At 45.6% G+C, this 72,089-nt stretch overlaps 2 pseudogenes; one reads left to right on the top strand and one right to left on the bottom strand.

The window, feature by feature from the left end:
• Nucleotides 1–11,755: 11,755 nt before the first annotated feature.
• LOC136487731 (probable apyrase 3) lies at nucleotides 11,756–42,247 on the top strand (annotated as a pseudogene).
• A 5,562-nt stretch (nucleotides 42,248–47,809) lies between these two features.
• On the bottom strand, nucleotides 47,810–67,114 carry LOC136487906 (putative disease resistance protein At1g50180; annotated as a pseudogene).
• Nucleotides 67,115–72,089: the final 4,975 nt, after the last annotated feature.

The following is a 72,089-nucleotide window of genomic DNA, read 5'->3' as shown; positions in this document are numbered from 1 at the left end:
GCCCAAGAGGGGGGGGGGGGGGGTAAATTGGGCTAATTCTAAATTTTTGCAATACTTAAGTCCTACACTTAGCCCATTTCACCTCTTGTGCCTAAAATGTTTCTATTGTTTTTCCGCTTAAAAGTTTTGCACCCTAGGTTCCAATCCTACTCTAGTATGGCAATTCTAGGAATGTAAAGACATAAAATGAATTGCTTAAATGTAAATGCTCAAAGTAAAGAGAGGGAAAGGAATACGGTGATGTTTTCCGAAGTATCAGAGAGTCGTCACTCCCCACTAGTCCTCGTTGGAGCACCCACGCAAGGGTGTAGCTCCCCCTTGATCTGCGCAAGGATCAAGTGCTCTCTATGGGCTGATTCTTTGACACTCCATCGTGGTGAATCGCCCACAACCACTCACAATATGACTTGGGTCATCCACAAGCTCCACCGGATGATCACCAAGCTCCCAATCACCATCGAGCCGTCTAGGTGATGGCGATTACCAAGAGTAACAAGCACAAACTCTCACTTAACCAAGACAAGCCTAATGAGAAAGGTAGATGCACACTTGCTACTCCCTATGCACTAATGAGGTCCTTAATCTTAGATTATCAAATCTCAATCACCCCACTAGGCTCTTGCTCTCCCTTGTACTCTAAAGATGTTTCTCAGTTGAACAAATGTGCAAGAGACCTCCCATGGACGAGTGGAGTAAGTATTTATACCCCCTCATTCAAAACATAACATTTGAAGGCCGAGTCATCACTCTACGGGCTGACCGAACGCTCCAGTCAGGGTGACCGGACGCTCCGGTCAGTTCTGCCCACCACTATATCAGAGAGAGCCATCAAGCTCTGACCGGACTCTGACGAGCGTCCGGTTAGCACCCACCGGACGCATTCGGTCAAGAAAAAGCCTCTCTAGAACCTCTCTAGAGTCGATCGGACACAGGCACCCAAGCATCCGGTGCTCCTCCACTCAGCGTCCGGTCAGTATCAGAAGACTGTAGTTTATCAAATGAATTGACCGGACTCACCCTCCAGCATTCGATCACAACCAAACCAGCATTCGGTCAGTACCAGACGACTGCAGTTGATCAAATGAACTCACTGGACTCACCCTCCAGCGTTTGGTCACAACCAGACCAGCGTTCAGTCAGTCATTTGACCCTCCATTCACTTTCAACTCAAAATCCTATGTGAATAAAGTTGACTCCAATTGATCTTAGGGCTATTCTTGAGCTACCTAGTGCTAGGTTTGAAAAGTGTGCACCACACCTAACCCACTAGACTCACATAGGTCAAGCTACTAGTCCATACCCCACTTAATAGTACGGCCAAAGGAAAAACAAAGTCCTAAACTACTCTAAGTGTCACTTCAACTCCAAATAACACCTAGAACTAGCCGTCCTTAACCTTACCGTTCATCCTTTAAAAACCGAAATGAATTCCATCGACGGGGGCATGAAAACCATAATTGCCCAATCAATTTCTATTACCATGACCTAACTTAAATTGCCTCTACAAAACACACATTAGTCATAGTAATCTCATGTCGTTATTAATCATCAAAATCCAACTAGGGGCCTAGATGCTTTCACTATCATCAACTTTGGTCAGAAAAATAGCAATATCGTAAATACAATATTCTTCTATATTAATTCCACATCACCATTGGGCAGAAATGGAATTAATGCATTGAAAAAAACTCATGAATAACTTATAATATTGTTCTTAACTTGAAAAACATAAAACTACTCTTCAAAATTAAATTCTCCCGTTGGTTTAAATTTAATTAGAAGATAATCAACATGATTATAGTGGAAACATGAAAAATAATCTTTAAATTAATATTATCAGAAGCATTTCTATGTACTTAACTACTCTCTGAACAAATTCTCTCGTTGGTTCAAAATTTGAACAAAGATTGAACTTCAAACTCAACATAGAATTATCAAACAAATGCTTCTGAAAATATAAAACAAATTCTAAAATTACTGTGCATTTGGCCCAAAGCCTGCTCGGCCCAGAGACCTACTTGCACGCGTGTGGCCCAGCGACAGAAATGGCCAGCGGGCCACCAGCGCGCGTGACTCTCCCCTGTGTCTAGGCCGTAACCTGGGCCTAGGCTGGGAATCTGTCTTCCCGCCTGGGCCGCTTCCAGCCCGAGTGATTTCAGCCATTCGTTTCATCCGACGACCGTCTGTCATCCTCGTAGGAACAAAACGGCGGCCGGCTCGCCCGAAACCTTAGTCATTTCCTCCTCTGCCTTCTCTCTTAGCCTCGCAATGGGTGCGAGATGTAGCCACCTGTGGCGGCTGGAGAAAGGTGGTGGCACCGTTGTAGGCCCCCTCGCTAGCGTGCGCGTTCACCCAAGGCTAAGTGCATCGTCGTCGAGCTACTTTGTGGCGGTCTCTGAGCCCGTGCGCATGGCACTTGGCTCGGGATCACCTCCCACACAACGACAGTGATGGAGCATCGGTGAGATGGCGTCTCGCGGTTTCTTCCCGCACGACGACGGTATTCTCAGAGGCGGATTATGTCCGGGTGAGTCTCTAGGGTTATGGATAGGGTTTCATGATTTGAAAACTTCAAATCACCTCCTTCTAATTGCTTCCCTAATCTAGATCTATACCCTAACCTGTTTCTGATACCATTGTAGTAAAATTTGGAATCAACTAGGAGTAGGTCTAGCGGGTTGACTTCACTAATTTGGCATAAACATCATATAGTTCATAGATGTGAAACCTAGAGAGAGAGAGGCCCGTACCTTCAGCTTGGCAGAGGAGGTAGAGGAGGAAGAAGTCGCCATGGCAGTGGTGACACAATGTGGAGCGATGGAATCTAGAGGATGGCGGCGCGGCCGGCTGTACTTCCCGTGACTACAGCGCGCCCACGATCGAATGGGGCCTTCAAGGGTTTGTCAGTGGGTTAGTGGCATCAACCAACCTCATTGTGGCAGAACCGCTCGAAATAACACACCTTCAAAGGCGCTCGTCTTCCACTAGACACTAAGCACCCCCAAAAGCAAGCTATATCGGACGGTTCCATCGAGCATACCCCAAGGAAGAACTCAAACAATCCACGTTTTTCATCTAGGATCTAATAATGAGAACGAGCTTACATTACTTAGTCTATTTTATACAACAAGAGTTCTTAGAAATACATTATTACAACACCAAGTTTAGAGTGCAGAATTTAAACAACGGAATTAAAATAAACATCTAACAATAAGATACAAGGATTCGTCTGTGCCCACTAGAAGAATCCTCCACACAACAGCTACTCCTCAAGCTGCACCTACAATAGGGGTAAATAAACCTTGAGTACAGAATGTACTCGCAAGACTTACCCGACTAGTGAGAATAATTTCCTGACTCCAAAGGATATGATAAGTTTTTTTGGGTTTCCTTTTTGAGTACAGAATGTTTTTGTTAGCAGTCATGATTAGTTCATTAGTTAACCATTCTATGTAAGCACCTGTTCTACTTTCAAGCAAGAGTTGAGCAATCAGATCCATTTCGCCATCTTTTATCTTCCAGTTCTTACTACGGTGCTAGATCGTAGACAAGTCATACCGTATCACACGGTGATTCACAAACCAATGTATCCCAACTAGGTATCCCGAAACACACGCCCTGCTTGTACCCCAGGCATAAGCAGGACTAACCCATCACTCTCCTGTCAAGGGGTCTAGGTCCCCATCCAAACTTAGACTCCAAGCCCCCACACCTGAGTCCCAGACTTAGTGTGCTGCTTAGACCTCCACCATCCTTGCCTCCAATCAGTCGGTCCGAAAAGAGCCAGAACCCACGATAAGAGAGCAATGAGCCTTTCCGCTCCCATAAGCAAGTATGTGCTCAGGATAATAAGTCTATGACCTGACTAGAATCCAATGCAACGGCCGGTCCTTAACTGACATGGAAAGGGAAAATAGTGTAACCAAGCTATGCCCCGTTGATCGTGGGACACAACCTATTACACCCACCAATACCCGTACCATATCCCTGCTCGGTCTCCATTTCCTTTCACCATTTTATCATGAGAGTAATAATAATAATCTCCTATTGTGAGTAACGGCGGGTTACTCACACTACCGAAAAACCTAAGCATAGCAGCTACTCGACCTAAGCTAGTAGGACTCATAGGTAGGTATATCTATGCATATAGTTTCAACAATAAGCCTGTAACTTAAATGCACATCACATATATATATCCAGTGATTATTCAAAATAAGGGTTATGTACTGGGGCTTGCCTTGGGTAGGCGGGGTGTCAGCAAAGTTAGTCACTGGTGGCTCCGAGGCTCCCTCCTATATGAGAACCTCGTCCTTGTACTCCTTGATCACCTCCTCATATGACTGCTCTCCGATGGTCATGAGCTCCACCAATGCGTTCTCTATATGCATGCAATGATGTAACACTTAGTATTTTTGCAACATCAGCTCTAAAATTATGAATATATTCACTAAGCTACTAAACTAACTCTAATGACTAAGGTGCTAAGCTACCCATCTTTTCCATTAAACAGGCATGAAACATTCAAGTATTATCTTAGCGACAAAAATGCATTTCTTACTTTGTTTATGATTTCATATATACTAAAACAAGGAGCACTTAGCTACCATATTTCTCAACCTATACTAAGGCTAGAAAAATTACAGTGAGCACATAATAATACAATGAAGCCACTATAAACATTTTAGGGTTTTTGCTATCACCAATCTACCACAAAAATTCCTACAATAATTAACTTAATAATATTGAGCATTCTCAAATAATTTAATAGCTCCTGGTATCAACATGTATATATATGAACTAAATATACTAACAGATAGAGCATAATTTTAGAAACTTAACAAAATTTGTTTCATAAGTTTTGGATACCAATATGATTTTATATGATTTACCAAAGATCGGCACTGGCCCACACACGTGAGGCGGCCCTCGGCGAGGAAGCCCGCGCGCGCTTGCACTCTTGCAAAAACGTCCTTGCGTTATCAAACAATAGCGCGAACACTACACATACTATTTTTATAGATAGCGACTTTGCAATGGAACCCTCAGATCTTTTCACCTTCGCACCGAAGAGGTCCCCGAGACGACCCGCGCTCGCCGACACGGTGGGCGGTGTCACTAGGTAGTACGCCGGCCACCTGAGACCCTTGCAGACCTAGCTAGGGGACTGATGCTCACCTATGGGCCGACGCACAATGATGGGCGATGGTTGCATGAATGGGGGTGAATCAGAGCGGGCTCTCCTAGGCAGCGGGCGACCTATAACGGCGGCAACCGCGTTCCGGTGAGCCACAACGTTAACAGGACGATAGGGGTAGGGAATAAGCACCAGGGGCACACCGTGAACCCGGCCAAAGTGGTGGTTTGGCCGATCACCACCTGAGCAGTGCTGGCCACGTGCGCGCGATGAGTACGGTGACAAGCCGCGATGGACACGACACATCAGCTGCAGTGGAGAGGCGGTAGCGCTCCCACAGGCATGCGCATGGTGGAGAGGGAGCGAATGCGAGCTAGTGGTGCAGAGGAATTTACGCAGGGTGAAGTGGTAGAGGCTAGCCACAGCATGGGCGGTGACGGGCCTTAACGGCACGGTGGCGGGCAAAGCTCCAAAATTGGAGCTCGGCTGAGCCGCAGTCAAGGCGGGGTGGGGGCAGCTAGAGAGGGGGCGTGAAGGCAAAGACACGAGTACGAGGAATTAATGAGAGTTGCCCGCTCTCTAGCTCCCCGTGACGCGACACGACGATGACGGAAAGCAGAGAGAGAAGAGAGAATGGCGCGACAGGTGGGCTTGGCTCATCCTCGCATAGGCGAGATGCGTGCGGCGAGATCGGGAGACCCACATGCCGACGCTAGCTGACAGGCGCACGTGCTCCCGACCGGCGTGGCCCGCGTGGCCACAGCGCCTTGAATGACAAGGCGACGGCGGCTCGCCCATGTGTGCGCGGCAGAGGCGACACGCATAGGGCCGGCAACAGCGTAGAGGTGCAACAGATCGGCGTGGACACGACGATGATGTGACGACAACGGTAGCGTCACGACGCAAGGAGTGTCGGCAGTGCGGCGCGACGGCAGCACAGCGCGACCATGGTGGCACCCAAGACAGCAGCACGAGGCAGAGCAGCAGGGCGCGGGGCCAGTGGCTCGTTGCGGCAGGCCTCGGCCAAGCCTAGGCGGCTCGACCGGTCAAGCGTGGCGGCACGGTTGACCGCGCGTGACGTGGCCATGTGCACGGAGTGGGAAGGCCGCGCGGTGACCGCGCACCCGGCGCCAACCAACCCGAGACAGTGACGCATATGAATTTTAAAGCATTCAACACGACCAAACGGTTGCTTCTGGACCTAAACCATCTTCACCATGCTCAAGATGGCACATGAGACTACCAACTCAAGTTATAACACTACACCACCCTTTAACCCAATCTCTCACCATAAATTGCTAAACATAGCAGTGTCTAGCTGTTGACAGACTTGGAAATTTCTAAGTTTTTTAGCTGAATTTGATTTCCATTTGCGATTTCTAAGCTAGTGGAAATATTAGCTAGTAATATTATTTTTCGACCGCAAGTATTTCACTGTCATCTACAAAGTTTGTACTTCCAACTTTATTAAGGTGACACATATATGTTCTATAGCATTTTTGCTTAATAAAAATTAGTTTTCAACCTTAAGTGATATAACATGACAATTGAATAAACTTCCGTTTCACATTTTTGTTGATCGTTTTGAGTTACGAAAATTATTCTACACACTTATTACATGCATTAATACATAAATATGATGCTCATGACATGTTTTAGTAAATGATTTATGGTGTAACACCGATGGTGTTACAAATCTTTTCCCCACCTTTCTCTTTTATAGCTCTGTGTGACAGAGACTCGCCGATCAGAAGTCGGTTGAGCGTCCCGATCAGGACTCGGTCAAGGGATCCGACTCGATCATTGGATCAAGTCGGATGAGATTAATCCTAACGATCTACAAATAAAAATGTCATTTATTTTGGGTAGCACGTGTTTAATTTCTTGCTTGGCGTTGTGGGTCCTAATAATCTCACGGCATCGTACTAGCTTCCAATAACACTCGTGGCTTTTGCACAAGCACAATGATAGTGTCTGTTTTGTTCGCCTCCAATGCACCGGGGGAACGAAGTGTGGAATACTTTATGTTTTTCTTTACGTGACGAAATATTTTCAATACGTACCAATTTTCTTTTCCGGCACACTCCGATCTGCTCACGTATGTAAGCATTTCTTGCCAAGGCCAACCCTCCTCGTCCCTCAATATTTCATTGATGCATATATCGTCTCTTGCGGATCCGTATTTACTTTTTTGTTCGAAAAACATCGTCGAACTTGCCACGATGTTGCTCGTATCATATCAGCTGAAGTCACTGCTGCCTGAAGCATATATAGAGATGGCAATGAGTACCCGGAACCTGAAGATGCGAGACGGGTTTTACCTAGTAATGGGACGGTACAGAGAGGTATCCTCACCCATGCACAGGTACGCTAATGGGCTGCCCAAAGGTATCCAAAACACACTAAAGGCCCAACCCAACTATCAAATACGATATATATATAGCAGTATGACATTATAGACCATTTACAAATATTTGACGCCATATTATATATATATATATATATATATATATATATATATATATATATATATATATATATATATATATATATATATATATATATATATATATATATATATTCTTTATTTGTTTCCTATAGTGAGATGCATTTAGGTGTGTTTACCATCTGTATTTTTATCTGTGTGGGTATAAGTATGGATAGATTCTTTTACCCGTGTGTAGGTATGGGTATTTCGTCTACTCGACGGGTATAGGGGTGTTTGGATCCAGTGACTAAAATTTAGGAGGTATGTCGGGAGGATGTTGCATGGGTATTCAGATACTAATAAAAAAACAAATTACATAATACATCAGTACTCCACGAGGCGATTTTTTTAAGGCTAATTAATCCGTCATTAGCACATGTTTACTGTAGCAAACATTATCAAATTATGGACTAATTAGGCTTAAAAGATTTGTCTCGTAAATTAGTCACAAACTATGTAATTAGTTTCGTAATTAGTTTATATTTAATACTACATACATGTACCTAAACATTCGATGGGACAGCGACTAAAATTTAGGAGGGGCAACCAAACACCCCTGAGAAAAAATTGCAGGCAATTGCGCGCGCTCTCTCTTGCTGGCAATTGCTCAAGCACAATCCTCAAAGAAAAAAGAAAAAACATGGTCAAGGACAATCGCCTGCATGGGTCTGGCTCTGACTCTGCCGTGCTGCGTTACGTTAGGCGGCATGTCAGTCCACACTGCCCACCTCACATGCACACACCTCCGGCCTCCGGGAGAAGGAGCTCTGGCTCAGTTGGCAAGCCGTGCAGGTGAGCACGCTGCCCGCCCGCGTTCGAAGCCTGGCTTCGACGCCGGCGTCTTACCCGAGAATAGTAGTTTCTTGAATAATTTCAGTTGCCTCTCACGCAGATGTATCGCAATAGTCAAATGCCGTGTCCTTCATGCTCGGAGTTTGTTGATCTTTAAGTACCTCTCAGCTGCGTTCGTTGTCGAGGTATAGTTGTAGGTTTGTTTGTATATTGTGTGTGTGAACTACGTGTGTAGTGGTGGCGTGGTTTGTTCGTATACTGTGTGTGTGAAGTACGTGTGTAGTGGTGGCGTGTGTCTGTATCCGAACAGATTTTACAGCTTTACTTAAGATAAGAGGAAAAAAAAAACCCTCCGGCCTCCGGGTCCGGCTGAGTGGGTAGGTGGGCCCACCACCCGCTTGTGCGCCGTGCACACACACCTCCGAGTTGGCGCAGTCACTGACAGGCCGGCCTCCGCAGAGGAATGGGTATGTGCGCTGTGCTCCGTACCATCGCTACCGTCCAAAAAAGCGGATAAGGCCCACAGAAAGCTGCTACTGACGAGTGGGCCCACGGCCACGGCCACGGCCCGACTTGTCAACTGCTGAAAGAGTGACGCCCACCATCCCTGTCGACTGGCAATCTGGCATCCCATGCCACCGGGCGGGGTCCCAGCAGGCAGTGTCTGCAGTGGGCAGCGACGACAGGAGGCGCTGCTTCCTCCTGTCGGGGAGCAGAGGTGCCTTGTCTCCGGCCCGCCGTCGCATTCGCCATTGAACAAGGAGTACTACGAGTGTGCCCCTGAACAATCCCATGCTTGTCCAACATACCAACGTGTAACAAGGAAAAGGGCCCTTTGAAACGAAGAAACCATATGTATTTTTAAAGAAATCAGTTTATTTTCATAGCAGGAAGAAACTATTCTGCAAGAAAAAAAAGGGCCTTCCTCTCCCTGAACAATCCTATGATTGCCCGACAGACCAACGTGTCACAAGGAAAAAAGTGGCCATTGAAACGAGGAAACTATATAAATATATTTTCATAATATATTTACTCGATTGATTATGCAATATATTTTCATTATATAATGTTGGTGTTATTTTCAACTCCCTCCGTCTCCTAGAGTTGTTTGAACTTTGACCGAGCTTATAGAAAAGGACGTCAAGATTTATGATATCAAATCAATACCATTAGACACACCGTAAAATATATTTTCATAATTTGCTCATATGGAATCATAAATATAAAAAATATAACTTAAGAAAGCTCTAGAAATGGATTTATTCGGAGACGTAGGTAGTAGTTAAACTTAAAAATCAATTTATTCTCGAAGAAACAAGATATATACTCCCTCCATCGCTTAATAAATCAATTTTTAGGGCTGTCTCAAGTCATTTTTTGTTATGTTTGATCGAATTTGCAGAAGAGAGCACAATTGCTTGTGACACAAAATGAAAACATTATACAATATACTTTATGATGTATTGGTTTCATAAATTTTGATTTTTTTTCTTCTATAAATTTGGTCATATTTTAAAAAATGAACTTGAGATAACCCTGAGAATTAATTTTATTTTGAGTGAGTGAGATAACTCAACTGTTACTCCCCTCACCTCCAGATTGTGCAGCGCCAGCGCGCCCACCAGCACCAGGTGGGTGTCGTTGCCCGCTTGCTTCCGTAGTTCCGTCCAAAACGGATAAGGCCCACAGAAAGGTGCATGGGCCCACCGGATAGTAGCAACAGCACTCGCCACTGACAACTGGCCCCCTGGCCTGGCCCGGCCCGGCCCGCCTCGTGAACCGTGACGCAACCCTCCCGGTGGGTCCCGCAAAGCTGGTAGGAACGACACTACGACAGGACAGGAGGTGTTGGTTCCTCCTGTTGGGGAGCAGAGTTCTCAGATCAAGCTCACCCTCCATCCTTGTTGTCAACATCGCTCAGTTCAAAGTGTTTTTTAAGGTCTGTTGACTCCATCATGCGGCTTCTTTAGCGTCTGTTTGAACTGAACAATAACCAACGATCCAATGCTTCTCCAACGTATCTACTAGAAATGTAAAATCTCTGTCGTAACCCGCTTCGAATTTTATAAAATGCCTCGTGTTCGTTTCAGTTTCAAATGTGCGCTCATCGGCCCGTCGTATCGCTAGTAAAAACTCAGCACAGCATCTTTGCCTTTCGCTAGCTTAAAACACAACCATTCAGGTATAAATAATAAACTCTCTGCCGAAAGCAGAGTAGCAAATGCTACTACTCTAGTTTAGTTTGCCGGGATAGCTGGCACACACAGATATAAATTAAAAAGTGAAAATTTATGGCGTTTTGAAATAACGTGAGCCCTCCGTTTCGTTAGATAAAAATAGGAAGAAACAAGTGAAAGAAACTTAGGGGCCGTTTGGTATGGCTCCAGGCAGCTCCGGCTCCGGCTGATCATCTGGCATGGAACACTGTAGCAGCACTGTAGCTCGGAGCTGTTTTTCTCTCACCCTTTTCTCTCACTGTAGTGTGGGTACTGTTCACGGAGCCGGTGAAGCTCGAATTCCTAGCTCCTCCGGCTCCGGTTCTGGCACACAACAGTGTATAAACAGTGCAAGAGCCGAAACCTCTCGGAGCGATACCGAACGGGCCTTAAGTTGTGGTCCGAAATTAAAAATATGTGGACCCAGAACTAATTTCTAACTAAATTTGAAGGGTACACCGGTACTTTTATGTCTTCGAAGCTACTTCTCATCTCTTATCCGTGTGTTCTCCCCGAGGCAGAGACAACAGCAGAGTCCTCGGCCCTTCGCACCCAGCCCCAGCCACCGTCCCCACCTCCACTCTTTCTTCCTCGGAGCCGGCGGACTGCGCCTAGCTGTCCTTGCCGCGCGGAGCTTATTTTAGGATGACAGAGGGAGTAAGGGTTAGTGGTTTAATTTTTCTTTCCTTTTTAAATAAAAAAGAGGACCTACAGGTCCAAGTCGCGTGTAACACGATTTCACGAGGAGAAAGGAAAAAAAAAAAAAACAACAAACCTGCAGTGCAGGGTTCGTCGTTTTTTCCCTACTCTCGAGGCGAGATCGGCATCATCGATCAGTCTGGCAAATTCACACGGTAGCAGCAGTTGCACTGCCTACCCCACATCTCTTTTTTGGCCATGATAAACCATATCACACGATACTTTATTGAGGTATACAAACGTGGAAAACTCCTCCACTCGACCACTCGTCTCTATCTCTATATAGACGTGCAGTCCACCCAATCCAGGTCGAGTTCAGAGCGAGTCGAGAGTGAAGTGGGAGTGGCCAGTCGGCCGGCCGGCCACTTTGGCACTTTGCTATAGCCAGCTAGCATGCTAGCTAGAGGGCCGGCACTGCAGTGGCAAATGGCTCGCGTCGCCGCCGGCCTTGCAGCCCTGCTTCTCCTCCTGCTCCTCGCCTCGGCCTCGGTCTCGCCTCTTGGCCGGAAGGGCGGCCACGCAGCCGACGACGACGGCGAGCTCGAGCCGGCAGCGAAGAACGAGAACAACCTCGCGGCTGCTTCCAGGTCTTCGTCGGCCGGGAGGTACGCCGTGATCTTCGACGCTGGGAGCACGGGGAGCCGGGTGCACGTCTTCAAGTTCGACAAGAAGCTCGATATCGTCCAGATCGGCGATGACATCGAGTTCTTCGCCAAGGTATATTATGGAGTATTTCCATTAATTCTTCTGCCAGATCGAAACTGAATTTGAGATCAAAGCAGCTCTATACCGAATGCTTTGCCCATTACAGAACCGTTCACTTGTCCACACGCTTGGAGAAAAGCAAGTGTGTGACTTATTTTAGGGCAATAGGCCGGGCTTCCTTCCCCTATGCAATAGGACATATAAAAAAGTTTTATTTACTTATTCCCACCATAAATATAAGTCCGTCTATTATATTATTTTTTTACTTTGACCATTAACAAAGATCACACCTCATCAGTTTAGCAACAAGGAACACAGATGGATAATAAATTAAATACCATAGTGTGTTCAGCCGTCTTTTCTATTCCTATACGTCACTGTCTGACATATATAACTCTAGTTTCACGAAATCTTTGAATACATAAATATCTTAGACCTTTTTCATAAAACAAATATCTTAGACCAAGCTAGGTGGTATTTGTTGCTCTAAAAATCTTAGACCTAAAACTGGAGATGCATTAAGATTTAAGAGCATATAGATGGTTAATTTTATTTATATTTTGGACTACATATAAATATTCAAATCTTAACCTAAAAGTACAAATTCAACATGGATGACGAAGCTGTAGCCGTACCAAACGAGCCCTATGTAAAGCAAAATTACTGATTGGATCACCGATAAGCTTATATCTACGCATGTTTTTAATTTATTGATCCAGGTAAAGCCCGGGCTAAGCTCGTATGCTGGTCGACCTAAAGAGGCTGCAAGCTGCCTACTCCCCCTTCTTGAGCAAGCTAAGAAGATTGTCCCTCGCCGGCTTCAGTAAAATACTCCGCTTAAACTTGGGGTAATTGTTTCCTTCATCTAAGTTCATCGGGCAAGTAAAGGAATATCTGAATGCCCCTTCCCAATATAATACTTCCATCCCAAAAATAATGTAACTTTAAAGGTTTGTGCTAAGTCAATCTTTCTCTAATTTTACTAGGTTTAGAGAAAATAATATCACCATTTGTATTAACATAACTAATGTAATGATGTTTATTTATTATGCATCATACATATTAGTAATGTTTTTTATGTATTTGGTGAAACTTAAAAATTGATTACTTATGAACAAAATGAGAAATACATTCTTTCCGAAAGCAGGGAGTAGATATGTAATTGTTAATGTTTTAAATACGTGTATAATAAGCTAGCACTTAACGGTGATATGATAAAGCTAAATATTAAGGATATCATGCCGGTTTCGTTGAAAGGCTCTAGTTTCTTCTCAAACTAAAGTGTTTCTTGCATGGCCCTGTTCGCTTGGATGGTTCTGGATGAATCTGTGAGAGGAAACAAGCCATAAACAGTGACTTTCATCCGTGTGCAGTGGAAATATGGCACCAGCCGAACTGATGGTCTGGGATTAACCGGAGATGAGAAGACAAAAGAAATTCTTGAAGCGGTATATTAATTCATTTTATAATATTCTGGACCAAATTATGTCTCATATGTGTAATCTACATGCAAACAAAGACTGCTTACTTAATTGTTTCTTAATACAGGTCAGAGATCTTGTCCACACCAAGAGCAAATTTCAGTACAACCCCAAATATATCACTGTTCTCGAGGGATCCCAAGAAGGATCTTACCTATGGGTATGTGCATTACTTATCTACTTTTGGTCATTAAAAGAAAAAAAAAACCACCTATAGTATCTCTTGTACGTACTCAATTTGCAAACTGTGATGCATGTGCATTTGTTGTAGGTTGCTTTGAATTATCTGTTAGGTAAGTTGGGAGGGGACTACTCGAAAACGGTTGGTGTAATTGATATGGGGGGTGGATCAGTGCAAATGGCCTATGCCATCTCCACGAATGCTGCTGCATCTGCTCCAGCTGTGCCTGATGGGAAGGATCCATACATTACAAAGGAGTACCTCAAGGGGAAAGATTATAACCTCTATATTTACAGGTTAAGCAATATTATGTTTAAACTTAACTTAATTACACCGCAATAACATTATTTAATCTTTCATAGGATCGGAGTACCTCGAAGGATATGATCTATAGTGATTAGTCTACATATCTTAGTGCTTACAATTTTTACACAATAAAAGTTGAACCATGATGAGAGTTTGTCATTATATTTTCTCTTTCAAATCCTGAACAAATTATATATACTGGATATTTCCTTAAATACCACCAACACCACTACAGGAATGTTTTTTAGGGGCAGCTCGTAACCCTTTATAGGGGCAGTTTTGCCAACCGCCCCTACGAAGGGGTGGCTACAAATCTCCTATTAGTAGGGGCGGTTGGCCAGCCGCCCCTAGGAATCACATTTGTAGGGGCGACTGAAGATTTGTAGGGACGGCTCTATATCCAGCCGCCTCTGCAAATCAATTTTCAGAAATCATACGATTCTGGGCACAAAAAATAGCGAAAAAAGTCACAAGTCGTGGCATTTTGCGCGCGAAAATCGCGCGCTTCGCGGCCGGCGGGATTCAAACCCGTGAACTCCCCCTCGCGCGTACCCTTGTATTTTGGTTCCCCACATATTATATTAAACCGAGCATAAATTGATTATTTAAGGTCCTAAATGAATTCAAATGAAAAAGTTATCGACTATAAAGTTTTATAACTTTTCAAGATCTACAATTTTTATTTTGGTAGTTTCTCCATCCAAGGTCGTTTATAAAATTTGAATTTCAAATTTAAGAAATTCAAATGTAGTTTTTCATGACAAGATGACTTCAAATAAAAAAGTTGTCAACTACAAAGTTTCATAACTTTTCAAGATCTATAACTTTTATTTTGGTTGTTTCTCCATCCGAGATCGTTTAGAAAATTCAATTTTTAAACGTTTGAAAATTTAAACGTAGTTTTTGTTGACAAGATGATTTCAAATCAAAAAGTTGTCAACTACAAAGTTTCATAACTTTTTAAGATCTACAACTTTTATTTTGATCATTTGTTCATCCAACATAGTGGTAGTAACATTGTTAACAAATTTTACATATCTCTCTTATAGTTTATGAAACTATAACAGAGATATGTAAATTTTGTGAACAATGTTAGTATCACTTTGTCATATGAAGAAATGAACAAAATAAAAGTTGTAGATCTTGATGAGTTCTACTACTTTTATGTTTATGGCTTTTTCAGCTGAAATCATTTAATATTTCAAAATAACGTTTGAAGTTGCCATCCAACATAGTGGTAGTAACATTGTTAACAAATTTTACATATCTCTCTTATAGTTTATGAAACTATAACAGAGATATGTAAATTTTGTGAACAATGTTAGTATCACTTTGTCATATGAAGAAATGAACAAAATAAAAGTTGTAGATCTTGATGAGTTCTACTACTTTTATGTTTATGGCTTTTTCAGCTGAAATCATTTAATATTTCAAAATAACGTTTGAAGTTGCCATTTTTTGAAATTCAAAATTCAAATAGATAAAACACAGTCACATAAAAAGGTGGATAAAATAATAGATGTAAGAACACAATAATTTGATAGAGCACGATTTTAGAAATTTTTAGGAAAAAAATCATCAAAATTGAAGTTAGCACGAGGGAGAAAGTTTTAGTAAGAGATTAAAAAGAGAAATCAGAGTTCTTCGACCATTTCAAAATTAAATTCCAAACAATATTTTGAAACAGTAAATGATTTAAAATTAAAAAGTTGTAAACAACAAAGTTCCATAACTTTTCGAGATCTACAACTTTTATTTTAGTAATTTCTCTATCCAAGGTTGTTTGAAAAAAAATCGAATTTCAATGCTTAGTTTTTAATATTCGGCGTCTATTTGTAGAAGCGGCTCAATATTGAGCCGCCCCTATAAATCCGACTTGTAGGGGCGGCTAGATGTAGAGCCGCCCCTACAAATTGAATCATTTGTAGGGGCGGCTGATAACACCAGCATCCCTTATAAATGGATTTGTAAGGACAACTCAATATAGAGCCGCCCCTACACACAAAAAAAGGTGTTGTCACAAATCGTTTTTGTAGTAGTGCAAGAAAACTTCTTGCCATCACTGTGTCTATGACACATGAGGCCTCCACAATCCGTGACAGTGGTATCTCATGTTAGATTTAATGTGGGTATGACCCATATTTTATTTCATAATTAAATTAAATAAATTTTATGGCCATATTAGATGCTAGCCGCAATAAAATGGTGGTATAAATATAGTTCTGGCTGAACTTGTAACGGTCATAGTTATGACTGCGGTTACTAGTAACTCCCATGATTATGGTTGTAGTTACTAGTAACCCCCATGTTTATGGCAGATGTTACTAGTAATTCATGACACTTCATGACGTTCAGGTTCATCCTCTACACTTCATCTTCTGCCTTCCATGCTTATAAGAAGGAGCGCTTGCCTTCAACCGCACGGATGGGATAACATATATTTAGCACCATCATTCTTCTGCTGAGTTGCTCTCGAGTTTCCCCGTCCCAATCCTCTACGTGCATGGAGAGTTGGGAGAGCGGGCCTCCGGAACCACCATCCGCATAGCGACACGAGCGATCAGGTTTTTGGGGAGTGTCTCCGCGACTACTCGCATCTTCCTGGTGACTGGTAACGTCTTCTTCTTCTTCCTCGGATCGTCTACTTTCTGGTGGACGTTCGAGGGACTGCACTGCGAATATGTTTCTGCATCGACTGTGGTCTACGACATCGAGCAACGCACTATATCGACTAGTGCGTGTGGAGCCGCCGGTGCCTTGAGCATGGGTCCCTCCGCTGGGTATAATTCTATTCTTGAATTTCTTAAATTCAATATCTTTTTCGCTATGATCTGTATGTCGTTCATGTCCATATCTGCTACTAGTGCAAGTAGTAATATCACTCACGTGCACATACATATTGTCACCAATTTGCTATGGATTTTCTAGATTAAATGTAACATGAAAATGCCTAAATTCCTAACAATCCAAAAAACTAATATTAGGCAATATTGTGTTAGTGGTTTTGCTTCCGCGTTGAAGTCGGATGATTTCGATGGCACAAATTATAAGAGATGGCATGCTAAGATGGTCATGTGGTTGACTACTATGAATTGCTATCACGCCGCGCAGGGGAAGCTCGAATAATTTACTTTTGAGGAGGAGCAAAAGTTCACGGCTGTCGATAACCTGTTTCGATGTGCCGTGATTAGCGCTCTTCATAGCAAATACGAGGACAATTACATCATATGCACGATAGGGATTATCGCTAAGCTGCCACCTTCTTGGAGGGATTTTGCTACCTCTCTAAAGCACAAGTGACAACAGTTTAGCGTGGCTGAGCTAATTGGGTCTCTTGATGTTGAGGAGAGGGCGAGTGCAAAGGATACACGTGGAAAAGAAGTTGAGTCTTCTATAGCCAATATAGTGCAGAAGAAAAGCAACAATGCATCTCATAACAAGAAAAGGAAGAACAAGTATGAGAACAACTCGAAGCTTAAGCAAACAACCACTTTTAAGAAGAAAAAAACAAAGAAGGTGGTTGCTTTGTTTATGGGAGTGAGGAGCACTGGGCAAGTGCGTGTCCAGACCACAAATTCAAGCAAGAAAAGAAATCAGCAAACATGGTTGTTAGCAAGGCTGAAGGAGGAAAATCTGGGTTTGGAAATTCTTTACCTATTGTTCTTTCAGTCTGTCATTCGCCTGAGTGGTGGATAGATACTAGGGCTAACATAAATGTGTGTGCTGATGCTTTTTTGTTTTCTTCTTATTAGGTCAGCAGGACTGGAGCCTTGCTGATGGGGAACGGGTCCCATGCACGTGTTCTTGGTGTTGCTATGTCCATTCTGAAGTTTACTTCAGGAAAGACGGTGCTGTTGAAGAACGTGCAACATGTCACATCCATAAAAAAGAATCTAGTTAGCGGCTCTCAATTGTATCGAGATGGTTATAAAATTGTATTCGAGTCCAATAAATGTGTAATGTCGAAGTATGGGACATTTGTTGGAAAATGTTATGATTGCGGAGGCTTGTTTCGTTTATCTTTACATGATGATGTGTGTAATAAGGTTGTGAACAATGCTATTATCCCTGATGAGTCAAATATTTGGCATTCACGACTTTGTTATGTTAATTTTGGTTGTCTATCGTGTCTAGCAAATCTAAATTTAATCCCAAAATTTAATTTAGTCAAAGGTTCCAAGTGCCATGTGTGTGTGTGCAATCTAAGCAACGTCGCAAGCCTCACAAGGCTGCGGAGGTGAGGAACTTGGCGCCATTAGGACTACTTCATTCCGATCTATGCGAATGAATGGCAAATTGACTAAAGGTGGCAAAAGATGCTTCATGACATTTATAGATGATTGTACTAGATTTTGCTATGTGTATTTGCTAAAATCAAAAGATGAAGCATTGCATTATTTTAAGACCTATAAAGATGAAGTAGAAAATCAACTTGAGAGGAAAATTAAACTGTTAAGATCTAATAGTGGTGGAGAATACTTTTTAAGTGAATTTTCTGAATTATGCGTAGAACATGGAATTATTCATGAGAGGACACCGTCATACTTACCATAGTCTAATGGGATTGCCGAAAGAAAGAACCACACTCTAACTGAGTTGGTTAACACCATGTTGGAGATAGCGGGACTATCTAAGGAATGGTGGGGTGAGGCTATTTTGACAACATGTCATGTCCTGAATAGAGTTTCTACAAAGAATAAAGAAATCATACCATTCGAGAAATGAGAGAAGAAAATATTAAATCTCTTTTATTTGCGCACTTGGGGTTGTTTGGCCAAGGTGAATATGCCAATTAACAAGAAGCACAAACTTGGGCCTAAAACTGTTGACTGTGTATTCCTTAGTTATGCCATTCACAACATTGGATATATGTTCTTAATAATAAATTCTAGAGTACCCGACATGCTTGTTGGTGTTGATGCAAAAGTGGATCTGCAAATACAAAGGGCTAATACCCGAATCGATATCCAAAGCGTGCCAGTCGATTTGACCTGCTAATCGACAAGGATGAAGATACGAACACTTTGGTCCTGACAACAGCGATACGCCTGGAAGTCACGGCCAAGAGGTGCTCACGCGGAACTCGAGAATCGCCGAAGATCGCACTGAAACGATGCAGCTCGCCGAATCAATGAGAACTCGTAAAAAAAGGAAAAATATGCAAATTGACGAAGTCGTCGAAAAGTAAGTAGATGCAAATAGGAGTAAAAATTGGTTTTGATATTGATTGATATATCTATTACATTGCCCCTTACTCCATATTTATACCCTGATCTAAAGAGACACAACCAAACACAACTAGGACACCAATCCCATATCTAAGGAAACACGTGACTCTTACATGAATCATACCCTAACAAATATAGAAAAGGAAATCAACTCCTATCTATTTCCCTGTCCGCCTCAATTACGATGGAAATCTCACCGTCCTCCTTCCCATCGGCATACTCCCTATTTCATCGGCAGTAGTCTTCAAGTCTTCCTTCATCGGCATACTCCCTGTTTCATCGGCAGTAGTCTTCAAGCCTTCCTTCATCGGCATACTCCATGTTTCATCGGCAGTAGTCCTCAAGCCTCCCTTCATCGGCATCGACAATAACACCTCCAACCTCATCGGCAACGCCCGAGTCCAAATCAACCTTTCCATCGACCATCACCAGCTATCGGCAACCATCTTTACAAACTGGCTTTCATCGGCTATCAAAGTATTCAATAACTTTCCCCTTGCCGATTAGTCCACTCCGATTATTTTGACACGTGCAAAAAATGGTGTCAACACATGCCCCCCAATTTCGGAGTATAAAACCATTAATGCTCCGAAATTTACTCCAGATAACGCTTGCCTTTGCCCGATTACCGTAACTCATTCTCCAAGCCAAAACTTGATTTGTTATCAAATCCAATCAAATCTAATCTTGATTCACGCACTTCAGTAAATATCGCACAATCGCCAACCACTCTTGCCTTGATTATGGTTAAGATACCGAAACAATAACCCATCGGCAAGATCTTAACATGATAATGCTGCCATTTTCAGAATTAAAATATCATGTATCGATATCCCCTCCAAGTCATGATTACTTGTCATCAACTCATCTGTACAATCCCCTGATTATCGCGCGAACAGTTACCATATCCCTCTGAACCGCCTTGACCTATATGCGCGCGACATAGAGATAAGTCCAAAATACCCTTATTCTGGGCGGCTTATAAATAGATTTCTCCGGAACCCTCATTTTCTACCTTCAGCCTCCAATCCTTGGCATTCTCTCTCTCCGGCGGCGACTCCGACGAACAACCGCGCGACCTCAACCAACAAGAACCCTTCTCCGGCGCTAACTTCAAGTTTCCGGCTCGTACCTCCACCTTCCTCAAGACAATGGCCATCAACTTCGACGTCCCCGCGGTTCGCTCCACTTCCATTACCTTTTACTTTGATCTTTTTGCAAATTCATTCAGTTGGTGATTTTTCCTTTCTTCTGTCTTCTGGATTCCATAACCTTAGGAACTGCGCAACAAATTAGTTATCCCAACCGATCAGCCGCACGTCCAATGCCTTGGACCAATGGGCAACCCTGATCCAACCGATCTGATCAATGCAGAGGTTAACAGAATCCCCTTTAGAGCCCAAAATTTCTCTCTGAATTTGTGGAAAGACACATTCCGATCTTGGCCCAAAACCACCAAAGGGTGGAAAGATTGGTACTTGAGGGTTAATAGATCGATGCAAGTATACTGGGCAGAACGAAGGTTAGACCAATGCATTAGGCTCTCTATTGCCGATATGCAGAAAAATGAATCAATGATAATTGTAGCTGCTTATTTCTGGTCAGACACGACCAATACTTTTATGTTTGGACATGGCCCAGCTACTCCTACCCTTGTCGATATCCACATGCTTACTGGCTTGGACATCTCAACTGCCGATGAAGGCTCCATCTATGGTAGAAAGTCTGAATATAGGGCGAATACCCGTAACATCGGCGGTTGGACAGGATATATTCAAGAATACCAGAAAACCGGGACACTTAGCCAGAGGGAACATGCCACATTCCTGAATATGTGGTTAGAAAAATTTATCTTATGTGGTCGATCAGTAGGACCAACCAACGCCTTCCTCCCTGCAGCTGAACTTTTGGCTAATGGCGTAAGGTTTCCTCTTGGCCGATACCTTCTGAGCTCCACTTATCATCTTCTTCATCAAGTGTCTCAGAAACTTTTGCTTGGCGAACCCATCGGCAACCTGGGAGGCCCGTGGTGGTTTATCAACATGTGGCTGAATGCCCATATGCACAAACGTTTGCAATGAGACTTTTTTGCTCAACAATTCCCACGAGAAATTGCTGAAGACTATGTGCTTGGGGATGATGAATCGGCAACACGCTCACCCCTCAATTTTGGTGAAGCCATAATTGTCCTTCCTGGAACAGAAGCCAACGAAGACCAAATCGGTAGATTCTTTCAAAGCTTCTACAATGGTCTTTCTCGTGATCATAGGGCCTGGGTGCCTTATATTGACGAAGAAAACAAATTCCCCCTTCTTTTCAACCTTGCCGATGACACTCTGAATCAAGATAATGAGCTCATGATGGCTATCATCACTCCCAGGGCAATTCCAGTAAACACATTCGGCAGCGGGAAAAACACCAACATTACATATGAATTTTACAACCCATCGGCAGTATCCCGCCAATTGGCTTTTGGGCAACTGCCAATCAAACTCTGCTTTGCCGATGTGATCAAACCCAGGGAAACAATCACCTGCGGAACAGATTGGAACAAGGTAGTACAACTCTCCCCCGATGCCGATACTACAGATGTTGATATATCCACCTGGACACCAATATCTTTCATCACCAAGTCATATAAGCAATGGTGGCGAGAGTGGAAAGAACAACTGTTCGCAACTTCTGCTCACACATATCGGCACATGATCGACCCTGAATATGCCATCCCTGACGACGCGGTAAGTTTCCTTTAACTCCCTTCTGCTTTTCCCTTCATATATCAGTAACTGATTCTCTTGTAACAGGTTAACAACCCAGCACCATCGGTGAGCAAAAGTGGGAAACCCTTCAATCTCCGGCCTGTTTCCCCAACATCGCCGATCGGCTACAACGCTCCCACCTTAGCCGCTTTGACCCACCAGAAGATTCGTACCAAGACCATCACTTCTAAGTCCAAATTGGCTACATCCAGGGCTACTCCATCGGCCGCTGCTACAACCTTGGTCAAAGCATTTAAGGTAACAACCTTGTTTATTTTCACTTATGCCGATCACAAACTGTATTAACCTTAATCATCAGGGGGTAAGAGCTGCTACTGGATCGTCATCGGCAATTCCGCCGATATCAAGCACCACTTCTTTCGATGAACCTTCAGAGGTAGCTTCTTGACTTTACATTTTATCTATTAAATATCATATCTTACACTTGTTTTGCAGCAACAATTGGGTACATCGGCAAACGTACCAAATGTCCAAGCTTCTCAACCAACAAGTGTTGATGCCCCCCAGCCAATCGTTGCCGATGCCCAAGCAAAGCGCAAAGCTTTAACAGATACTGAAGCACAGCCAAAACGACAAAGGTCTATGCCGATCCCTTCATCTGCCCCAATGTCATCGGTCATCATACCTCAAGAGCCCACCACCGATGAAGTCACAGAGGATATCCCATCGGCAAGCTCAGCCGATCCCCCACACGACATACTCCAGGTTGCTTCCTCCAGTCAAGCACAGGAAATTGCCTTGAAACAGGTAAACCGATCAACCTAGCTGATTTTACAATACTCATACTTACCCCTAACTGATCTCCTTTTCTCTCTCTCAGGAACAAGATTCCCCGAACAGCCTATTTTCCTTTGCCATTGACATTTCTGACGACGATGGAGAGGAGACAAGTTCTTCCCTTGCACTGGGAACAATATCGGCAGAGACTAAATCCAAGTTGGAAACCCTCCTGAACTTGCTACAGCAAGGTACCGCCCAACTGGTAGATGACTCGGACCCCGCAAAGGCAATTTTCAAAACAATTCGTGGCCAGGTCCCTGCCGATGTTGAAGAAGTACTCTTCCCAGCAGCTCACTTAGAAAGCCGCCAACTGCAATATCAACGGGCTGCTCAGCGCATTGCCGATAGAGCAGCTCAAGCTCAACTCAAAGAAGAGATGCTACAACTGAAACAAATCGCTGATGAGAAGCACAAGGGCATCGTCAGCTTGCAGACTTCGGGTGCTGCACTTAAGCAGAAAATCTTGGATCTATCAGCAAGGAAGATAGCTCTATTGGCTGAATTGAAAGAAATCAATGCAGCCTTAACTCACGCTCAACAAGAAGAAAGCCAGCTACCCAATGCCGTCAAAGCCCTTCAGCAAGAAAGAGATATCCAAGCTCGCAAAGCTTTAGCCATGAAGAAAAAACTCAAGCCTGTGGAGGGTGCTGCCGATGACGATATCAAAGAAATGGAGGAAGCCGACCAGATTCGCCTGCGTGTGATATTAGCTATCCAATCCTTGTTGAACGTGTAATCTTATTTATTGTATCGGCACTTTATGAGACATTGACATCCTTGCATAATTCTAGCCGATAGTACTGTTATCGGCACTTATACTTTTATGCATCTATCCAGATACTAGGGTAATATTTCTTTAAATATTTTCCATTTAACGCTCTGGGAAACACAACCCCTTCGAGGGTTTCTAAAATATATGCATTACCAGGAACAGACTGATTTATCCGATATGGACCTTCCCAATTAGGAGACCACTTTCCAAACTTTGAACTTTTAGTCCCAATCGGTAAAATCAATTTCCAGACCAGATCTCCATCGGTAAACTCTTTTACTTTCACCTTCTTGTCATACCATCTAGCTACTCTTTTCTTATTTTCTTCGATACTAACTAAAGCCCTTAACCGATGACCCGCCACATCTTCCAACTCATCCTTCATAAGAGTATTATAATCATCGGCTGTCAGCTGATTTTGAGAACGTATTCGTCTAGAGCCAACCTTAATTTCCCAAGGCAATACTGCATCGTGTCCATATACTAACTGATAAGGCGTTACTTTGGTTGCACCATGACATGACATCCGATATGACCACAAGGCTTCATTTAATACTGTATGCCACCTCCTAGGATTTTCTTTAATTTTGCGCTTAATGAGTTTGATGATCCCTTTGTTAGAAGCCTCAGCTTGACCATTAGCTTGAGCATAATATGGAGAAGAATTTAAAATTTTAATTCCCATACCTACAGCAAACTCATCAAATTCTCCTGATGTAAACATAGTGCCCTGATCGGTAGTGATAGTCTGAGGAATACCAAATCGGTAAACAATATGCTCTTTCACAAAATCAATCATATTGACCGATGTCACCTTTTTTAAAGGAATTGCCTCAACCCACTTTGTGAAATAATCGGTAGCAACCAGAATAAATTTATGTCCTTTACTCGATAGCGGATAAATCTGACCAATGAGATCAATAGCCCATCCCCGGAACGGCCATGGTTTGATTATAGGATTCATAGCCGATGCAGGCGCTCTTTGAATATTACCAAACTTTTGACACCCCTGGCATCCCTTAAAATATTTAAAACAATCTTCAAGAATAGTTGGCCAATAGTACCCATTCCTTCTGATCATCCATTTCATCTTGAAAGCCGATTGATGTGCCCCACATACTCCTTCATGAATTTCACCCATCAAGCTTTTCGATTCATCATTGCTAACACATCTAAGTAAAACTCCATCTATAGTTCGATAATATAATTCATCATCGAGGAGCACATATTTGGTAGCTTGGAACCTTATACGTCTCTCAACCTTTCTATATGGATCCTTTAAATAATCGACAATCTCTTTCCTCCAGTCATCGGTATCAACTGCCGATGTTAGCACTTCCTGAATAGGCTGATACCCTGAAGCATGCTGAGCTAGTCGATTAGCTTCCTCATTATGCAATCGAGAGATATGTTCAAGATGAAAATCTCTAAATCCTTTCAACAATCGCAAACATCTTTCATAATACGAAATCAAAGCTTCACTTCGGCATTCATAAATTCCAGCCAATTGATTTATAACTAGCATAGAATCACCAAAGATTTCAACAACATCGGCACGTATCTCCTTTAGCAATTCTAACCCTTTTATCAAGGCTTGGTATTCAGCTTGATTGTTTGTCGCTGTAGCAACAATCGGCAATGAAAACTCATACTTTCTTCCTTGAGGTGAAATTAACACAATGCCGATACCTGCTCCTTCACCACATGTGGACCCATCGAAGAAAAGTGTCCAGGGAGCAATCCCCAGAGAGTCCACTGTATTACAATGCTGAGTGACAAAATCAGCCATCACTTGCCCTTTAACTGCCTTAGTTGATTTGTAGCGTAGTTCAAATTCTGATAATGCTAAAATCCATTTGCCGATTCTACCACTTAATATCGGCATCGACAGCATATACTTGACCACATCGTCTTTGCATATGACCGTACATTCGGCAGATAACAAATAATGCCTTAATTTGACACAAGAAAAGTATAAACACAGACACAATTTTTCGATGGCCGAATACCTCGTCTCAGCATCCACTAATCTTCTGCTCAAATAATAAATAACACGTTCTTTCCCTTCAAATTCTCGAATAAGAGCTGAACCGATAACTGTATCATCAGCTGACAAATATAACCTGAAAGGCTTCCCATGTTGAGGTGGAACTAGCACTGGAGGATTTGATAAATATTTCTTAATTTCATCAAGGGCTAATTGCTGTTCAACTCCCCATACAAATTCCTGATCAGCTTTCAATTTAAGTAGTGGGCTGAAAGCCTTGATCTTACCCGACAGATTAGATATGAATCTTCTAATGAAATTAATCTTACCGATCAAAGATTGCAATTCAGTCTTATTGGCAGGAGCAATCACCTTGTTAATTGCATCAATAGACTTCCTACTGATTTCAATGCCCCGCTGATGCACCATAAAACCCAAGAATTGTCCTGCCGATACACCGAATGCACATTTATTAGGATTCATCTTCAATCCATGCTTCCTTGTGCACTCCAGTATCTTTCGCAGATCGGCTAAATGTGCTGTGATATCTCCAGACTTAATCACTACATCATCAATGTAGATCTCCACTAATGTGCCGATGTACTCATGAAAAATAAAGTTCATAGCCCTTTGATAAGTAGCACCGGCATTTTTCAAACCAAACGTCATGACTATCCACTCGAACAACCCCACATGACCTGGACATCTGAAAGCAGTCTTGGGAATATCTTCCTCAGCCATGAATATTTGATTGTAACCTGCATTATCATCCATGAAGCTGATAATTTGATGTCCAGCCGCAGCATCAATCAACAAATCAGCAATCGGCATTGGATAGCCATCCATCGGTGTGGCTTTGTTGAGATTCCTGAAATCAATACAGACATGAAGTTTTCCATTTTTCTTATAAACAGGAACCACATTAGAGATCCACTCTGCGTATCGACATTGCCGAATAAACTTTGCTTCAATTAATTTAGTTATTTCGGCCTTAATGTCAGGAAGTACATTAGGGTTGCATCGGCGCGCTGGCTGCTGATGTGGCCGAAATCCAGATTTGATAGGTAACCGATGTTCAACTATCGATCGGTCTAATCCAGGCATCTCAGTATAATCCCAAGCAAAACAATCTTTATACTCTTTTAACAAATCTGTTATTCGCTGCTTACACTTGGAATCTAACTTAGCACTAATAAAAGTAGGTCTTGACCTATCACCATCACCGATATCTACTTCTACTAAATCATCTGCCGATGTGAACCCTTGACCTAATTTTCCATCATCGGCAAACCTATCCATTAAAACTCCTCTTCAGAACCGACTGCTTGGATCGGTGGAATTTCATAATCAGCAACTCTAAGGAACTCTTTTTCCCAAGCTTCTCCTGATATGCATTTAGTTCGCTCATAAGTATCTGATTCTGCCGATGCGATGATATAAGAAGAATCACCAGGGACGACCTCAATCTTATCCCCAATCCACTGTACGAGGCATTGATGCATTGTAGAAGGAACACAACAATTAGCATGAATCCAATCCCTCCCTAGAAGCAGATTATATGCACCCTTGCCGTTGATAACAAAGAACGTCGTTGGCAAGGTTTTGCTGCCGATGGTCAATTCAACGCACACTGCCCCTTTAGCCGGTGACACATTGCCTTCAAAATCTTTCAACATCATATCGGTTTTGGTCAAGTCTTGATCTCCCTTACCAAGTTTCCGATACATCATGTAAGGCATAATATTAATCGCAGCCCCTCCATCAATAAGTACCTTAGACACAGGCTGCCCATCAACTCTGCCCTTCACAAATAAAGCCTTAAGATGCTGTCTCTCGTCATCGGTAGGTTTCTCAAAAACAGCCATCATTGGATCTAGTGTTAACTGAGCTACTTGATCAGAGAGAACAACTTCTTCCTCATTATCAGATAGTGCCAAAAACTCCATCGGCAACATGAATACCATATTAACATCTGCCGATGGACCCTTATTTTTGTGTTTTACCTGCCACTACTGATGACCAGGCCTTTCATTGGAGGAATTTTCCTCTTGGTATAAATCCTCCTGACGCTCACGTTGCATCCTCCTTCTCTGCGTCTTTGTCAGACCCTCTAGGCACCATCGAGGAAACTTGGTTTTCCAAACCGGTTGATAACAAGTCCTAGTTGGTTCTACACGACGTATATTAGGGTCCCTGTAGAATATTTCCTCATCGGGAACTCTTGCGTTTGCCATCTCCTCAAGCTCCTCTTGATTCCTTGGAAAATATCCAGCGCGTTTACTAAGCCTCTCATGTACACTAAGTCTGCCCCCCAGCCGATCATGCACTGATGCTCTGCCTCTGATCGGCTCATTGATAGACAGACCCTGATTACCAAGTTGAAACCTCCTTTCTGAGCGATTGACTCCGTAATAACCATTACACTCAGGGCAATTTTCAACAGTTGGCAATTTAATACCTTCTTCCCAGCAATGGATGAAAAACGGACATCTCCAATGATCTTTATGTCGATTCCATTCTTCCTGACGTCTCATTTCTTGCTGTTGTCGATATCGGTCATTACGTTGATGCCAACCCTCCTGCTGCCTTCGATGAGTAATCACAATGCCAGGTCGAGGAGGATTTTTGGAACTACTGCTTTCTCCTAGCAAACCCTTACTCTTTGCATCATCGGTAGTTATCCGATGTTGGGGGTCCACTGACGCGTTTTTCTCAGCAGCCTCTGACGTCAATACCTTGGTCTTTCCTTTGGCATCCAACATATTTGCTGGAAAAGGGTGTTGATCAATTTTCATCGGCTTCTGGGCCTTGGAAGTACCAAACTTAATTCTCCCAGATTCAATAGCCGATTGTAACTGTTGCCTGAATACCTTGCACTCATTTGTACTGTGTGAAGTTGCATTATGCCATTTGCAGTACAAAATCTTCTTCAACTCTTCTGCCGATGGGATCACATGATTAGGTGACAGCTTAATTTGGCCCTCTTGAAGCAGAAGATCAAATATTTTATCGGCCTTGGTGATATCAAAGGTAAACTTTTCTGGCTCTTTTTGACCAAAGGGACATGATATCGGCTTTTTATTCTTAACCCACTCAGCTAAGCTGATAACTGGTTCTTCATCAGAGTCAGAATCTCCTACTTCTTCAACAAATGATACCTTTTTACTCCAGTTCTTTTTAGGTTCAAAAACCCTAGTATCTTGATCAGAGATCCTTTGCACAAGATGACTGAGGCTTTCAAACTCCTGAGAAGCATATCTGTCTTTAAGATGTGGCAATAACCCTTGGAAAGCCAGATCGGCAAGCTGCCGATCATCCAGCACCAGGCTGTAGCACTTATTTTTTACATCTCGTAGCCTTTGTACAAAGCTCTCTACCGATTCATCATTACGCTGTCTCAATTTTACTAAATCGGTAAGCTTCTTTTCATGGATTCCAGCAAAGAAATACTTATGGAATTGTTTTTCTAGATCAACCCAAGTAATAATAGAATTTGGTGGTAATGAAATGAACCATGTAAATGCTGATCCAGACAAAGATGATGAAAATAATCGAACTCTTAATTCATCTCTGTTAGCTGCCTCTCCACATTGAATAATGAAGCGATTGACATGTTCCATTGTTGATGTATCATCTTGCCCAGAGAATTTAGTGAAATCCGGTACCTTGTACCGATTTGGGAGAGGAATTAAATCGTATGCAGGAGGGTATGGAGTCCGATAAGAATAAGTATTGACCTTGGGCTTTATCCCAAACTGATCCTTCACAATTTCTGCTATCTTATCGGCCCAAAAAGCATCAGCCTCCTGCTGACGAACTGGTTGAATTTCTACAGGAGGTGCCTGCTGACATCCCTCCACATATCTTTGTAGCCCACGATCTCCAGCAATCGGCATATTTGCCGTTACTTGTGGCCCATTAGCCTGTTGGAAAGGATTCATCGGCTGGGCTGCCGATGCTTGATTCTGGAAACCAGCTTACATATGACCTTGTTGAATCCCTGCAACCTGCTGATTTCGCTGAACTGTATGTTGAACAGGTAACTGTCCTGACCAATCATTATTAGAACTCATCGGTACAAAACTTACCGATGGCTGGTAATTTGCTGATATTGTTGGATAATTATAACTGGTTTGAGGCATGAACTGAACCCCAGTTTGACTCATAGCAGGGGCTTTCTGCTGCATCGGCAGTAAGCTCGCCGATGGACTTGAATTGAATGTTTGAACCATAGGCATCTGGAAACCTCCTGGAGTTGGTTGCACAGAAGTAGTTGCGGCATATTGAGGCACTTGAGCCATCGGCGAAACGGCCGATGGTATAGGCGCTCTTCCTACTACATCAAACACTTGAGGTAATCTAGGATTGAAAGCAGATGACTCTGGAGGCATGCCATATCCCCACCAATTAGTAGGAATCTGGCTATTCTGAGACACAGGGCCTGACATAGCTGATGCCGATAGATCTGTATTAAGCTGAACTCGCCCTCCTGGTAGTACCTGATCTGATTGTATCGGTGTAGATTGAATATTAGGTGAGCCTGCCAATACTGGAGGGGAAGTAACTTCTGTACCCACAACGGCCGAAGGAGCCGATGGAGTTTTGACAGATGCCGGCTCTGGTTGATGATAGGCAGGCCCAACATAATGTGGTGCCGCTTGTCCTTCTTTGAGAGTTCGAACCACAGCATTATGAACAGTATTGGACAGCACATTGGAATGATTAATCAAAGCATGATTTACTGTAGAATTAACCATCTCTTGAAGTTTACCAGGATTGGAGTCAAAGGTAACCTGCCGAGGCAACGGCAAATCTTGCTTCTGGATGACTTGTCCACTCTTGTTCAAGCTAAACGATCTCAGACAAAGCTGCTTGTATTCTTCTACAGCCTTTTCCATAGCCTGCCTCTGTTCTTCCTTGAGATCTTCTTCTGATACTGCGATAATGTTCCCTGAATCGATCTCGGGATTGAACATATTGATTGATTGGTCCCACCGAGCGTGCCAAAAGATGTGTTGATGCAAAAGTGGATCTGTAAACACAAAGGGCTAATACCCGAATCGATATCCAAAGCGTGCCAGTCGATTTGACCTGCTAATCGACAAGGATGAAGATACGAACACTTTGGTCCTGACAACAGCGATACGCCCGGAAGTCACGGCCAAGAGGTGCTCACGCGGAACTCGAGAATCGCCGAAGATCGCACTGAAACGATGCAGCTCGCCGAATCAATGAGAACTCGTAAAAAAAGGAAAAATATGCAAATTGACGAAGTCGCCGAAAAGTAAGTAGATGTAAATAGGAGTAAAAATTGGTTTTGATATTGATTGATATATCTATTACATTGCCCCTTACTCCATATTTATACCCTGATCTAAAGAGACACAACCAAACACAACTAGGACACCAATCCCATATCTAAGGAAACACGTGACTCTTACATGAATCATACCCTAACAAATATAGAAAAGGAAATCAACTCCTATCTATTTCCCTGTCCGCCTCAATTATGATGGAAATCTCACCGTCCTCCTTCCCATCGGCATACTCCCTATTTCATCGGCAGTAGTCTTCAAGTCTTCCTTCATCGGCATACTCCCTGTTTCATCGGCAGTAGTCTTCAAGCCTTCCTTCATCGGCATACTCCATGTTTCATCGGCAGTAGTCCTCAAGCCTCCCTTCATCGGCATCGACAATAACACCTCCAACCTCATCGGCAACGCCCGAGTCCAAATCAACCTTTCCATCGACCATCACCAGCTATCGGCAACCATCTTTACAAACTGGCTTTCATCGGCTATCAAAGTATTCAATAACTTTCCCTTTGCCGATTAGTCCACTCCGATTATTTTGACACGTGCAAAAAACGGTGTCAACAGTTGGTACTATAATGGAGTCCAGAGATGCTACATTTTTGAAAGTGAATTTCCTATGAAAAATACACCTAGCACATCTAGTCATGAAACTATAATACCCCATGAGCAATTTATTCCGATAAAACATTTTGAGGAACTTCATGTGCAAAATCCTAAGGAGGATGACATTGTAGTCACTCGAAAGAGTAAGAAAAAGGACTGCAAAGTCTTTTGGTGATGACTACATTGTGTACCTTGTGGATGACACACCAAGAACCATTGAAGAGGCATATTCTTTTCTTGATGCTGACCTTTGGAAGGAAGCAGTACGGAGTGAGATGGATTCAATTATGTCTAATGGAATTTGGGAAGTTGTTGAACGTCCTTATGGGTGTAAACCTATAGGCAGTGGCGGATCTAGGATTTCAAACATGGGGGTACGGATCTAACCTATGCAATTCGCTAATGATATAATATGACGATCGGATGACGATAAAATAGTTAGGTATATGGATTAAGGATACAATTCATCAACATCATACAAAGGTAGTCATTGCCAAGGTCTTGATGCCTTGACCATTCTAAAAAAATAAAAATAATTAAACAAGATCAAGATTCAAACTAAAAAAACTATAATCATGGTTTGGAAGGAAAAAAGAGTCAACTTTACATATTTATCTTTCACAACTCGTTCTGTGATTTTTATCTTGTACTTGTGCCATGTGTGCATTGGTTCATTTTAGGCTTCTAGGCTTAAGAAGAAAGAGTGCTAGTATGCTACGGGTTGTTTTCCCTCTTGAATGAACATTTGAACTTGAGATATTGTTATTTGACAAAGTGTTATGGATATATAATATTTTATAGATATAATACTTAATATTTTTTACCAAAATTTTGGGGGTACAGCTGTACCCCCATGCACCTGCACTACATCCGCCCCTGCCTATAGGATGCAAATGGGTGTTCAAGAAAAAGCTTAGGCCTGATGGTACTATTGAGAGGTACAAGGCAAGTCTTATGGCCAAGGGTTATACCCAGAAAGAAGGTGAAGATTTATTTGATACTTATTCACCTATTGCTCGATTGACCACAATTCAAGTGTTACTTTCTCTGGCAGCCTCTCATAGTCTTCTCGTTCATCAAATGAATGTTAAGACAGCTTTCCTTAACGGAGAGGTAGAGGAGGAGATCTATATGGATCAGCCAGATGGATTTGTAGCAAATGGTCAAGAAGGCATGGTGTGTAAATTATTGAAGTCCTCGTATGGCCTTAAACAAGCTCCTAAGCAATGGTATGAGAAGTTCAATAGAACTTTGACATTTGTCGGCTTTGTTGTGAATGAAGCTGACAAATGTGTGTATTATCAGTATGGTGGGGGCAAAGGTGTGATCTTATGTTTATATGTTGATGACATACTGATCTTTAGAACCAGCCTCGATGTGATCAAGGGGGTTAAAGAATGTTCATCAAATAATTTTGAGATGAAAGATTTGGGAGAGGCTAATGTTATTCTTAATATCAAGCTATTAAGAGAAGGCAATGGTGGGGTTACACTTCTTGTTGGATTATTTAGCTCTGGCAGTGCCTAGCAATGTGATCGCGTAGATGGATCCAGATGATTGCACATGGGACATAAGGATTTATACTGGTTTGGGGCACGGTAGCACGCTAAACCCTACTCCAGTGGTGCGACTGCTCTTCTTGTATTTGTATGCTCAGTTACAGTGGCTATTGCTCCTAGCTACGAGGTAGATTGGAATGAGGCGACGGTGTCGTGGTAGACGTGATGATCGCTGAGTCCTTACCCTCTTTATATAGGCAGAGGGGTAGGGTTACAACGAGGGTGATCAACGCTACAGATTAGATTCCTAGTTTGTTACAACAGATCAATTCTATCCTACCATAGCTATGATGGCGGCAGATATCTTCGATACATCGTGATCTCCAAGTTGGTGGTCGTGCCTAGTCCTCGTGGGCTTCATCCTCGGTCGTCTCCCATTGATGGGCCAGATACATGGTCGGTGAGGGTACCCTGGGCCCATATATCTGACAGTAGCCCCCGTAGGATTTAATGACGGGCTCATGGAGCTGTACAATCCTCAGGTACCATGAGTTCCTATAGTCTTCGGGCACCGTAGGTCCCGATGATAATTTCTTGGGTGCCGAGATGTTTGAATACAACCAGAAGGGCCCCGAGTATTGGGATTACTATGAGCATTGCACTTGACTAGCAGTAATGCCTTCCTGAGCTTCGAGAACCATATGGGTGGAAGTTTCCCACCCATTTGAATGCATCGTTTGTGCGTCATTGAATCCTGTAGAAGATAAGGATAGAGGTGCCTGGGAACTCAAACCGTTCCGTTTCCCATGCTTTCACTTTGTGGAATCCTCTTGATGCCTGAGTCCACTTTTAATGCCAACCACCAACTCCCCTACCACCATACTCGGGGTGCTTATTTAAGCAGCGAGTAGGGATGCCAGCGAGTCTCGCCCCTCCTTTCTTCCCTGACTCCCCTAGCCATAGACTGAGTGAGAGGGTGGCGATTCAACTCGTGCGACATGGTCCACAACGCTCTTCGATGATCTCGCCATTGCTAGGAGAAAGCTTTCAAGATCGGGTTCCACGGTGTTCTGGCGGTGGCCGTTCTCCTTGGGTGTTAGAGGAAGTTTCACAAAGATGGGGAGGAACAATACCATTGGTGGCTCGGGCCATTGAGGGCATGACGGCTGGGCTCGTTGATGGTCGGTGCATGGGAGATCTCTAGGTCAGAATATCTGTAGGAAATGCTGGATGGTAATGGGCATCATGCTATTGCCAGGAAACCTTTTGCCCTATAGATCTGGTCCTGGGATCTCTTGTGTATTGATTCAGAGGCTTGAGGCCACCGAGTCAATGTTGTTCGCTCCTCCCCGATGCCACAAAAGATGGCACGAGCCAACCTCCTCTCGGGGCTCCTCCTCCTCTTGGATGTTAGAGGAGGCTCCATGAGGTGGGACTCCCCAAGGCATCTTCTAGGTGTCGTCCCTGCTCGTGAAGATTTAAAGGTGAGGTGAAGGTCATGGTGCGCCTTCATCCGACTTCTACGCTTCACGAGGTGTCCATTGCTGGGTGCGTAGTAAATCCTGCACTCACAAGGCTATCATAACTGTAGCGGTTTCTGATAGATTTGAGTTATTACATATCTTGTAATGTAAAGTGTGATAGAGTTTAATCAGAAAAGAATGACTTTTATTGATTTTGAACACTACTACCTGTGTCCCGATTAAATCGGGTGTTTTGACGATTTTCGTTCAGTTGAACCGACCTTGCATTTTTCAGGGCCCCCTTCCCGACCCGATGGGTAGCTAGTATAACTACGGGTTATGCAGGTGATCCAATCTAAAAATTTACTCTAACCAAGTGCGGCGTTCGTGGCTTCAGAAGCCAGTGATCCCGAATGCCCAAGGATCACTTGGGCGAATAGCAAACACATAAACCTCTAGGGTTGTAGCGTATGCTATTCTTTTGAGTTAATAACGGGTAGAACAGTTGATCGTCGGCTATCAGGAAGCGGTAGGACAAAGCCTAACCAGCTGAAGCACATCATGAAACTCTTTTTCTAGATTCCAGGAGCTCGTACTTTGGTTACAGCCATGAGCTGACAAGTTTTTCAGTTTCCCACAAAGAGGCACACATCCGCTGAAATAAGGTACTTTGAGCCTGTTTGAACATTTGAGAGATTTACATAGCCTAGAGGTCATAGGTTTTAGGATTGGCTGGCGACCCTCCCGAACATCCCCCTCACTCTAGAATGGCAGGGTTTGGCTTTCGCGATTTTGGGCCAGAACCACCGACTGTGCCTGTCGCTTTTTTGGGTTACGCCATGCTTTGGTGGGGCCCAAATGTTGCCCCCCCAGTTTCACTAGCAATTTTGGGCCTTGGGCCCAGGGTCCATAAGGGTTTTGACTAGTTTTAGCCACCCTTATAAGTAGGCGAGGGTGGAGATGGTCTATCCCTTTGCCGCCACTGACAAAAGCAGTGGTGCTCACTCCTCTACTTACCTTGACCTAGCAGAAGACGTCACATCTAGATCCCGCTCTCGACAGTCGCAGTAATAGCGTCGAGAAAGGCCCTAGCTAAGAAAACCAAAACCATTAGTTCAGTAAAAGAAGATATGAGCTCAAAGAGCGCGGGGGATGGAGTCCCATCCCTAGTTCTCTGTGGGAGGTGTCAACAACAACAGAGGAGGACATCAAAAGCCTTGTGGTTGGGGGATTTCTGGCGCCGAAAGAGCTTTTGGGTTACCGGTGTGCCCTCGGCAAGGACGTCCCTGCCCCCAATTCTAGCGAGATCATAGTCTTCGTCGAATTTTTTTGTCGTAGATTTGGGGTGCCCATCCACTGGTTCATTCGAGATCTCCTCCAATACCATGATGCGCATGTACATCACCTAACATGGAATGGGATTGTGCTTTTGGCGATGTTCATGTCTTATTGCATGGATTTTGTGGGGATTGAACCCCACTGGGCGTTGTTCTATCGATGCTTCGATGTTCTTCCTCAATTGGACCAAAAGGTCTCCGACAGCCTTCGGATCAAGGCGGCCAACAAATCTCCATTCTTCCACATTGATCTTCCTTCGAACGTCCCGAATTGGGTGAAGAAGTGGTTTTATGTTTATGACTGCTCTGCTTTGGCCTTTTCCCACAAGCTTCCCCCCCCCCTCTACCCATAGTAGAAAAGGAGGAAGTTCTTGAATCCGAGCTAGAAGAAGCAGACAAACTCAAGAGTGACCTGCAGGATTATCATTGGAGAATAGGGGTTACTGGTGAAGCTTGCCTGGCGGCCTTCTTTCAGAGGTGGATCCAGCCCCTGAGGGAATGGGCATCCCTGATGTACGACTCTCCCAATGCTGTGAGTCTATCAGGGGAGCCCATCAAGCCGATGACCACGCTTCAGGTGCTTGTAGTGACCAACAAGGTGCTAGGTCCTAAATCTCAGCTTATAGGCAAAGATAGTCTAGTGGAGCCCCTGAGTTCAAAGCCAAGGGACGATGAGAGCTCGGTAAGGTGCCATTTGTTGATGATTAGTTGGCGGCCTATCCTAATTTCACATATTCTATTCTACGTTGCAAGGTCATCAGAACTATTGCTCCAGGGCTCCCTTGGACAAGGTCTAGGGGAAGGGGATTGATCGTGCGAAGGTATCTACTAATAATGGTGAGATTTTCAAACTTCGTGAGTAGTTTAGTGCCATTGTCCTCACACCTTGCTCGAGCTATACCAGTCGTACTGCGTCGGGTTTGGGTGTGCAGATGAGGAGATGCAGAGCCGTAGCGGAGTCTACAGGCACCATCGAGGGGGAAAGAGCCCCCGAGAGAAAGAAGAAGTGGCAGTGCTGAGCGCAGGCATCAGTGGTGCCAGGTACATCGGTCGTCCTCGGCCAGTTATGGCCTTGGCTTGTGTTTGATTTGGCTGACCGCGAGTTGTTCACAGTGCCAAGGGCGCTGGAGTCTCCCAAGCCTATTGATGGCAAGCCGTCTACCAGGACGGCCTTGGTCGTTGGCAACTTTGGCCCAAAGGTGGAGTACGTCCCCTTAGAGCAATGTTCTAGAACCTCACGTAGGCGGTTGAAGAAGCCTGCATTGCTAGATGTTCCCAGTGATGAGAACATGTAAGTACAATTCATTCACGCTTTGTCCATCACTTTTCTTTTGGTTGGCCAACTTGTTTGAGGCCTTTTATTCAGCCGCTTCACACTTGTCGGTCCAACTCTTGTGTGAACACATAGCCCACTCATGTCCATACAATCCACAACCATAGCACATCCTTTTTCCATGTTTCTTGCTCTTGGTTGTGTTGGCCATGCTTGAAATGTGATTCTTTTGTTGGGCTTTGGAGGAAGCAAGGTTTGAACCCTTCTCAAGCTTCTTCACCATGTTATCATGGTTATCTTGAGAAGGTTGTGCTTTCTCCTTACCCTTCAACCGAATCACATCTTTCTTTAATCTTTCTACCTCTTCTTTGAGCTCTATGTTTTCTATGAGATTTAGCTCAATCGAAGATTGGCTTGCTTGAGGAGCACACTCATTAGTACAAGAAATATTTAATTGAGATGGTGTACTAGTGAGTGAATGTGTGAGAGGTTGAGAAAATTTTACTGATGTGATTACAACCTCGTGAGCTACCTCAAGCATGATGCTTGATTCTACTAATTCCTTACGTGAGCACTTAAGATGAACATAGTTGGCTTATAGCACATTATACTTGCTTGATAGTTCATCTAGCCTTGCCTTGAGCTCAAAGTTTTCCTTTTCTAGTTGTGAAACACTAGAAGAGGAGTTAGTAACTAAAGCATGCCCATTTGACAATTTGTCATACCTTTCACTTAGAGTCTTTAGTTCTTCCATCTTGGAGATGAGAAACAATTCTTGCTTTTGAAGTGATTGCTCTTGCTTCTCAATCTCTTCTTCAAGCCCATCATTCTTTTCAACTATCTTCATGATGATGAACTTGACTTTGCGGTTGAGATGATCAAGGTTGTAGTTGTCTTCAACTTCAACATCCCTCTCATCTTGATCATCTACTTGTGCTTTCTCCTTTTCTTGATCTTTCTTGTTACTCTTCTTCTTGCTTTTCTTGGCCATAAGACACAAGTTATGAGTATCATGGGAAATTAAGGTTGATTCATCACTTGGTCGCCACCGGGCTTGAGCCACATCATCACAGATAGCTTGTTGTCCTACTGCCACGGCCATACCAGACACGTCCGGTAGGCATGCAGACAGCATGTCATGCGTTGCTTACACTTCTTGCTCTGTCTCAGTGCTCTTGAGGTCTTGTGAGGCTTCTTCACTTCATGAAGACACAATGGACATACTTTCTATTGACTCGATCTCAAGTGCATCATCACATTTGGATTTTCCATATAAATCAAAAAGTCTAGTCCAAATGAGATGAGCACTCTCCGGAGGTGGTTGTCCATTGAAGATTGTCTCATCTTGAACCTCTGCACTCAATGTACTCAATATGACATTAATAGCTTGAGCATTGAGTTGCACGCATATCTCTTTCTCTTTTGACAAATTTTTGTAGTTGCTCCAATCAACTATAGGAAGAGGTATGCTTGCATCCACAATACGCTCAACAAGAGGACTAATATCCCTAAAGGCATTGAGTACATGAATTGACCAAGGTAGAAAGTTTGAACCATCATTTTGGAGAAGCACCGGCTCCAACTCGATAGGCGTCGACATCCTTTTCTCATGGCGGTGAAGTTTTAGGTGAGAACCTGGCTCTGATATCAATTGAAAGGACCTAGGATGCCGCCTAGAGGGGAAGGGGGTGAATAGCCGTTTTTGAAAATTAACACCTTCAATTGAGGAGAACGATTAGTAAAGGGAGTTTCCAAAATAGAAACTCTAAATAAGAGTAATACCACCCCTCACAAGTTAGCCACAGAGTATATAACGTATAAAGAATATATCTAGAAGCTACAACCCTGCAACACAAAGTTAGAACAGAGAATGAATATATTCAGCACAGGCAGGAAATACCGGACATGTTCAGTATGTATACCGGACGTGTCCGGTATGCACGGTTTCTGCAGAGCAGCCCCAAACTTGCTCCTTTCTATTTCTATCTTCAAACCAAACTGCAGGTATCTACTGGAGATGACAATATACACAGAGAACCTACACAAGAGCTAGAGCAACACAAATATCTAATGAAATATGAATTGAGACACGATATTTATTTTACTGAAGTTTGGACTCGTTTGAGTCCTACTATCCGTTGAGGGGGCTACAGGCGACCCAGCGAAGGTCAGCCCTAGAGGGTACCACGAAGGTCACTCTAACCGGAGTCTTTTCCAACTCCTTTCCTCCTTCCACTAGTTAATTCTGAGGTGATGGAATGGACCGTTATAAACTTTTCGAGGCACACCACAATCTCCTGGGTGCTCTTCGGAGACGCCTAACCGTCTAGGACCGAAGAGTCTAAGAGTAACAAATGCGAATCACGAGATTGACAATATGCACAAGTGCTCAAGTGGTGGCTTGCTCTCTTTTTCAAATTCTCTCTTATTCCACAAATGGATTTTGCGATTTGGATCACACACTCACTAAGAGAGGGTTTGGGAGAGTTGGCAAGACTCAAAAACATGTATGTGTATCAGCAGAATCAGCAGCCTCCAAAGGTGGAGGCTTGGGGGTATTTATAGCCCCCTTGAAAAACTAGCCATTTTATCACCGTTGCCATACCAGACACGTCCGGTATGACTTACACTGTGCCAGCGATAACTGAGTTACAGTAACGTTGTGAGGCGTCGGAACTCCCAATGAATGCCAGAACTCCCGACTGTTGGAACTCCCGACTGTCGGAACTCCCGACTCACGTTGGAACTCCCGACCCTCAGCACATTTGAAAACCACGGTAACTGAGTTAAAGTATGTGAGGTGTCGGAACTCCCGATGCATGCCGGAACTCCCGACACACGTCGGAACTCTTGACCCTCAAGGCTTTTGAAGACTAGCCGTTGATCTCTGGCCGTCCATACTGGAATACTGGACACGTCCGATATGACCAGGACAATGAACTCTCCAAGTCAGTTTAAGCGTGCGACGTCGGAACTCCTAACCATTACCGGAACTCTCGACCGTTGGAACTCTCGACATACGTCGGAACTCCCGACGAACCAACCCAAGAACATCAATAATTTTATCGTGGCTGGGCACATACCGGACACGTCCGGTATCAATACCGAACACGTCCGGTATTGCCAGACCGGCAAAAAAACAGGTTAGCTATTTTGTCTTTCAAACACTCAAAACTCACATGGGTTGGCTTGAGCACTTATGAAACATTATCTATCAACATGATGCATCCCTCTTAATAGTAGTCATTCCTATTAACTCAATTTTAAAGAGTATAACGAATTTAAACCTTTTGAGTTGAGCTCTTTCAACCGAAGCCGTGTATTTGAATCTTCATCAAGTGAGGGTGCCAACATGTTAATATTGATCTTTTCACTTGAGCATAGCCATCTTGAGCACGTGACTTGATTCCATTCATCAAATTTAAATAATCTCAAATGTATCAAGTCACTTTCATCAAACACTCCAATAGTGATTTGATCATTCATATTAACATGACCATCGTAGCTTGATTAGTACCTCAACTATATGCAAGTACTTCTTTTTTCACCCTAACTAGGTTCTTCGGTCGCCAAGCCGTCGCTTGCCCTTCACCCTTGCTTAGTACCTCGAAGCCTTTTCTTGCTATCTTCACCATCTCAAGCCATCAAGTCACATCTTTGTGTTGAATCATCCATTCATTTGTATTATTATCTTTTTCATCTCAATTTAGCAAGCTTCAAATATGAGACCATTTAATATGCAATCCCTCACATCCCATTAATTAATTCTTACGAGCTTGCTTTCACATAGTACATGAAAATCCCACAATAAATAAACCTTTGTATGAATTCTATTTGTATTGTTGTCTTGTGCTTGAACTAGATTGTTTATACAACAACACATCATTTTGGCTTTCATTAAGTACCTATGAGATAACCTATTACCTATCCACACTTAGCAAACGGGTTAGACCTTTAATCACGTTGTCATTGAATCATCCAAAACCCACTAAAGGGTTAGATGCACTTTCAGAGGGGGAGGGGCGGGGGAATTAATTAGGATTTTTGTCCTTTGCCGAGTGTCCTAGATCTGAGCACTCGGCAAAGTTTTTTTTTAATTTTTTTTCTTCTCCTTCTTTCCTAGAATTTTTTTATTTCTTTGTCGAGTGCAAAAAAATAAAACACTTAGCAAACCCCCTTTTGCCGAGTTTTTTTTTGCACTCGGCAAACCCCCTCTTTACCGAGTGTTTTTTTTTGCCGAGTGTTTTTAGCGCAGCACTCGGCAAAGAACTTATTCGCCGAGTGCCCAAGGGAATACACTCGGCAAACATAAAAACACTCGACAAATTTAACGTTTCCGGTAACATACATATAGATAGATACTTCACACTGGTTTTCTTTTCCAATAACCCTAAAATCCAAGTCTCTTTGTGTTCTTCATTTTTTATTTTTTTTATAGGTGAATACGCCTACAATGAGGAGCAGTATGATGCAACTGCCGCACCAGAAGGAGCAGTCTACTGCAAGTGCAGAGAAGAGATAGGCAAAGCACTGAACCTGAACGCGCCATGTGAAAACAAAGAACTGCACCTTCAATGGCATATGGAATGGCGGTGGCGGAGCAGGCCAAGATAACCTCTATGTTGCATCCAGCTTCTACTACGTGGCCTCAGAGGTATAGCAACGACTAGCTTCTTAATCTACTTATTAACCTGCATAGATTTTACGCATGCATAAAAATTGAAGATCTTTGAAGTTAAACCCATTTCTTCCCTCTGAAAAGGTCGGCATCATAGATGACAATGCACCAAGCGGAAAAACTACCCCTGGCGCATTCGGAGCTTCCGCGGAGAAGGCTTGCCAGATGAGTGTTGAACAAGCCAAAATCGAATACCCAAGCGCCAACGATGTCGATGTGCCATACCTATGCATGGACCTTGCCTACCAGTATACGTTGCTAGTAGATGGCTTTGGTTAGTGTAAATGATCATCAATGCAAGGGTTGTGTAGAATTCAATGATACTAATGTTATGTGGGGGGTTCACACAACTACTAATTTCATACATATTTCTGACTACTGAAATTGCGTGCAATGCAGGTGTGGAGGTGACCAAGGAGATCACCGTGGTGGACAAGGTGAAGCATGGAGAGTACTACGTGGAAGCTGTGTGGCCTCTAGGCTCCGCTATTGAGGCTGTGTCAGCCAAAAAATGGCGTCAAGATGCATGATACTATTGGTTAGATCTCATGCAAAGTACTGTATGTGCCATGTATGAAATAAATAAAAACGTCGTGATCTCAGGCTAATACGATCACTCTGATCTGCATGGTCCGTCCTAAATCCGAATTACTACCTTGAGGGTCAGGGCCAAGAAATATATAGTTTCCTTGCCGGTGTTAGTCAACTTCCAAGAAAATGTACGTACCTTGGAGGGTTATATGCACCACCAAATGAAATTAAGATTGTTATTTGTAAACTGTGAAAGAAAATTAGAATTTCCTTGGGTGTTATTCTAAACCGCCAAGAAAAATTGTAATTTCTTTGGGGTTATATGCAATTTCCTTGCCAAGGAAAATTACAATATGAATGGACTTGTAGAGTTCTTATTGATATATGAAGTCAATATCATGGTTGCAATCCATAATAAAATGTATATATGCATGACATCATTGGTCAATTGGGAATGACTAGATGAATCTTAGAATTTATTGGTTATGGTAAGGGTTTTTAATTTCTTTGCAGTATGCATTTCGTTGAGGGCTAGCCCCAACGGAAATCACAATTGCCCTGGCGGTTAATGGTAGTCAAGGAAAATTACAATTTCTTTGGAAGATAAGGGCAGCCAAGGAAATAATTTTTACCTTGACGGTCTAGAATATTTCCTTGGTGGTTCCTTGCCTCCAAGGAAAGTTATTTACTTCGTCGTTGAAGTGTTTCCTTGTCGCTTTGCAAATTTGTTGTTGTCCTAATTTTCTTGCTGGTCAACCTCCAAAGAAATCATCTTTGAGGGCCAAAACTTCCAACAAAACATATTTCCCTTATCCTCTATTATATTCTTGACAGATTTTGCTTCACGGTTTGTGGTTAGTTTTCATTTTCTTGGCGGTTTTCGGCCATCAAGGTAATTCTGGTTTCTCGTGGTGTAATGACAATTAACCCATCTGTTGCAAGAAATAAATAAAAAAATTCTGTGATTAAATAAAGTTTCTCAAACTTGAGCAACTGCACGTCGTCATGTATGAAAAACAAGCACAATCGTGTATCAAAGAAACTATAGCTGATTGCTGAATGTTGTCCTAATGAGCTCTAAAAGGTAGTAGTAACAAATAATATCCTTCTATGTCTCTGATGTTCTTCCAAAACAACATGTGAGACTCCACAGCCTGCCACGATAACAATGCCTAATCTTCCCTAGTTGTCTCAATCAATCAGTCAATCAACCATATACATCTGATCTAGTGACAACTAACCATACTCCGAAAAGACAAGTGAAGCAGACTCATGCAATCACCATGGGCATCTAGTGTGATTGTCCGGAATAATATAACTTTACACGTGAAACAAGTGACCACCTTCTGACACGATATATACCTACTAGTGATTTGTTGCGCGCCCTTGCCATTTTTAGTTATTAGTAGTTTCTATATATATATATATCTGCCCACACATATACGCACACAAATGCAATGTCTTTTTTGTCCAATATTTATATTTTTTTCTCTATAATGTTTCAAGAGGGCAGTGCTTCAAAAACAGGTTTAGGATGGCATTATACTAATATGTCTGAACAAAGATACTTTTCTATGAGAACATGAATCTTCTTGCGACTCATGAGAGACACACAAAGCGTGTTTGGTTGCTCGCTTCTTCCCCGTCTAGGCTCCGCTAGCTGGCCGGTGCGTATAAATCCAGAAAGAAGCTTGTTTTCTTTGCTTGCTTTTACCGTTAACGATAACTCCACCCATGCAAATATATGGTTCCATCTTGGCTCCATAGAGAAGGCCATTTCGAGCTTCACTTGGGAGCCTGGCTGAGTGGATGCAGCACAGAAAACACTGGGTCACTGGCCCACACGTCAGTCTTAGATGAATAGTTTATGTATCCGCTCATACAACGAACTAAACATCTTCACAGAGTCATTGCATCCATAGATATAGGTTACTGCATCCGCAGATACAACCAACCAAACACGCTTCTTTTTTGGGTCATTGCATCAACTCAACATGTCTCCACTCATCCGGGATATACGATACATCTCTACAAAATCTCATTCGAGCAACTAAACACACAGGCGTGCTTTGTTGAAAAGGTCAAACAAGTCATAGCAGTTGCTCTCTCCATCCAAGAAATTAACTTTACAAGTTTAGTCAAAATGAAACTGTTATAAGTTTGACTAAATTTAATTTATAAAAATAATACGATATTTATCATAACAAATTAGTACTATTTGAATTTGTCATGTGATATATATAGTTTTACATTATACCTATTTGGTGAAATAAAACTAATATTTTTCTCTACAAATTTAGTGAAACTTATGATAATTTAAGTTTGACTAAATATATAAAGTTATTCTTTTTAGGACGAAAAGAGTAGAACACTTGCACAAGTCAGTATACTGCTGCGGAAAGGAGTATGTCGGAGAAGAAATAGGTGGAGTTCGAATCGTAAAAGTTCACAAGAATGAACCATTTGAACGTTGTATAAATTTTTTGATGTGCACTTGTAATGGCTGAGAGAGAGAGAGAGTAATCATTGATGTACGTTGTATAGAAATTTTGATGTGCTTGTATGAAATTAACAAAATGAAGGCCGAGAGTATGTGAGGTACCAGATCGATCGCTTGTTATTGCACCGGAGACCAAATTAAGTTTCATTTGTGATAATAATAGAAACGGTAATGCTCTCGTGAGGGCATCTGAACGGACGGGCGCAGCTTCCGTGCTCGCTACCACGTTGTCAGCCGGCTCCTATCCATGCCCCTTCCGAAAAAAATATTTCTACTGTGCTCCACATCCACCGTGCCATCCGCCTTCCGTACTCCACCTTCACCACGCAACCTGCATTCCCCATTCCGTGCTCCACCGTGCCACTCGCCTGCACCGTGGCATCCGCCCGCCGCGACCACCTCCATCGTGTTGCCTGCTCGCCACGGCCGCCTTCATCGAGCGGGTGAGCCTCCACGACGGAAGCTCCAGCAAGCAGGCGAGGGGAGGAGCTTCATGTGACGCCGTCCCATGCGGCGTGTTGCCCGCGCCGCTGCCGCACCGGCGAGCTCCATGCACCGTCGCTGACCTCCGCAGCAACGAGCCTCCATTCATCCAAACATCAAGGTGACATTGTGCCGAAATCGCATGTTGCAAGTGTATATTCAAGTGTTTCATCTGGATGTTGCATGTGTTTCATCTAGATGTTGCAAAAGTAGATTGTGATGTTGGATATGTTGCAAGTTTTTCAGAGATATGTTGCAAGCGTTTGTTCAAAACGTTTCATCTGTTTCCAGTGGCGGAGCCAGGATTACAAACTTGGGTATTCCTACTTCCACGTCAATAAAAAAAATCAGTTGTTTTTAACTGCAATGAGTGAAAATACTACAAAATATGAGCCAATTTGAGAGGCTGTTTTTTTACTATTTTGGGCTTCAATGAGTGAAAATACTACAAAATATGGCATTATACATATACATATACAAGTATATACACATATATACATAGAAGTGTGCTAAAATAGTTGGGTATTCCTGGGAATACGGGGAATACCCTCTGTATCCGCCCATGTCTGTTTCAGTCTTATGTTGCAGCAAGTGTTTTCATTCATGTTGTAAGTTGCAAGCGTTTTATCTAGATGTTGCATATGTTTCATATATATATATGTTGCAAGTGTATGTTTCATATATATATGTTGCAAGTGTATGTTTCATATGTTCGTATGTTGCAAAGTGTTTCATGCTGTAAGTGTTCCGTGTTGCTTGGAGACTCACAGGGGCGGTGAGTGATGGGCGCACGGCCTGGGTGCCGGGGGGATGGGGCGTAGCGAGCCTGGGGCCGACGAATGGTAGGTACGTATCGTCTAAGCGCTACATTGTTCACATCTGGTGGCGGCAGCGGTTCTACGACTCCTTCGGCGATCAGCCACAGGAGGATCTCGACCTGTTCTCTCCCGACAATTCCTTCCACCTGAACGATGGGGCTGACCACGGGGCTGCCTGGCGCAGCTTCCCGACCTTGGTGGGAAGGTGGAGGACCGTTGGGCTTGATCGGTTAAACTGGCAGCGAGGATGGAGGCAGAAACTTCCCAAGGCTGATCGAAGGGGTGGTTGAGAGCGTTGCAGCAAGTTTTTCCAAGGTGAGAATGCTTTTCCATTGGTAGTACCAAGGTCAATGCCTTGCGAAGACATAATTTTTGCAAAGACAAGATTTAACAGGGCTGATCAGATTACTCAGGCGGGATGTCAACCTAGAGCTACAGGGTCCTGTGGGCTGTGGTCCTCGGTGTGACCCAGAAAACCTCTTATACCCTCTTCTAAATTTTTTGGCTCAATCTAGTGCCCCAGGCTCCTGTGCTGAAAGCCCATTGAGGCAAAAATGCCCAAGGCATGTAGCGCTTGCTTGCCTGGCTGACCGGCCGTCTGCGACTCGCAAAGCCGCCGCAGCGCCGCCTCTGTTGCTCCCTCAGTCTCTCGTTCTCCTTTCTCCTCCCGGCTCCTGTGGTCCACTGGTCGTTCTGCCTCGAGCCATGTGCCGCCCTGCAGGCCGCCGGAGCGTCTGATAAAGAAGGGACCTGGCACTGGCAGTCGTCCCCTTGCCCACGGCAGCGCTACTGTTGGGTGTCAAGATGGGGGTGGACAGTCGAGCGCCTAGGCATGGCGTGGTGGCAGCGGCCGCCGCCGGTCCGGTCGGCACTCGGCGCACGCACACAGAAGCAAGGTGTAGGTGCAGCTCGGCGGACGGCAGCCAGCATCCAATACGCGGCCAAGACAGGTCGACTTTACGGCAGGCCCAACTCCAATCTCTAGCAAGGCAGCAACAGAAGGTAAATCTCCCAATCCACATTCCAAATTCCCATTTTCTATTTCAATGTTGAATTTCTTAATCCTGGAATCCTCATGTCACTTGCCATTTGACAATTCTCATGAATGTAGGTCTCTTTGTCAAATTTTTAAGTATTGTAGAATTATACAACGAAGGGGACCATTATATATAACAGGGATATAACATTATGTTCACAAAACAAATTATATATAATATTAAAATGGTATATGAGATGCGAGGGGGAACCAAATCGTCATTAATTGAGTTTTTTTTCATACCAATTTCATATTTTCATCAGGTATGTTGTGGATTTAAGCATGGAATTGAGATATATATCATCTAATATAAACTTATGCATTTATGAGTTTATTTTGTTATCTATCCATATTAGATCCAATGCCGATGGTATTAGACCCTGCGCGAGTGGTATACATATTTTTTATTATGGTCCTAGGTGTGAAAATTGACAAGCTTCGCCACTGACTTCTCCAAGACAATGCTGCAACCGTCCACAAACTTTCTTCAGTCTCACTCTCTCTCCCACTCGGCAAGATAGAATACAAAGTTACCCCATAGTCTGAATGCAAAAGCATTTTTTTTTTTACATAATAGTTCACGATTACAACAAAGGGAAACAGAACATGAACATACACAGAGATCCGAAGCAAACAAGTCATTATATTACAACACAATACAAACGCACTGTCTCACGAAATAGAAACATTTAATTAGAGATATAAAAACCAGCTGGGCACCACATCACTCTTCAGCTTCCTCACCATGGTGCTGCTGTTCCATTTTGCTGGAGCTTGCTTCACCTTGCTGCTCCGGTTTCGCCACACCTTGTTTGTATGAAAGCCGATAAACTAGTTGGAATGGCGTGCGGGAGCAGATAAAGCCTGCCTTTCTCAGTTCCTCTTGGATGTCTTCCGGCGCATCATTTGCATTTGTCAGGCTGATCTGAACAAGGTTTGGACGGATGTGTTAGGATTGATCTCCCACCAGTTAGGCCCAACGGCCTAACTGGGCCTTGTCCTCGCGCCCTGATCGGGGGCGCCCAACCCTACATGGTTGGTGGGCCCCCGTCGCACAGCGCTATAAAGGAAAGGTGGGGGCCGGGGCTCGCGGTACGAGGTTCACCGCGCCGCCAGTCACCCCACCGAAATCCTAACCCTAGACCCGATCGAAAGAAGGGGCGCTGCCAGCGACGGGAAGTACCACCGACGCCGGCAACGCCACACCGACACACACGCCGCCGCCGAGGACGCCACAGCGCCGACTCCCTCTCCACTGAACGTCGCTGCCGGCGCGCAGATGGCGTCCGTCAACGAAACACCGGCCGGAGCTTCAACAACTACGGCATTCGATGGTTTGCTACCTATCACCTCTCTCTCTCTCTCTGTGAAACCCGAACATCTATTACTACAATGCTAAGTATCCCGATCCGATGAATATGCCTAAACCGAAAAGCTAACAATGGTACCAGAGCCGTGGTTCGACGAGAAATCAGATCGGGGAAGTGAATCCGACCAATCTGATGTGGATCGGGAAAGAAAAAAAATAGAAAACTGAACCCTAAGACCTAACCCTAATTCCCCAAATCAAATCTGAAGAAGGGATTGAAGAAGGGAAAAGGGGAGGGTCGGATTCCGAGAACCCTAGACGCAAATCCGAAAGAGAGAAAAAGGGGAAGAAGAAAGAAGAAGGGTCGAACCCTAACCCTAATCCCAGTTTTTCCATTCGGATGAACAAAAAGAAAGAAATAAAAAGCAAAGAAATCGAATCGGCAAGAACGAACCCTAACCCTAACCCTAGTTTTCCCCATTCGGATAAAACCGAAAAGAACAAACTCAAAATCAGAAAGGGGAAAAATTAGGGTTAGGGTTCGTCGGATGAACCTCCACCGGCGCGGAAGAAGAAGAAGAGCCGAACCGGCTTTTTCGTCGGCGCTGGAGAAGAAGCCGAGCCGGGGGCGCTGGCTCGCCGGGCTCGGCCATGGAAGCGCCGCGGCCAGGCCCCTCGACGGCGGCGTGCTCACCCGTTGGGGAGCACGCGCGCCGGCGAGGGGGCCGGCGACGGCACCAAGGCTCGCCATGGCTGCCCGCTCTACCTTCCTCGCTCGTGGCTGCTCGATGGCTGCGGTCATCGCTGCGGCTGAGAAAGAGCGAAGAGTGAGAAAGGGGAGGAGAAGAATGCGCTAGGGTTTCCAAGGCGTCGGCCGCGGCGACGTTTTTGATCCGCGCGAAATGGCCGCTCGGCCATCGGATCGAGACGAACGACCGCGATTCGCTGGGCCAACTCGCCAGCCCAGGCGGGCACGAGCGCGCGCGGTGTTTTGCCGGCCTAGGCCCAGGTTGCGGCCTGGGTGTGGCCTGTGCGCGTGAGGCAAGCCGGGCCGAGCCGGTTTCAGCGAATCGTGGCCGTTCGTCTCGATCCGACGGCCGAGCGGCCGTTTCGCGCGGATAAAAAACGTCGCCGCGGCCGACGCCCTAGAAACCCTAGCACATTCTTCTCCTCCCCTTTCTCACTCTTCGCTCTTTCTCAGCCGCAGCGATGACTGCAGCCATCGAGCAGCCGCGAGCGAGGAAGGCAGAGCGGGCAGCCATGGCGAGCCTTGGCGCCGTCGTCGGCCCCCTCGCCGGCGCGCGTGCTCCCCAACGGGTGAGCACGCCGCCGTCGAGCGGCCTGGCCACGGTGCTTCCATGGCTGAGCCCGGCGAGCCAGCGCCCCCGGCTCGGCTTCTTCTCCAGCGCCGGCGAAAAAGCCGGTTCGGCTCTTCTTCTTCTTCCGCGCCGGTGGAGGTTCATTCGACAAACCCTAACCCTAATTTTCCCCTTTCTGATTTTGAGTTTGTTCTTTTTGGTTTTATCCGAATGGGGAAAACTAGGGTTAGGGTTAGGGTTCGTCGGATGAACCTCCACCGGCACGGAAGAAGAAGAAGAGCCGAACCGGCTTTTTCGCCGGCGCTGGAGAAGAAGCCGAGCCGGGGGCGCTGGCTCGCCGGGCTCGACCATGGAAGCGCCGCGGCCAGGCCACTCGACGACGGCGTGCTCACCCATTGGGGAGCACGCGCGTCGGCGAGGGGGCCGGCGACGGCGCCAAGGCTCACCATGGCTGCCCGCTCTGCCTTCCTCGCTCGCGGCTGCTCGATGGCTGCGGTCATCGCTGCGGCTGAGAAAGAGCGAAGAGTGAGAAAGGGGAGGAGAAGAATGCGCTAGGGTTTCCAGGGCGTCGGCCGCGGCGATGTTTTTGATCCGCGCAAAGCGGCCGCTCGGCCGTCGGATCGAGACAAACGGCCGTGATTCGCTGGGCCAACTCGCCGGCCTAGGCGGGCATGAGCGCGCGCGGCGTTTTGCCGGCCCAGGCCCAGGTTGCGGCCTGGGTGCGGCCTGTGCGCGTGAGGCAAGCCGGGTCGAGCCGGTTTTAGCGCGTCTTGGGCCGCGCTAGGCTGAAAATGAAAAGAAGAAGAAGAAAATTTTGTTATTATTTTTCAGGAGTAATTTAAATGCATATTTTGATGAATTTGAATGATTTTGATGCAATTTTTCTGTGCAAATTTTATCCAACGATATTTTGTTTAGAAAAACAGTAAATTTTTAGTGCTTCTGGAAAATAATAATATGAAAAGATTATTAATGTTTCCGCTGTGCATGATAATTATTGTTCTCTTTGATTAAATTTGAACCAACGGGATAATTTAATTTTAAGAGAAATGAATTTCTGATAATTTTGATGCGATTATGATATTGTTATTTCCTGACCAACGTTGTTAATAACAATATTATAATTTTTGATCCATGAGAAATTGTGCATTAATTTTACTTCTGCCCAACGGTGATGTAAAATGTTTGCATGGATGAATTATAAGTTTTAATTTGACCAACGTTGAGTTAAAGCATGGAATTTTATGTATAAATATTTCTTACTTACTCTGGTGTGATTTCAGGAGGCAAATGCATTGTGAATATTGCCAACATCCCGACACTCAACGGAACCAATCACCGTGTGTGGCGGGAGAAATATGAATTGGAACTTGCGTTGGGAGAGGTCGATTTTGCCATCACCTCACCGTGTCCTACTGAGCCAGAGGACCCGGTGAGAGGTGACAATGAATCTGACGCTGATTTCGCTTCTCGAAAGCGTGATCATGCTGAAATAAGAATGAAATATGACCTTGAACATAGGCAATGGACTCTCTCCAACCGCAAGTCCCTATTGGTAGCCAAAGCCACCATAGAAGAACAGATAAGGGGCTCAATCCTTGAATGTGCTACTGCCAAAGAATATCTTGAGAAAATCAAGAGTCAGTTTACTGGGTCTACCAAGGCCACAGTAAGTTCACTGATTAAGAAGCTTGTGAATGAGAAATTCACTGGTAGTAGCATAAGAGAGCACATTTTGAAGATGAACACTATGGCATCTAAGCTAAAAGAAATGAATTTGAAGGAGGAGGATTTACTGATTCATTTGATTTTTGCTTCTTTGCCGAAAGAATATGACACCTTCATTGTGAACTACAATATGTAGCCTGAAAGATGGGGCATAGAAAGACTCATCTCAATGTGTGCTCAAGAAGAGGAGAGGATAAAGTCCTCACAAGGTGAATCTGCTCATTTTGTGAAGGACAACAAAAGAAAAAACTTTAATGGCAAAAATTCTAAACCACAAGGGAAACCTAAGTGGGATAAGACCTCTTCCTCCAGTTCACAGGGAAAGAAACCCTAGGATTCTGAGAATCAGCAGTATGGTGGAGCAGAAAAAGATCAGTGCAAGCACTGCTTCAAGAAGGGACACTACAAGAGGGATTGTCCAGACTTCCTGAAATCTCTGCTAAAGAAAGGTGATGAATTTATTACATTTGTAGATGAATCTTTGTATTTATGTTATGATAAATCCACTTGGTGGGTTGATTCAGGAGCAACTACTCTTGTTGCAAATTCTTTACAGGGGTTAAGTGGGACGAGAACCTTACAAAGAGGAGAAAGAATGATTAAAGTTGCAAATGGACTGCAAGCCAATGTTGAAGCCATTGGAGATTTTTCTTTAGAATTGAATAATGGTTTTGTACTTAGACTTAAAGAAGTACTTTATGTTCCCTCTTTGCATAGAAATTTGATAAGTGTTTTGAAACTTGATGATGATGGAATTGATTGCCATTTTGGTGATGGCAAGTGTAAGATACTGGTTAATAATAAATGTGTTGGTCTTGCCTTCCGACAAGACAAGCTTTATTTATTATCTCTTGCTGAGAATGCGAACAATGTATGTGATGAGAATGTGAATGATTCCCCATCTGCGGATGTAACTAAGAAGCGAAAGAGAATTGATACTGTCTCTTCGAAATTATGGCATTGTCGCTTGGGCCATATTTCGAGGGGGAGAATGGAACGATTGGTTAAGGAATCAATTCTCCCGCACTTAGAATTTTTAGATTTAGAGCAATGTATTGATTGCATCAAAGGAAAGTATGTTAAGAAAATTAAGAAAGATACCAAATGAAGCACAGGAATTTTAGAAATAATCCACACAGATATATGTGGTCCTTTTTCTGTGAAAAGTGTGGATGGTTATGACTCGTTTATAACATTCACAGACGACTACTCTCGTTATGGCAATATTTATCCAATTAAAGAAAGATCGAAAGCATTGGATAAATTCAAAATATTTAAAGCTGAAGTTGAAAATCAGCACAACAAGAAAATCAAGATAGTACGATCAGACCGAGGTGGAGAGTACTATGGGCGACATACCCCATATGGCCAAATTCCTGGACCATTCGCAAGGTTTCTACAGAAAAATGGCATAGTTGCTCAGTACTCCACACCGGGGGAGCCTCAGCAGAATGGAGTGGCTAAAAGACGTAACCGTACCTTAATGGATATGGTAAGAAGCATGATGAGTTACTCCACATTACCGATTAGTAGGATGGAGGCACTGAAAACCGCCATTCACATACTTAATCGAGTACCAAGTAAATCGGTGCCTAAAACACCGTATGAATTATGGACAGGAAGGGAACCCTCACTTAACCATTTGCGTGTGTGGGGCTATCCAGCTGAGGCAAAAGTGTTTAACCCAAACATAGGAAAGTTAGACTCCAAGACAGTCAGCTACCATTTTATTAGCTATCCAGAAAGATCGAAAGGATATCGCTTCTATTGTCCTGACAGACATACGAAGATTGTAGAAACAAGACACGCTGTGTTCTTGGAGGACAACATGATTAGGGGGAGCATGGTACCACGAGAAATCAGCCTACAGGAGAAGCGGGTACATGTACCCACTCCGATGGTTGAAGAACCATTCTTCACGCTACCTGCTGCTGTTGCACCGACAGTGCAGGACACTGTAGTGCCAACACCTGTTGCAAGTTCTCCCGTGGCGACAATGAATGAACATAAGGAACCTATCCTTGAGGAGCCTATCCTTGAGGAACCTATAGAACCAAATGTTGCACATGAGGAAGAACAACAACAGCCCAATGTGGAACAAGTGCCGGAGGCACCTAGAAGGTCTCAAAGAATAAGAAGATCAGCTATTACTGATGACTATGAAGTTTATGAATCAGAAAAATGTCAGATGGGGGATGATCCCACCTCATTTGAAGAAGCCATGAGAAGCAACCACTCATCAAAGTGGCTTAAGGCCATGGAAGATGAATTGAAATCAATGAGTACTAATAAAGTTTGGGACTTAGAAAATATTCCTAAAGGAGCCAAAATAGTAGGCTGTAAATGGGTCTACAAAATGAAATATGACTCCCAAGGGAATATAGAAAGATTTAAAGCGCGACTTGTGGCGAAAGGCTTCACGCAAAGAGAAGGAATTGATTACAATGAGACATTTTCTCCAGTCTTATGTAAAGATTCCTTCAGAATTATAATGGCACTTGTAGCCCACTATGACTTGGAGTTACATCAAATGGATGTAAAGATTCCTAAACGGGGATTTAGAAGAAAATGTCTATATGGCACAACCGAAAGGTTTTGTCGTAAAAGGAAAGGAAAATATGGGATGCCGCCTGAAGAAATCAATCTACGGATTGAAACAAGCTTCAAGACAGTGGTATTTGAAGTTTGATAGAACGATAAAAGGTTTTGGGTTTGAAGAAAATTTTGAGGACAATTGCGTTTATGCAAAGTTCAGGAATGGAAAGTATATATTCCTAATTTTGTATGTGGATGATATCTTGCTTGCTAACAGTGATATCAATCTACTAATGGAAACGAAGAAATTCTTGTCCTCAAACTTTGATATGAAAGATCTCGGTGAGGCCTCGTTCGTTTTGGGAATAGAGATTCACCGAGACAGGAGAAAAAGGGGTTCTAGGATTATCGCAAAAGGCATACATAGAAAAGGTCCTGAAGAAATTTAGTATACATGCGTGCAGTCCTTCATCTGCTCCTATAGTCAAGGGCGATAGATTTGGGGAACATCAGTGTCCCAAGAACCAATATGAAATTGACCGAATGAAAGCGGTACCGTATGCTTCAGCTGTTGAAAGTTTACAATATGCTCAAGTGTGTACACGCCCTGACTTAGCTTTTGTTACCGGGTTACTTGGCAGATATCAAAAGAATCCAGGAATTGAACATTGGAAATTAGTGAAGAAAGTCCTGCGTTATTTGCAGGGTACGAAAGACCTCATGCTTACGTATAGAAGATCTGATACCCTGCAGATAGAGAGGTATTCAGATTCTGATTATGCGGGAGATGAAAGAAAATCCACGTCAGGATATGTATTTACTCTCGCAGGAGGGGCTATATCGTGGAAAAGCTCCAAACAAACCATAACTACATCCTCGACAATGTATGTCGAGTTTGTAGCATGCTATGAGGCAACGGGACAGGTGAATTGGCTGAAGAAATTCATACCCGGATTGAAAGTGATTGATGATATAAATGAACCACTGAGATTGTATTGTGATAACAATCCAGCGGTACAGTACGCTCACAACAATAGGTCAAGTGGTGCTGCCAAACACATTGACATAAAGTATTATGTTGTGAAAGATAAAGTTTGGGATCATATAATAAATCTTGAGCATATAAGTACAGAGAAAATGCTCGCGGATCCGCTCACAAAGGGCTTACCACCCAACGTGTTCAGAGAACACGTAGCCGGCATGGGTTTAAGGGAAAGCCTATGATTCCCGAACATACGAAAGGCCCAAAGAAAGTTTACATTTCAAAACGGAGAAGTGTATTGTGACTGTTAGTCTAATGGCACTAATTGCTGTGACGATGGGACAGTTCTATGCACTAATCTGTGATGAAATAGGATGAAAGCAAGAAAAATATGAATTAAAAGTTTTGAGTATGAAATTAAAGAACGAAGAATAGATGAGAGATCAAGGGGAAGAATGTTAGGATTGATCTCCCACCAGTTAGGCCCAACGGCCTAACTGGGCCTTGTCCTCGCGCCCTGATCGGGGACGCCCAACCCTACATGGTTGGTGGGCCCCCGTCGCACAGCGCTATAAAGGAAAGGTGGGTGTCGGGGCTCGCGGTATGAGGTTCACCGCGCCGCCAGTCACCCCACCGACATCCTAACCCTAGACCCGATCGAAAGAAGGGGCGCTGCCAGCGACGGAAAGTACCACCGACGCCGGCAACGCCACACCGACACACACGCCGCCGCCGAGGACGCCACAGCGCCGACTCCCTCTCCACCGAACGTCGCTGCCGGCGCGCAGATGGCGTCCGTCAACGAAACACCGGCTGAAGCTTCAACAACTACGACATTCGATGGTTTGCTACCTATCACCTCTCTCTCTCTCTGTGAAACCCGAACATCTATTACTACAATGCTAAGTATCCCGATCCGATGAATATGCCTAAACCGAAAAGCTAACAGGATGAAGCTAAGATCATTGAACGCATCAACAGCTGGCCATTGCACAGTGCCACTGCCATCCAGCTCTACAGTCTGAAGATATCGAAGGCGCTGTCCAGTGAAGATGCAAGAAGAGATCTCATCACCTTTCAGCTTCAAGTGGCCAAGGACATGCATCTGCCCGAGGGCAGTGTGCAGCGCAGCACCATGTCTAGCGTCAATGAATCCGTGTAGCTCCAGTGACCGGAGTTTGGCCATCTTGAGCAGTGGACAGTTATCTTGATCCCATTCTCCTTTGCTAGGCTTTACACCATGTAGCGTTTGCAGCTCACCCAGTTCTTCGTTGATGGATGATGGAAGCGTGAGGTTATTTGCAATCACATGCCGCAGCGTCTTTATCTTCCAGAAGGATGGGTGAATCTCCGCGACTTCAGTATCCCTTATATCCAGTGTCTGCAGGTTGAGCAGCCTCTGAATGCTGGACGGGAGCTCCTTGAGGTGCTCGCTGTTTACACGAAGGTACCGCAAGTGGATCTTGTTGTCAATCTCATTCGGCAACTCCTTGATCCTTAGTCCCCGTACGTCGATCACACGAAGTAAATCTGAACCCTGCAGAAACTTGAGATCATGCCAATGCTCGTCGTCCACGCCTCCACCGCCGCTGCCATTGCTGCTTGGACGATGATCTTTCTCCTTGGCCCAGCATATGAAGGAATGCAACTTACAGAACTTGTTGGTGAACGTGGTATATCCGCCTTGAAAACTCATGAAAGAGAGGCGGCGCACCGACGGCGGAACGAAGACGTCATGCATGTCATGGGCGTCAATGAAGCCTGCCTCACGAGCCTCTGAATGCAGGAACCCATGGAGCCTCCTGTGAACGATGACCCAGCTCCTCGATTGTCTTGCCCTTCTGTGGCCTGATGAATCCCTCGGCCATCCACATCCGCACTATACTCTCGGTAGACAGAAAGGTATCCTTGGGGAAAGCGGCCAAGTAGAGGAAGCATGACTTGAGATCGTTGGGAAGGTCTTCAAAGCTTGCCCAGAAGACCCTCTCAATCGACGTTGTTGTGGACAGATTGGCTGCTTCTGTTGTAGGGGGGCTCATCTTCTCCTCAATACGATCCTCCTGGAACATTGCAGGTCCTGTTATCTGATTGCCTTCGCCGTCTTGCCGATGTGCTTCTTCCATTGCTGGTCCAGACCTAAGCTGCTGCAGCACTGCCATCCATTGCCCTGGCTTCTCCTTGAATCGTAGTGGTCCGGCCAAAACCACTATAGCCAGAGGGTAGCCCCAAGTTATATTGTACACAACTTCGCTGTACATGCTCATCATGCTGTTTCCCGTAGTTTCGTCTGATAGATTTGTCCTGACGGCCCTCGAACAGAACAACTTCACACTCTTTTCCTTATCCAAACGGCTCAAGTGGCGGATTCCGTCGCTGATGCCCTTGTTCATGGCATTAGCGTGCCATGCTATCTCTTCATTCTCGATGTCCAATACGAGAACTACCCTACTTCCATTGTTGTTATCTGGTAGGCTTGCCCTCACACAGTTGAGCATGGTCTTGGAGGATATCCCAACGACAATCAGCAGATACTTCTTGTTGGCTAGGAGGTGACGGAGCATGCCAGCGATATCATCGCAAGAGCCTTCCTGGACCGGCTGATCTCCTTGTGTTGGCGAAATGGCTTGGCGTGCTCTCTCGTAGATTGTTTGGAGGAGATGTTCTGTGGTGGAATCCGGCGGCATGTTGTACCAAACACGAATCTCGAAATGGTTGTTATTCTTCATATCATGCAGGAGAATACGTGACAGTGTTTTCTTTCCCACACCGCTCTCCCCAAGTATGGAGATGAACATTAGCTGGGGGTGATCTTTATGAAGCAGCATTTCCTTAAGTGTCTCCACTTCTTTTTCAAGACCCACAGCATTCTTATAACCATCCCGCCTGTCCATTGAGTACTGTTAGTAATGCAAATTGTCTCATTTCTTATTAGACAAAATTAACTCGGTGGTTAGGCAGCTTTGTCTTGAATTGTTGATGTAAAAACAGTTTTACCCACATCATTTGGCCAAATTATTGAAAGCACAAAATTTTATCAGAAAACTGAACTGCCTCATGTTTTAAGTTAAGTTTTCCATAACTCTCATATAGGCATCGTAAAAAAAGGTTAAAGCAAGGCTTTGCCAAACGTGTTAGGCAATAATCTAAATAACACCTCAAAACAACTGTTGCGAGCTAAGCCACTAAAAATCCATCTAGGTAAATCGGATACACAGCATAAAAGCAAAACCTGCACACACAAAAAAAGAGCATATTGTAGGCAATCTAAGCAAAATACTGAAAAGCAACCTAAGACTAACTTCCTCTAGGGCAATACAGCAGGATATATAGTGCAATGTATTTTTTTAGTCTATGAACAATTTAAAGCTCACCCCCTTAAACATGTAATCACATATTAACACCAAATTACATGTCTCTAGCAGAATCTTTGATAACACAAAAGAGAAGTATGCGCCATTATTTCCACACATAGGCAAAGCAGTAATATATACGTGGAAAAGCAAACAAATTCTGTGTTTAGGTAAAATGGGAAATTAAACATAGAACAGAAGCATGTGTGTTAAACAAGGGAAAACTCTATTTTTGTCCATCCAACTATCGCCGAGTTTATTTCCGCGTCAAAAAATAATAAAAATCTAGTTTAACCTCTAAAAATTCATAACTAATTTATTTTAAATTAGAAAAATATGCACTAGTGCCAAAAGCTTTCTAAAAATATAACCTATCGGTTGGTGCTTATGTTCCTATTGTTTTATTGCGCATGGCCACACCAATTATTTATTTAAATTATCATATTCCACTATATTAGACACAGAGATCAGTTAAGAGGATCCAGCAGACCACAAGCACACACGAGCAGCCTCCCAGCCTTTGTTTCAGAACAATTGACAACTATGGTTACTGTTCAACGTTTGACAGTTCGTCTTTATGTAAATATTTGTATAAATAGCCAGAAATACATGACATGCTTGTACTTTTGACACCAAGTTCAATGATAGTTTCCTCACTTTACTTAACTAAATATCATCGACAAATATTATTAGTCACTGTTTGAACAGTAAACATCAAAGCTGTCTTAAGTATTTTGGAATGGAGGTTATAATTAAGAAAAGCAGTTCCTTGTATTCTCTGAAAGTGCAACACTGATAATTCATAATTACAGGATTGACATAGGAGGTCCCATACCATGCTGAAGTGGCTGTAGTGGAAGATGTCAGCGTCGCTAATGGTGTATGCTCGATCTTGTATTCCTTTTGGTTGACCGAGATCTGATTGAGCCTGCTATTAATTTTCTTGAGTCGACCAGACAATTCATATCGGAGAAGGATTTGGGTCCAGCAGACAAGCAAGTATTCTTTGAGCCATTTGATCCAGCGTTGGTAACCCATGCTTTCCAGATCAACCTGTTCACCATAAATTCATGTAGATATTACAAAAAAAAGTCTGAACAGATCAAATTTTCATAGCAATGTTGGAAACAACCGGCTGTAATATAAGATGTAGCGAAACTTCAGGATAGGGTCCGAGATGGAGTCCCTCCGCTCCCCCACCCTCCCTGAACCCACCAGCCCGCCGGCCGCCAACCCGGCGCCACCGGCCACCTAGCCCACCCACCCCACCCAACCCCCCACCGCCACCCCCCGCTCCACCTCTAGAGGTAAGGGTCCGGCTTCCCTCTCTCCCCACGCACCACCCTTCTTCCCCGGCGGCAACCCAGGGCGTTCCAAGACCATGCATTGGTCGGACGACGCCGTCTACTCCGATTACGAGAGCGAGGCCGAAACCGCGCCGTCGGCGAAACCATCCTTCTTCGACGTCGTCCGCCGGGGCTCTCCGGCACAGGTAGGCCTGGAGGCAGGGACCACTTCCCAGCTGCACACCTGTGCCGTCGAGACGCAGCCGGTGGAGACCGTGCGGGAAGACGGCGCCCACCCGGCGTGTCACAAGCGGGGCCGAGGCAAGCGGAAGCCCAGGCGCCCATCCGGCGGGTATGGGTCAGCGCATCCCCGCCCAGCAGCGACTGGGCAGCCGGGTCGACGGCGGCGCGCGCGTTCCGACACGCCACCGCCTGGGCGCCGACGTTGAACGCGTACCTGCACACCTTCGCCTCGGCCCCTGCGTCCGGATGCGGACGGATCTCGCCACCGGATGCGGACGGATGGAGGGAGGTGCTCTCCAGGTAAGCGGACGACCACGGCACCACCATCACCAATGAACAGTTGGTTGCGAACGCCGGCCATCAGGCTCCCCGCCGCCGACAGATCCCCGACACCATGCGCGACAGGAGTCTCAACTGCCTATCCTTCTCCCATCGGCTCGTCACTTGCCAATTGCCGCTGAGGTGTTAGAAGTGCCGCGGATTCCGGCACCTGGGACGGGAGTGCAAGCGGCCAAGGTCGCTGGCGCAGGGCACCAGCAGGGACGGTGATCGCGGACAGGAGCGGTTCGTTAGGGCATGGCACGGCTCGGACAGTCCTGGCACTCCGGCCGGCTCCCAGGCGACCGGCACCACCCCAGCCAGCACCCCTCCTCCGAAGGGTGCCGACAGCTCAGTCACGGATGACCGCGAGCCCCTACCACCTGGTCACCCAGAGGAGCGGCAGTGGGAGAGCGCAGTCATCATTCAGCGCAGCACGGTCATCGACGACGCCGAAGCAGGTCTTCGGCTGGCTCTCACGGCCATGGCGGCTGATGCGACGCGCATAGTGTCCATCGCCGATGCGGCGCTGGCCATCTAGAGCATCAACGGTGTGGCGGAGAGCTCATTCTCTGTCGCTCCATTCTACCCCGAGAACTTCCTTGTCCAGTGCCAGTCCATGCAGGTCCGGGACAGAATCCTGGCCGCGCCGCCGTTGCATGTGGCCGAGACATGCTGGCTCACGCGGAAACAACAACGATGAAGTTCAAGGTCGCCATCGAGATCGAGGGAGTCCCCCCACACGCCTGGGGCGAGGACACGGCGGCCAAAATCTTGGCCCCCAGCTGCTAGCTCTAGTCCGTCGATCCGCACACCGCCAACAAGACCGACCTCTCCGCATATAAGCTCTCGGCTTGGACGTGCGACCCAAGGGCCATCCCAAAGGTGGTGTGGTTGTACATCGCTGAGAACGAGATCGTGGGTGCCACGGCGAACAACCTCCACTTCGACAACCTTCCTCCATACCTCCGGCGGAAGGATGTCCTCAGCTACCGCGTTCTCGTGCATATCCGGAACGTTTACGACTTCGACCCGGCCAACCCGTCGCCACCGCCTTCGCCGACGGAGTCCGATGACGGCGACAGCGGCCACAACGGCAACCCCGATAGGCACCACTTCCATCGAGGAACCGGGCCCCGCATCCAGGGGTTCCAATGCAACTGAGGCGTCGTCGACGGAGAGGTCCCAACAACGGGGCCAGCGTGCATGGGAGCTGGACGACCAACGTCATCACCGCAAATCGCGGAGCAGTTCTAGCAATCTCGGGCAGCCAGAATTGCCGTCAGGTAGCACGGGGCAAAAGGATACTTTGCTAGAGGTATCGTAGGAAGGTGCAAAGGAAGAAAAAAGCAGCAAAATACTTTGCCAAGACCAGTGCCAGCTTGAACCGGGAATTCATCCCATTGCCGTAAACGACACTGAGCGACAGCTTGCCTTGGACCCCATGGTCTTTGAGGTAGGGCTGCCCATGGAGCCGACCCCACCAAACAGGCAAGACACACAATAGGCGCACCCCTCGGTGTTGATCCCAAATCAGACCAAGCCAATCGATGCCGAGAAGCTACCATCACAGGCCCACAACGACGTGGCCCCGGCTGAACCAGGGCAGACGACCACAGAAGCAACACTGGACGTGGATCGAGCAGCCACCCGAGCAGCCAGCCACGGACCACGAGTTTGTTTCTGTCCCCGCGGTCGAGGCGGCCCAAGATGCGAGCGAAGCGTCTACCGAGCAGCCTGCTGCAGGACACGAGTTAGTATCTGTCCTCGTGGCAGAGGAGGCCCACGATGGGGCCGACGCGGCTGCGTACCCGGTGGACAAGGCTAGCCACGTGCCAGCGGAAGCCCAAGCTGTTGCCGCTGAGGATCCATGCCCGGTGGACACGCAGACCTCCTCCACATACGTGGCGTGCATCGTGACTCAGCATGAAGAGACCAGTGGGGCGGATGGGCAGGCGGCCACGGCGACCATCATCGAACCCGCTGGGTCCCCAATCTCCCAGACGCCCACTACAGCCATGCATGCCCAGCCAACGACACAGACTCGATGCCCAGGCCAGCAGTCACCACGTAGACTCCTGGGGGCATCTCCGACAATGCAATTCCGACGACGGCAGAGGCTGCCCAAAGGCTCACCACGTTCACCAACGTGGTTCAGCTTAAACTGCGATCGTCACTCATTCGCTCACCACCGAAGCAAAAACCGCCAGCCAAGAAGCCACCCGTGCCTCTATGGAGCCGCCGCATTGCCGCACAGCAGATGGATCATATCCCAGCATCCAAGAGTGGTGAAGATGTGAGTCACACTGTAGTTTGCTCCGCCGCCGGCGTCGCAGCAATCATTTGACTCCTTCAATTCTAACCTCTCTGCGAGCCACGTCGCTGTGCTTGACGAGTTGTTCCCGGCCGCCAGGACGTGGGCTGCGAGAACAATGAGGCAGCCCTTGGCTGCCAGGGCCTAGTACGGCCTCCAAATGCACAGTCGTAATCACCAATGGATAAGACAACTATCTTGTCATGGAACGTGCGTGGTCTCAACGCGAGGGCCCGGCGAGACTGCGTTCGTACTCTAGTCGGTGACATCCGGCCGACGATCGTTTGTCTGCAGGAGACAAAGCTGGATGTAATTCCACAGTCCACTGTATTCTCTTTGCTTGGTGTAAGTTTCAGCGAGTTTGCGTATTTGCCTGCTTCTAGTACTCATGGAGGAATTCTTGTCGCTGGGCAGTGTAGCGACGTAGCTTTCACAAAGGTCCTAATTGGCTGCTTCTCAGTCACCGTCGTTGTGAAGCCTCTTAGCAACAGACGAAGCACAGGACAGCTAGTGGCTCACCGCAGTATATGGACCGCAGGAGGATGGGGACAAACTGATCTTCCTCGAGGAGCTTGAAGCCATACGTGACGCTTCTCCGGGGCCATGGGCTGTCACCGGGGACATCCATCTAATTCTGAATGAAGCGGACAAGAGCAATGATAGAATTGACAGAGCCAACTTGCGTCGCTTCAGGCGAACTGTTGCCGCTCTAGAACTCCAAGACCTTCATCTCCACGGTCGGTGCTTCACCTGGAGTAATGAGAGGGACGCCCCAACGCTAGTGCGCCTCGACATGGTACTGGTGTCCATCGACTGGGACGAGAGATTCCCAAACTCTCACCTTCGCGCTCTAAGAACTGATGCTTTGGATCACTGTGCCTTGCTGCTACAAACCAACATGGGCCAGATGTCCAAGGCGAGATTCCACTTCGAGCTGTTTTGGCCCAAGTTTGACAACTATGCAGAAGTCGTGGCCAATGCCTGGTAGCGGCCAATCAGGCCCCACGACCCTTGTCTGGCCTGGATGGCATGCTCAGGGCGCTGGTGCGTGCGTTACAGCGCTGGTCCGCAACAAAGATAGGGGGAATCAAAGAACAGTTGCTGATGGCCCGGGAGCTTTTGCTACGGCTTGACAGAGCACAAGAACGCAGGCAGCTTTCGGAGGAAGAGCTCGGGCTACAGAAGCGAATGAAGATGCGCTGCCTGGGGTTATCCTCTCTGGAATGTACCATGGCGCAACAGAGATCACGAGTCCGACAACTTAGAGAGGGGGATGCCAACACGGCTTACTTCCACCTCATTGCTCGGGGCCAGAAGAGAAGAAGCTTCATACCAGCACTGACGGTGCATGGCCACATGATCACCGAACAGGATGGCATGCAGCAAGCTCTACACGACCACTTCACCGCTGTCTTTGGGACTGCAGCCTCAGGAGGGATAACGCTGAACTTTCAGGCCCTAGGGATTCAGCCTCTCGACCTCAGTGACCAAGAAGCAACAATCACTAACGAGGAAGTATGGGCTGCAATCAGAGCCATGCCAAGCGATCGAGCACCTGGGCCGGATGGGTTCACAGGTGCATTCTACAAGCCAAGTTGGAGCACCATCTCTAATGAGGTCATGGCTGCAGTTCACGCATTCACCTAGGGAAACACCCGCAGCATGGACAAGCTCAAACAATGCTCTAGTGGTCCTACTGCCCAAGAAGGTGGGCACCAATTGTCCTATCGACTTCCGGCCCATAACGATGATCCATAGCTTTGCAAAGCTAATCTCCAAGCTGCTAGCACTATGGCTCGCTCCAAGGCTACATGAACTGGTCGCCAGCAATCAGAACACCTTCATCAGAACAAGATCAATCCATGACAATTACAAATACATACAGAGGGCGGCAGTGCTTATTAGAAAGAAGGTGGTGCCCATGCTGCTGCTGAAATTGGATATTTCAAAAGCCTTTGACACTTTGTCTTGGCCCTTCCTACTAGACACATTACAGGCTTGGGATTTCAGACAAACTTGGCGTAGGTGGATCGAAATGCTGCTGAGTACTACAACCTCTAGCATCATCCTCAATGGCCAAAGAGGGCCACCAATCAGGCATCTCAGAGGTGTGCGCCAGGGTGACTCTTTGTCCCCAATGCTCTTCATCATAGCTATGGACGTGCTACACCGGCTGTTCCAAAAAGCGGCCGTTGATGGAGTACTGAGGAAGATGGAACCGCCTAAAATCAAGTTTCAGTGCAGCCTATACGCCGATGATGTCATTCTATTCATCCGTCCACACGTCTAGGAAGCAAGGGCTGTTAAGCAAATCTTGCACATCTTTGGCGAAGCCTCAGGCCTGAAAACTAACTTGGCAAAGTGCTCCGTCACGCCAATCTATGGCGGGGAAGACTCACTGGAGGAAATTGTGTCCATTCTAGGCTGTCAAGTGCAGCAGTTCCCCATCAGGTATCTCGGCCTCCCACTGAGCACAAAGCAAATACCGAAGTCCCACTTCCAATCGGTCGCCGAGGGCGTGGCGAGGAAGATGCCACCATGTCACGGCAACCTGATGGCCAAAAACGGAAGGCTCGTGTGGATTAAATCGGTGCTGCGTGCGGTACCGATCTACGCGATGATGGCAGAGAATCTGCCGCCATGGCCGAGGAAGGAGATTGACGCCATATGCAGAAGATTTTTCTGGGCAGGAACGGATGCCTCGGTCCAAGGAAAATACATGGTGGCTTGGCTGACCGTCTGTAGGCCGACGGAGTTGGGGGGCTAGGCGTCAGCGACTTAAAGCTCGCCGGTTTTGCATTGCAAGCACAGTGGTTGTGGCTCCAGAAGAAGACTGATCAGGATAGGCGTGGAGTCAGTTGCCGATCAAGACATCGCCTGAAGTCCCGGCGTTCTTCAAGGCCTCCACTTACACGCTGATTGGTGAAGGGGCATCAGGCACTGTTCTGAGAAGATAAGTGGATACACGGGGCCCGTTCGGGTGCCCTTAAACCTGGCTTGATCCGCTTCTTTTTTCATCCGGAACAGTATTTTCCTCTCATAAATTCCTTCAGAATTCCTCCAAACCATCCAAATTCCTCCAGAACAAGGGCAGCCGAACGGTGAATCCATCCCAGACATTGCTCCATGCTTGTTTGTGCCTCCGAGAATGCGTAGAAGACAGACCGTGCAGCAAGGTCTGCTCAATAGGTCCTGGGTGCGGTCGATCTCTAGAGGAGTATTTACGCAAGCTATCCATGAGTACCTGGCACTATGGGATACGCTGCAAGACATACAGCTAAATGATCAACCAGACCAAACCGTTTGCCGTTGGGCCAACGATGGAACTTACTCGGCGAAATCTGCCTACTCCATGCTGCATGCAGCATCCACTCCGTTCTTGGGTCACAAACTCATTTGGAAAACCTAGGCTCCACTGCGGATCAAGATCTTTCTTTGGCTGGCCTTCAGACGACGCCACTGGACCGGAAACAGGAGAGCTAGGCACGGGCTAGAAGCAAGGGAGATGTGCTACCTCTGCGACCAAGGGCGTGAAACCATTGATCATATCCTGGCCGAGTGCCCCTTCACCAGAGAGGTCTGGTTCCACATTCTCCAAGCCTTGCAGCGCCCACTACCACAACCAGCCCTAGCTACAACACTGCGATGGTGGCGACGGCTGCGAGCGGCATACAATGGTGACCGGCGCCGAGGCATTGACTCCCTATTTGTAATAGTCTGCTGGACCATATGGAAGGAACGAAACGCCAGGTGCTTCAGGGAGGCATCCTCATCGGTGAACGAGGTGCTGCAGCTCATCAAGGCCGAGGCCGATCGGTGGATTGAGGCCGGCGCACGGGGGCTTGAAGTGTTGGCTCGCGTGTAGCTGGGATAGCCACCCTTGAATGTTGTTGGTTTCAGAATGTAGCGCTTGCAAAACACTAACGCGGCCGTGGAACGACACTTGTATTGCTCAAACTCTTTTTATTTAATATAATGATACGCATCACTTGTGCGTATTCGAGAGAAAAAAAATCTTGCACACCGCTAATGTATATGCAGCTCAAAATTTGCAGGATGCGATGAGAAAAGACCCAGCAAGCAACTTAAGTCTGTATTTTGATTCTTTTTTTAGTGTTTTTACTTTTTTCAGATAAATAAATGAATTAATGGTGTCATCGCGCGCGATGGTAGAAATTACGATAAGCAGCCAAGCAGGGGATGAGGAAAGGAAGGAACCTTGCGGAAGAACTCGTCGAGGGCGTCCTCTGCTTCGAAGGCGACGTCGCGCGTCTGACGCACCCACACACAGGTCAACCGGTCGGCGCCGGTGCGGCGCTTGTGGTCGGCGTCGCGGAGGAAGGCCTGCAGCCACTCCAGCCGGTCCCGCAGCAGCATCATGTCGTCTCCCACCTCCAGCAGCACCTTGGCCTCGCTCGCTGCGAGCCCTCCGAACTTTGAGAGCACCGCCGCGATCGCCGTCTCCGCCATTATTGATGTTCTCTCTCGTAGGTACGCCTCTCGATCTTGGCTCTGTTCGCTCAGTCACAAGCCCTGCTCGTGTTCTGATGTTGTGTAATGTGTTCTATGTTGGGGAAAGCATGTGATCGACCAGCTCGCATGCTGCGTAGCCATGGACCCGTGTTCTGATGTTGTGTAATGTGTTCTATGTTGGGGAAAGCATGTGATCGACCAGCTCGCATGCTGCGCAGCCATGGACCAACGCAGCACAGCCACATGATTTACTGACTTCACACACCACCGCGCATTCACCCCAAGGTACGATTGTACGAAGTTGCTGACAGTGGAGAGCGGACAGCTGGACACCATGCCATGCGCTTGTGCAGCTCGCTGTCCAGGCCTGCCACTGGCCCGGTGATTCCTGTCCGCTCCAACGCCAAGCTTCAGTAGCTCACTGGTCACTAAACTTTAATCCAGTGAAATTGTCAAAGCTATTTTCTTAATATTCTGTTTGTTAGATCTTAAACGCTGAAGAAATGATGCATATGATTTTTTTTTACATCTTATGCGTGGATGGATATGTTGGATATCTTTTGTCCAAGGATTTGATGGATGTTTATTTCACCATGTTATATTTCGAAGCCTGAGAAAAAGATAATCAACAATGTTGGAAATATGAGTGTTATTCTTGGTACGCAAAGAACGACGACTAAAATTCCTTTTTATTAGAACAAATAAAATTCCTTTTTATTAGAACAAAAAAAATGATCCCACCGGACATAATAAGCATGCTTCGTAATGGCACATTAGGGCCTGATCCTTTCTCTAAGTTTTAGAGCACTTTAGCTCAGTTTTAAGATCTAAAGCTCTAATATGAGGTGGGCTAAAGTTTACACCTAACTTTAAACCAATTATTTGGAGACTTTAGCTCTAAAGTTGAGAGTAGGAATCCAAACATGTTAGTGCGTGGTTAAAAATAAAGCAACACACAGCAAAGGCCCAACAAAAGTTTTTTTTAGAGTAAATTTTGACAATGCTGAGAGAAAACCAGGGAGCTTCGCCGAAGAAAACACTTGGCGATTTGAGAAGAAAAAACAGAAATTGTCTGGTGAGGGCATCCGTCCTGGCATATCCGCCCGGACTGCCCTGTTCTCGGGCTTGCGCAACAATCCGGCCCAACGGGCCTGCTCCGCTCCACCTTAAGTGTTTCATGGTTTCTCGAAAAAAACAGACAGCGACATTTTCCTTTCCTCACCGCCGCTCGCCCGCCGCTTGCATGTGACTGCCCCCTCATCCACCTTGCGCCTTATCCAGCCCGGCGGCCATCTCTAGCTCGCCTTCTCCAGCCTAGCGGCCTTTCTCTAGCGTGGGTGCACCGCACCCAGCCCACATCTCGTACTCCTTCGCGACCCGCGCCGCGCCCCACCTTGCGCCGTCACGGCCATGGTGTTCACCGTGCTCCAGCCGAAGATACCGCGACAAGAAGGGAAGGCCTGCGCATGGGTATACGGTGGGCAGCTCTCGATGTCCACCAAACTCGAGCTTGCAGGCTACCGCAGTTCTCCACCAGATAGGCTGTGGTCGCTGGTAACACTGTGTTTCAAGTGTTTCAGGTGTTTTAAACTTATGTTTCAAGTGTTTTATCTAGATGTTGCAAAAGTAGATCTGTGATGTTGCATATATTGCAATGACAATTTATGCATGTTGGAAGCCTATGTTTCAAGTGTTTTAGGTGTTTAAGACGTATGTTTCAAGTGTTTCATCTGGATCTTGCATATGTTGCTATGGCTCTACCCGCATTTCAAGCTTATATTTCAAGTGTTTCATCTGGATGTTGTAAATGTAGATCTAGATGTTGCATATGTTGCTATACCTATACACACATGTTCTAAGTGTTTTATCTATTTCAAACGTACGTTGCAAATATTTTATCTGGATGTTTCAAAATACATTGATGTGTTGCACGGCGCCGATGGCGGGCGGACAGCGGCATGCCGCATCCACCTGCCGCTGATGCTCGTGCGCAGCCGTGGGTCAACCCACGTGGATTTTCTCATGCGAGCGCAGGGACGCGGGCGCTGGGCAGGATGCGGACGCGGGGCGTTGGGCGGGATCCGAACGCAGGTTTCCTCGTGCTGGACGGGACGCGGGACGTAGGTGTGGGAGCCAAGTCCGGACGCGACATCCCGACGTCTGGGCGCTAGGCCTTCCGGAAAAAAAAAAAACCCGCCCGCCAATGCAAAGAAAACGGTTGGTTCGCAGAAAAAAATCAACAGTTCTGGGGAAATGGACCTGACACCCGGCCTTCTGGGCTTAGATTGCGGCTGCGGGCGTCTTGGGCTTGGGCCACGCTTCACTTGATGAAGACCTTGGACGAAAATCAGAGTTATCGCTTCGGTCGCATGGAGGAAAAAAAAGATCCGACGCTTCGTATTGATGGAAAACAAGATGCTGTTCCCAGCAACAGCAACGTCGCTTTCCCATCTAATTAACGTCATCTATGATATCATTATAATTAACTGGATTTGATCAATTTTGCTTCAACGCTCTAACCTTCTCATAGTTAACGCATTTATTTTCAAATCCATTTGCATACATACGTTCCTTATGACGAGATCTACAAAAGCAAGATCCATGCATGTTGCTATGTTTGGGAACTATTTATGCAAGTAATTGTCAACTATATTATGTGCGTAATAGCAACTTATACAAAAATCATGTAGCAACTCGTGTTGTATTTTAGCGGTAACAACAAATTGATTTGTCTTGTATTTTTTAGGGATTTATTTAGGATTTCATACAAGGTTGACACGCACCCGCTGGCAAATAACCAAGTCATACGGACACGGCAGCACAGCGCAGGTGGCACTGCAGATCGTCCGCGCTGTGGACAAAGAAAAAAAAAGAACAAGAAGAGCTATATTAGCTAGCTAGCAGAGGCTAGGGCAAAGCTGTACGGTAGCTGATCCGCACGCACGCATGCAGGAGGACGCGATATCATCAGGCCATTCGTGCAACCTGCTGGTACCCCTGTCCAAGCAATCCTAGGCCCGCAGCAGTCACACCTGTCCATATCGTTATATTATATTGTTGTTGCATTCCAACAAGCAAGCAAATTCGTACTAAGGCCCCGTTTAGATGCCATCTAAAAGCCAAAATTTTTTGTATAGTATCTGTCACATCAAATCTTGCGGCACATGCATGGAGTACTAAATGTAGATGAAAAAAAAAACTAATTGCACAGTTGGGTAAGAAATCGTGAGACGAACCTTTCGAACCTAATTAGTCCATAATTAGACATTAATTGCCAAATAAAAACGAAAATGCTACGGTAGCCAAAATCCAAATTTTTTATCTAAACCGGGCCCAAGTACGCGCGCATCGCTTTCGCGAATTTCGTCACTCGGGGCGTCATCGTCATGCATTCTTGACCTCTTGCTATAGTAGCTTCTGTTGTTTCTCGTCCCCGCGCTGGAGCCACACGCACCACACGCGCACCCGTGATCACTATCCTATTTCAAATCGGACAGGTGTTGTTTTGTTAGCAGAGTGAGCTTGAGAAGTCAGTGACCAAAAGTAACAACGTCTGAAGACGGGGATCCAAAAGTAATCTCGCTTTCCAATTATATTGGAACCTACTAGTTAGCTAGACCATATATACCGTTTCTTTGCCATTTGAATACGGAAACTCTACTACGCAACGGGACACGTGGCCCATTGCCCTCATCGTACCCGCCTCCCCCACCCACCCACCCACCCCGCCCTAGGCTCCTCCCTCCCCTCCCTTTCCCGCGACCGCACCCCGTGCTAGAGGCAAAGAAGTTGATGCCAGCGGCTAGGGTTCCAGCGACCTCGCTGGAGATGAAGAAGACGACGAGCTTGCGCCTCGCCAGTCTCCCCCCCCCCCTCTCATTCCCAACTCCGGCGGGTACAGAAGGGGGGCCTAGCCGGGCGGAGGCAGGCCGCCCAGGTGGTAGGGAAGGAGGCCAGGTGGCTTAGGGGCCCTGGCGGCGGCGGCGGCAGCCGGGCCAAGGAGGGGCGGGGGCGCCATGGTCGGAGGGGCAGGGGAAGAAGGCGGCCGTCGCAGGCGCTAGGGTTCGCTGGAGCTCCGACGAACCCTAGCGCCCATGGTGGGGCGGTGGTCGGCGGCGAGGGCGAGGAGGAGGAGGATGGCTGGGGTCGGAAGGTGGGCGGCGCAGCCGCTGGCTGGGAACGCCGGGTGAGGAAGGCAGAGACGGAAGCGCGAGCGCGAGGTAGAAGATGAATAGGGTCACGCGATACCCGAGTGTGCGACGGGTCGTGCTTTAACCTCCCCCCATTTGAATAACACCTCCATATGTGTTTAATATGTAATTAGTTGAAAATTTTAGCTTGAGCTATGTATGCGTTTAAGACGGAAATTGGGGAATTGTCCATCCTTTCTTATTTAAAAAGGTTTAAACTTTCGAGGTAAATTGGTCTGTGTACAACACACATGTAGCTAGACGATCGCCGCAAGAATATTTGACTTTTGGTGGTTCACTAGCGTAGGAGTAGGCGTGGCAAGTTGGTAGGTAGTCGGCCTGCCTGTCGATGAAACCGATGGATAAGACCCGAGGCATATCTATGCGAATATTTACAAATTTGCACGCGTGCACAGACGACAGCTTCACCTTAACTTGCGTATACCGGTGTATGAACAAGAACAAACAGTCGGCCGGCTTGGGTGTGATCAACTAGCTACTGAGCTTTAGTGGATGATAAAAGAAATAAAGGAGCGTACTAGAAAAAGAACAAAAGAAAGATTCCCCTGCCTATCTCGGCATGCTTTGCTAGACGGATATTGATGCACTCTGTCCCAAAATAAATAGATATGCATTGGCCGCTTGCAAAGCAGAAGCATTCTTATGGGGGTGCACCACTGCCCGAAAGCATATAAAGAAGTGGTGACCTCTTGGTGCCAAATTTTAGCTAACGCAATGTAACCCTTAAGGCCTTCTGCAATGTGTCGCTTGAGTGATGCCAGAAGAGGGAAAAGCCGATTCTAGCACCGCTCTACACGTTACAGCAAGAGAGGCTAACTGTCAGTGGTTCCATGAAAACGGACAGCGAAGCACGTACTTGCGCCGGTTCCAAACCGATGCCCAGGAAATAAAATAGTATTTCATCTGCCTCCCATTTACCTAAGCTGGCTCACATCA

Source organism: Miscanthus floridulus, chromosome 10 (assembly GCF_019320115.1).
Source record: "Miscanthus floridulus cultivar M001 chromosome 10, ASM1932011v1, whole genome shotgun sequence".
Taxonomy (NCBI): Eukaryota; Viridiplantae; Streptophyta; class Magnoliopsida; order Poales; family Poaceae; genus Miscanthus; species Miscanthus floridulus.
Note: the sequence above shows the minus strand (reverse complement) of the source record. Positions and strands in the feature narration are given on the sequence as shown.